This window comes from Pyrus communis, chromosome 1 (assembly GCF_963583255.1).
Source record: "Pyrus communis chromosome 1, drPyrComm1.1, whole genome shotgun sequence".
NCBI lineage: Eukaryota > Viridiplantae > Streptophyta > Magnoliopsida > Rosales > Rosaceae > Pyrus > Pyrus communis.
The window spans coordinates 19,987,074-20,059,162 of record NC_084803.1 but is presented as its reverse complement, the minus strand read 5'-3'; the positions used below and the strand labels follow the sequence as shown (position 1 = coordinate 20,059,162).

Genomic DNA, 72,089 nt, shown 5'->3' with positions numbered 1-72,089 from the left:
CCGCCTATGCCTCGCCGACTCCTAGCCCCTGCCAGCTGACGTGCCGCACCACCTCGACGACTGCCCCGCGACAACACTATCCAAGAAGAAGACAAGGAAAATTAAAATTTTCTTACCTCGGTGCGGCGCAGAGAATACGAAGAAAGCAATGAAAAATAGTCATTTTCACGGGCAAGTGTAGAAGATTGATAGGGAAGGGGGAACAAATATCCTCTAGCTTTCTCTCTCTTGTAGGGTAGAATAAATTGCTCTTTGAAGTTGATTTAATCACCTACTTAAGGTAGACTTAAGTAGACTTTGGAAGTGATTTATTTCCCTTTCCTAGAATGATCTAATTTCCAATTAAAGAGGGAATCTGCATCAAAATAAGAAACAATACTATGTCTCCTAAAGCAAGAAGATCTCTATGATGCGAGATTTATACGCGCATAAATTAAACCCTCTTTTTATCGATTGTAGTAAGTATGTAAGTAGGGATCGTTCTTAACCGGGGATTAGGAGGGATTGCAAAATCACTTGGAAACTGACTCAAAAACGTAAAATAAAGTTTAAAACACTAAACTAGACTCAAAGAATGCAAAACTAAACACTTAAAACACTAAAACAAACCAAAAGACTCAAACAGCACCCAAAACACTCAAAACTGCCTTAAAATCACTTTCTGGGCAGATTTGAGCACTTTGGTTACTTTGGACGAAATTGGGTAATAAATTGACTCAAGACTCTTAAAAACACAAACTAAATTGATTTCTAACTAATTTGACATTAAAGTAAAGGGGGATTTAGGTTTTGAACGAATTGAAATAAATGCACAGATTCTAAACAAAACAGAATGTAAAAATGAAATTGATGGAATTTAATGGATGGGAACCTAGCTAAGGGGTTCATCTCCATACATGTTATACTTGCATAATAAAATGATTTCCAATTGCATTTCAATAAACTATGATGCTCAACACCCCAAGTTAACCGTGATGCACTAATTAATCTTCAAATCTTCCTAACGTTATTGAATTGGATGATGCATGCGACAATTCAAAACATTCCCCACAAGTCCTTAACATGAATGCATAGAAGAGGTACAAGCAAGAATCATTACGCTCTATGAAAATTATAAGTGTTGACGAGGCATTCGTTACTATGATTGCATGAAACTTATGCCAAGAATTCGTTTAACGCGATTGTTTATAAGCAACCTCCACTACTTGTGAATATAAGTTCGTAACTATTAGGTGAAACTCACTTATATTCTAGCGTCATATTCATGCATGAAAATTAAGCGTGCACTCTCAATAAACATACATAAATAAGTTATCAATCAAACGGTTAAACAAATTGAATCCACAACTTATGAAACACAATTAGAAGTAATCAAATCAAAATGCAAGCATAAACATATATTTCGAATCACCCCCTAACCAAGGGGGGTTTAGTTCCTCATAACTTTGAAATCAAAGAAACACCTAAACATTCCAACAACTCAAACTTGAATTGTATGAACGTTTAGGCACTATTCTCTTCCATTCCTCATATGTACAAAACAAAGAGAATTGAATTTAAACATTGAAATCAAAGAAACACCTAAACATTCCAACAACTCAAACTTGAATTGTATGAACGTTTAGGCACTCTTCTCTTCCTCGTTGTTGTAGCACAAGGTCTAAGGTGAGGTTTGGTGGTGTGAATGGTTTGGGGAGTGGTTGGAGTGGTGTTTGGATTAGTAGGGATACTCACGGCACAAGGGGATGATTTCTGGTGGTGTTTTGGATGATTTTCTGAATATGGACGAATTGAATGAATTGAGGTGTAATGCATGCTTATTTATAGGTGAAATGGGGGGAACATGACAGCTAGGAGGGAATGTGGCTGCATGTTTGAATGATTAAAGGATGCATGTGGGTTGGAAATGCATGTGTAAGCATGTGTTGGCTGAATTAAAGAATGTGAGGGAATGATGAAAGGGGAAACATGACAGCTAGGTTGGTTGAATGATTATGAGTGCATGTGGCTGATTTATGAAGGGAATGCATGTGATTTAAAGGGTGGGAGTGCATGTGATTTGGTTGGAATGATTGGAATGCAATCTGAAATGGGAGATGGAATGGCTGAATGTGGTGTAATGATAATGTCTTGTGGCTGAATGGATTAAAGAATGGGAGTGCATGTGGGTGGAAATGCATGTGGGTTAAAGAGTGAATGCATGTGCAATGACAGCTAGGTTGAATTAATTAAAGGGATTGCATGTGCAAGGTTTTGGTGTGAATGATTATGGGTGCATGTGGCTGCAATGGATTAGGAATCCTTCAATTTCGTCCATTCATTTTGCTCCAAACATAAGCTATCCATTCCAAGTCCAATTTTGCTCCAAAATGCTCCAAAATGCATCTTTTTGCTTCCTTAGCCATATGAACCTAAAAACACACGAAAATGGCTTAAACTACTAAAACAACTATGAATTAACAATATAAATGCACGAAAACAAGCTAAGTAAGTCGCCTAAATATGCTCCTATCACTCTACACCTATTGCCTTCTCCTGTGAGCAGCTCAACAGGTGTGGGGGCATTTGTGGAGCCAAAAATAACCAATAAAAATATGGAGGCGACACATGAATTCTTGGGTTAAAAAGACAAAATTACCTTTGAGGCACACCAGAACTCCCACACACAAGAAGTAGACAATAATAGCTCAATCAAGGTCAAAGGTGATCAAAATAGGTATTTATTCAAAACTTATTTCATCAATCCTCATCAAATTCTCCCTATAAGGTAATTCCTATTCATTCTTTTCAAAATAGGATTAATTAGCTAATTAATTGATTAATTACCCAATAAATTGATTAATTGCCTGATTGATTACAATTACACCCAAAAATCACCATAAGTGGCCGGAACCTTTTTTTTCAAATAGGGGGCCGGCCACACCCCTATAAATAGCCACCATTTCTCCCAACAACCTAAGTCCAACTCTTTTGCAAAATTCTCCAAATTTCTCTAAACACTTTTCCCTAAAATTCTAACTTTGGCATCGGAGGTTCTTCGGCCAAAGCCCCCTCCATTCATCGTGGGCGTGTGAGGCTTTTGGCTTTGACCAAAGGTGTTAATTGTTTTGCAGGTGCATTTTCATCCAAGAAGAATAATGTTGAAATTTGCATCCACACCACTCCTTCAGGGAACTCCAAGTTAGGTACCCAAAACTTGGGGAAGTACCATTGTAGCCACTATTGGACCATCCATGTTAGCCCATTAAGGTTGGTCTCAAAAGGCTCGCCTTTGGTCATCTCGAATGGAGGGCCTCCACCAAGGGAATCCCCTCCAATGTCACTTCTTTGGATTTGTTGGGGAATATGTGCTTGTTGAGCCAGTACCTGATGAAATACATATGTTCCTGATCTCCATTTGCAGTGGCAGAAGGCGGGCTGAAGGCAGTATTGGCAAAAGGGATAAAGCCAGTGAAAGACCTACCATAGCTTTTAAAGGTCAATGGAGTGTACTCTAACCAAATCAGGGAGTCAGAAGCATCCGAGCCTTCAGTAGTCAGGCAAGAAGGAGAGGACCAATCATGGGTCACGTCCGCACATCTACCTGAGCTTTAGCTCGAAAACTTGGGCCATGTTGAGGATTGTTGGTGAAATGGGACCTATGCGAAAGTCGAATCTGTTGGTCCCAGTGTTCCAGAAAAGAAGAGTTGTGGTCAGGAACTCGAGCTTGGCAATCATTGTGACCTTAGAAAGCATAATCAACTCGTAGATGCCATTATTCATCCATTTACTTTTCCAGATGGGCTCAAGCTCATCCACCCACTGCAACCATAACTCGTATGTCATCAATGAGAAGCCTTTCCGATGAGTAAACCACTTAGAGGCCGAGATGCCAGCCTCGATGGAGTATGGGTTGGGGGTGAACCAATTAACAGTGGGCATGTTATTCTCCATTGCAATTAGGACCCTGGAGGTCTAGGCAGGTCCCAGAGAGTGGATAGTTCTTTCCTCAAAGAAAATCAAGGAGCTCAAGGCTGCTCGAGGACGATGAAGGCCGTTGAGTCGGTGATGCATGGTGGCAATGCCCTCACCAGACTCACATGCAAGATGAGTTTTAGGGGCCATTAATGACTTATGGGTAGGAATTATAGAAAATTGAGAGTAAAAAGCAAAGAAAAACTGCGAGGGCAAGAGAGTTCTAGAAAATCTGGGAATTCTGGAAACTCGGAGGATAAGAATTGCTAAGGTATTTGGCCGAGAGGTTTAAATGGAGGTTATATAATAGACAGTTAGTTAACATTGGAAACTGTGGGTTAGTTCAATGTTTTATTCGAAAATGCCTGTTTAAATGGTACAAGTCCCAAGGTAAAGTATGCGGATGATGTTTAATCATTATTAATGTCTCAGTTTGCATACTTAACAATAATTAAAGGGGGCACTGTTTGGGTTAATATTTGAATATTGGGCTTTGTATAAGGGAAAGCCCAAATGCCCCAAAATGAGTTGAATTTGCCCGAAGCCCAACGATGAAGCCTGAAACAAATTGAAGCCTTCTCAGCCAATGCATAAGCCACGTACCTATGATTGAAATGACAAGTGACAGAGACTAGCTTACTACCAACCAAAAAGCACTTTATGATGGCATAAAGGTGTAAATGAAAGATGACTCACTGCCCCTAAGAGCCCTCTGCCAAGAACAAAGCCAAGACAGTCGGGCCAAACTGCCTATAAAAAAAAAGAAAGAGACAACAGAGATAACAACACTCAAACCAATCAAGCAAACACATACAAACTCTTCTCTCAAGCCATATTTACACCTAGAAAGCTGAAACTCACCCAGATTCAGTCCTTTTATCAATAATTCCTTTAGAAAAGCTATCTTTTGTCTAGTGTAAAAGTTCTGCTACCTTCTATAATGTTGTAGTATCGATTCCCTCGTGTAAAACTTGTTTACCATCCATCCCTTTTAACATATAACCTTTGTAAATTCAAAGAGAAATAGCTGCAAGAAGTTCAACCTTGCCCGACAAGGTGAAATCTTGCCCAAGTCTCTTTGTTCATCATTTGCATTAGTAGATATGTCGCTTAAATGTACTTTTCAGCATATATTCAAGTTATTTCCAATTGTTCTCTCCTAAGAGTCCCATTTGCATTCAAATCTGGTTAACTTAATAAACTTGTTTTATTAAGAACAGACTGGGATCAAGGAAATGGTTTAAAGGGCTCTGGACTCCCTCATTTTTGGACATACAAGAAGAAAAAAAAACTTAATACAGACTTAACCCATTTGTGACAAACCTTTGATAACAAGAAGTTTAAGCAACTTAGGGTGCAAGTAATCGACTTAAATCACATCTGTTATATTGAGATAACAGTGGCACACAAATATCCTTGTTAGCCTTGATTGCAAGCCTCAAGGCTTATACCTAAGGCCCCACAAAGACACCTTTCAAGCTAACTGCTAACTTATTTTGCATCACAGCAGCAAGAGTAAGCCCAACAACAGGCCAAGTGCCAATTACCCCTCAGAAGTTATGAAAATGAATAATTCCATCTTTGCCTCGAACATATATATTCAATAAGTTAAGAAGGGTTTTGTGGAGTGTGGTCATCTTTTTGAGTTGAGTTTTAATAAAAATTTGTTTCAACTAAACCTATTTTCTTGAGAGTATCATACCACACCAAGAAATGAAGTTGGGTAGGAATGTGATAAAAGCAAAAGTTGATTGGTCACAAAAAAACTCGTTGATACCACATGATAATCACCTTAAAATTAGTTGGATGTAGTTACGAGAATAGTCTAATTCTTTATAAATACATAGTAAGGCTCTTTAATTTTGAGATGAAATTCATTTTTAATTTGTGTCGTCATGTGTGACGTCATTTAAGCCTAATGAGAAGAATCGTATGTGGGTTGTTTGGCTCAATACATGAATAACCTATTATGACAGCAGGAACGCAAGGTTTCACCCTAAATTCAATGAGTAATAGGGGGAAGTCACCAAGTACTTAATTATAAGCCCTTAAAAATGATAGACAATACTCCACATTTTCACATATAGTTATGTGTGATGATACAAGTAACAGCTTACAAAAACTGTTAAACCATTCTATCACAATCACAAAGAGCCCCCCCATACGGAGGCACCAGGGGGGCAGTGGCGAAACCACGTCCCCTCGCTGGAAAAATAAGCCTGGAACGCTGGTTCACCCCCTCCTCTCTTGGACTCCTACTACTACAATATTAGCTTTAGGTATCTGATGATGGTGGTGGTTTAATAAGCCATTATGCCGGATAAAAGATATCTGACACATCATCCAGTTAGTGTCGGATAACAATGAAATCTTGTTGGTTATATCCAACATAAATTCTTGGCGGATATTTAGTGTCGGATGCAACCGCCATAAAATTATTATAACCGCCAGTATTTTTTAATTCTTTTTTTTTATAAATATTTTTAACATATTCCGGCGAATTTTAAGCTAATGGTGGCGGTTATAACTGACAGAAATTGACTATTTTATTATTTTAGTATTTTGGCGGTTATAACCAACAGAAATTGACTATTTTATTATTTTAAAATGTTATATTGATTAAAAATAAATAAACACATGGACTTGTCGGATATAACCGACACGAACAAAGCAAAACCCTTACCCATTCTCATTTCAACTTTTGATGACCTCAAGCCCAGAGCCCGCACGACTCTCTCCTTCTGTGAATGTCCACAGTCTCCTCAGTAAGCCCAGAAGCTTAGGATGCGCATACGTGTCGGGCATCAGGAAAAGGATCTCCCTAGGATTCTAAATGAAAAGCCATAGGTTTCTCTCATTGCTTTCATTTGTGACTGTAATTAAAAACCCTAGGTCATTCTCTCTTTAGAAACCGAAAGAGGTCTTCTCATTTCTCTTAACCCTTTCTCAAATCAACACAAACCCTAGGTAGAAGCCACAGCCGCTATTCCATCAACCATGAGAAATGTCTTCATAACTCTCGACCTACACACAATCTAGTCTTCATTGATATTCAACACAAACCCTTCACCTCAATTTCTCTAGATCTGAAATTGTAATCCATGCCACCATGGCTCTTGGTCCCGTTCATGGAAGCCATCATCTGCACTGGATCTCAGTAGCGAAACCTCTAAGTCAGAGGTGATAGGAGCATATTTAGGCGACTTAGCTAGCTTATTCTTGTGCATTTGTGTTATTATTTCTTATTTAATGTAGTATTTCAACTCATTGTCGTGTGTTTGTAGGTCCAAAGGGTTAAAGTACCAAGAAATTGCATTTTGGTGCACTTTGGAGCAGTTTTGGGCACTAAATGGATAGCACATGTATGGGCCAACATGGATGGACGAATTTGGAGTTCAAAAGGCTAGAAATCTGATAAGAAGATGAAGAAATTAAACTCAAGACAAAGTGGATAAGGAATTAGCTTAAAAGAGGAAACATTATCCAAAACCTTATCCAACCTTATCCAACATTATCCAAAACCTTATCTTATCTTATCCTATCCTAACCTTATCATGCCTTAATCCTAGCTACAAGGGGACCTAAATATATACTTCTAGAACCTATTTCTAGAAGCATTCTCTTCTAGAAGGCCCAAATCAGCCACAAAGCACATTATTTCTAGAAACCCTACAAAGATGGCGCCTATTCCCTTCTAGAACGCCTTACCTTGCCTTGCAAGCTACTTTCCTTTCCCTCCAATTGTTGCCGCACCTCTCTAGGCCTTATCCCTTTTGGATTCTGATTTGTTATGCCTTATTCCTTGTGGATTTGGGTTACACAAATCCTTTTCTGAAACTAATTGGGCCAAACCCCTTCCTAAGTGGATTTAATGACTTGTGCCGAAACTTAGGGCCCTAATCCTTAAAAATTTGCTAAGTGGTAACCCTAATGTAATTAACCTAGGATTAGCCGAACTATATATTGATATTTTCAGCCACAAATTCGCACCCTTGATGCTATTCAGAAATTCCTTGCCGCAAGCCTTAGCCTCCATTCTCCATCATCCATTCAATCCTTGCACCTCCATACACAATCTGCCACAACCCGTCACCCTAATCAGCCATTATTCATCATCCTAAGCAAGAATACACCATTCAAAACCCCCAAAACCACCACCCACACCAAGTGCCACAGCAAGGAAGAAGGAGGAAAGCCCTAGCCGTGCATGTCATCCGAATTGGAATTGCTGGAACGTTTTAGGTGTAATCTTTCTTGTGCTTTCAATGTTTAAATTCAAGAATCTTTGTTTTGTGAGTATGAGGAACTAATCCCCTCTTAGCTATGGGGAATTTTGAAACCATGGCTATATTTGCATTATGATTTGATTACTTCCAGTTGTGATTTCATGAATTGTGAATCCAATTTACTTATCTATTTGAATTAAAACTTGTTTATGTATGTGGGTTGAGAGTGCACACTTAATTTGCATGCATAAATCTGATGCTAGGATATAAGGGATCTTCACCTAATCGTTGTGAACTTCTATTCATGAGTAGTAAAGGTTGTTAATCACAATCATGTTAAGTAGATTCCTGGCATAACTATCATGCGCTTTCATAGTTACGAACGCCTCGTCAACACTTATGATTTTCATAGAATTTAATGATCTTTGATTGTTTTTCTATTATGCGCTTTCATGTAGAGAACTTTTGAGGAATAATTTGATTGCAATGCGCTAATTCCATTCAATTCAATGACCTAAGGAGAATATGAGAGTTAATTTAATCGTACCTAATTAACGTGGGGTGTTGAGGTTAATGATTCATTGAAAAAGCAACTGGAGATTGTTTTGTATGCAAGTATGTCATGTGTGGAGAAAGACCTCCTAGCTAGCCCATCATCCATCTATTTCCACCAAATTTGTGCAAATCTGCCTAGTTTTAATTTTTGTTTTGTTTACTTAATTTTCGTCCAAAACCAAATCCCCCTTTATTTTAGAGTGTCTAACTAGTTAAAATTTGTTTTACATTGTGTTTTCAAGTGTTTTGAGTCAAATTAAAACCAAAATTCGTCCAAAATTGTGTTTAGAGTCAAATCTGCCCAGTTTGTGTTTTTTAGGCAGTTTTGAGTGTTTTTAGCTTATTTTGAGTCTTGTGAACTTGTTTTGAGTCTTTTAAGTTGAGTTAAGTGTTTTAAAGGTTAGTTTTATCTATTTGAGTCAGTTTAAAGTGTTTAGCAATCCCTCCTAATCCCCGATTTAAGAACGATCCCTACTTACTTATATACTACAATTGTCAAAATATGGTTTAATGTTAAGTTAATTTTCGCATCAAAAGGTAAAAATCTCATTTTGCTACCATGGACTTCCATTGAGTTTATTGTCATGGAAAAAATCAAAGAAGTAACACATCCATGCTACATTTTTTTTTTTTTTTTGCGAGAGTACACGGATCTACAACAAGGGAGGCGCACTAACACCCAAAAGTTCCAGACCCATGGTGGATCGTCCAAGACTCCCCCATCTTTAGGTAAAAATACAATCACCCCCAAACTTCGGTTTTGATGTTATTTTCAAAGGTTTTTTGTGCTATGATTTTACACCCATCTGTGTTCTGATGTATGCACAAGAGCAGACTCCAAAGCTTGGATACGGCATTATGCAAAAGAGACAAAACACAGATCAAAATCCAAATTAAAGATTCATGCCCTCAGTTGACTGTGTTGGTTTTAGATGTCAAAGATATGTTGATTTGCAAGAATGATAAAGTTTGGGGGTAGTTTGTGTAGGGTGCTCACGGATCCATTCGCTGGTTGTTTTTTGCAGGAATACTTGAAATCCAGTTGCTGGAAAATGCAGTGAATGCAGGGGAGGCCAACTTGAAAGGGAAATAAATGATTCAGAAAGTGGTTTATATTTTGTTTATTATTAATATATTTTTTGTCGGTTATATCAGACACAATTTCTATCGGTTTTAGAGTATTTTTTGTCAAAAAATTCATGGCAATTTTGTCGCTTATTATATCCGCCACTACATCCATTTTATGTCGGATTTTGCTTAAAATCCGACAGTAATATACGTTTCTTGTCGGTTATCATAGCGACACCAATAAATGGTTTCATCGTAGTGTCCTAAAATGCTGCGGTTGATTTTTAGAAGTAAGCTCTGAATCACCGACAGAGTCTCATTGGGTTCCGGCTTAAAGGCCAGAAAGAGGTGCACATGCGAGTTGTGTCCGTACAGTTCATGGGCTTAGGGAGAAAGTTGTGGAAAGGGTAATTTAAAGGAGAAAAAGGTGTAAAAATATTGGTATTGGATTCCATTGAAGCTTCATTGTCAAGAAAATTAGTTCAGATAAAAGGAAAAAGTTGAAGAATTGTGAAGTGGGTTGTGGAAAAAATGGTGGCTTGATCAATTGGTGGGGTGAGATCAAAGATTTGACAAATTGGGTTCTGTTTAGCAGAATCATTGCAGTATATTGGTAGTAGAAAAAGAAGAAAAAAAAAAGGGAAGAACTGGAAAGTGGGTTGTTCTAATTAGCTCAATTTATGGGTGTGGATTGTGGAAAAATGGTGTCTTGATCAATTGGTGGAGGGAGATCAAAGATTTGACGAACTGGGTTTTGTTCAGCACAGCAGAGTGATAGCAAGAACTTCGATGGAGAAGCACAAAGTTGAGTTAAATTGATTTGATGGGTTTGGGAAGAAATAGTATGACTTGCAAAGAGGCAGGCAACTGGGGATATTATGGACCGTTTGATTTTTCTGGCCAAATTGCCCCTTTATGGCTTTCTAATCTTTTATTTATCTCAATCAAAGAAAGGGAGGTGAAAAATATATTGGAAAGTTGGAGCCTTTATTCACTCATTAAAAATAGAAGAGAGGTGATCTCAAGAACTCATTATACTCAATTTTAGTTTGGAAATCCTATCTACTTTGACCAAGTTCAAATAAATTCAATAATAACTTAGAAAAATTAGGCTAAAACTCTAGTTGTGCACATCAATTTGGTTGAGTTTGAACAAGAAGTTACGAGGAATTTTGCCCCTCTCCAATGTGAAAGCAACCGTTTTGATTAAACTTTGCACTCTTTTGAATTTCACCCCTCCCCTCGATAAATCCTAGCTTCGTCACCCCGGGGGAGGGGAGGGGGGAGCTAAAACATATTCGTTGTTAAATAATGATAAAAGGTTAGTACATAAAACTGAAATCAAGACAAATTAGGCTGCCATGGACTCACAAAGTCACAAAGGCCCCGCACGATAATTCACCCGCTAAAAGCCTTGTGATGTGCTTCCAAGCAAGTAGTTAAAAATTGTATAGGGATAACTGTTATACATATATATGGAAGAGTAGCAACAATTAATTTAGATCCCACAAAAGAGAGATAAGGTTATTTATCTTGGCACTCACGAACTGTAAACCTAATTTTCTACCGTGTCTAGCTAGCACGTGCAGTATCAGCATCCATGCGCATGATGCCGACGGGGAGGCATGCATGGGCTTGGTGTGCCGTTTGGGGGATGGTCCTACATTGTTGTAGAAGGAGACTCATTGCATAAAGACTATTTGAACAACTTTAGGGTTGTATTTTGCATTAACTTTTATCATATTATAAATTAAACGAGAGCTTTTATCAAATTTCTGGATTTTCAGAAATTTATCAAAAGGAAATCGTTTATGAATCCTTAATCGGATACTTTCGTTGTGTCACATTATCTTATGTAAGACGCTTTTGTTCTTGATTATTGTAAAATCTCTCCATATATTAAAATTCACAATTAGTCAAGGCAAAAAGTAAAATATGATGTGGTAAATATAAAAGTAAAGAATGATTAAGCCTCACAAGTATTTATGAACTCTATAGATTTGCTTTAAAATACATAAAATTAGTGAACACGTACCCTTGAAATTAATATTTTAAAAACAAAATACAATATTTAATAGATAAAACTTACATTAATAACATAACTGAGATGATCACCCTAAAGAATTTATCCATAGTCACCCCAGCCACCGTTCTAATTAAGCAAATCCAAATTTCTTCGTGTTGTTGGATAAATCATGACAACAACAAAATAAATTTGTCCAATCTGACTTGGAGGCGTGATAACTTTTCTCAAAGATTATTGATTTCTAAAGAAACAAACAAAATTGATGATATTGAAGTTGTCGATCCCCCACTCGTGCAAGAAGTTAGTTTAAACCTTATTTTGTTTCTATTTGAGATCTTGCAACTAATCAGCAATCTGCATGCGTGAACCAATCAACCTCTTCTCAAGAAGCGTATGGAACTCCAAAATATACAATAAGTACAAGAAAATTAGCAAAACGTTAAATGGCTGTACTATTGCGTTTTTTGTTTACAGAAATATGGCGTTCCAAATGATATGGAGTAACGCCACATCAAATTATTTGCCATATTTAATTTAGCAAATAAATGTAGCATTGTTAAAAAAAAAAAAAAAACTACGATTTAGTGATATTTCTCTTCATTTGTAAGTGAGAGGTCTTAGATTCGATTTTCACTAAAGGTGAATTTGAACCACATTATTGCTAGCTCATTGTGAGGCTTAGCTCATTCCTTTGATAATATCATTTGTTCAAAAAAAAAAATTCCTATGAAGTGGAATTCAATAATGCATTTTATTGAAAACATTAATGCCCTCTTTCAAATGCTTTCAAAGTGCTTTCTTTTCTCCTTTTTTTCCTTTTCAAATTGGGGATATTAGAGCAGTTATGAAGAGACGCAATTTGAAATGTAAATTTTACATCTCATTTACCTTCCATTTATATTTAGAAAAAAATAAAAAAATAAAAAAAACTTTACATCTCATTTACATTTCAATCACATCCTTGGACGATGTAAATGTGAATTATACTTCAATAAGAGATGCGTAATAAAGGGCCAACGTAATCAATCTATAAGCTACATTGTTACCGAAATGTGAAATGTATCATGTGTGTGTGTGTGTATTGTTTGGTCCCAAAATAAGCTACATTGTTATCGAAATGTGAAATGTATCATGTGTGTGTGTGTATTGTTTGGTCCCAAAATAAAATTTTGGGTTGAGCCCATGAGTTTCCTCGGTCCAATAAGAAGCATCAGGAATATCCTTATTTTTTTAGCCTAGTCCAGTAGAGTTTGGCCGAATCCTATCAAAAGATGGTTTTGCCTAGATAAGGGTGAAGCGGTAGAATCCTAGTACAATAAGGATTCTTTAGAAGCTAAAAAGGCTTCAAATCAGAAAAGATGTCGAAAGTCAAGGGTTGAATCTAAATGATTAAGGAGCTTGGTTCAAAATCTTATAGGAGTTAGAATTGGTCGAGACCAAATCAGATCAGGATGAGGAATTCCAGTCCGAGTAAAATTCTAACTCGGTTATCTAGGAAATTGCTACTATAAATAGAGAATAGAGTGCATCATTCAAAGCCCTCCAATTCAATACACAACTACCCTATGCAAACCTCTCAAACATCTTGAGATTTTTATTTTCTTTTTCCCGACCAACACATCTTTAGCTTGGATAAACAGCATTGAAGCTGTAGAATCAATCGACCAAGGAGCACCTTCAGTTTGGATAAACAGTAATGCTTCGAGACCGACTGATTATCCATCCAAGTCTCGGTCAACGAGGATTTCTGAGTCCTTGTTGGACAAGGTCATCTCATCAGCCTTCTCGACGAAGTAAGGTGTTACTAGGCTCGGCACATTGAAAGTCGAGTTTATTTTATGATTGGATATTCGCAAGTACATTTTAAAGTTCAGCATTTAGACGACTGAACCACATTTACAATTAAGATACTTATCTATTTTTGAATATTTGTGTCTGTATAGTCTGATACCAGTCCAGTATACTTATATTTGCACAAATATAATTACTAAGTTCGAACCCGGGGCCGACGATTCGTGAACTTTGAAGAAACTAGCAGCCTTGTCTTCATGCTCTAGAACCCAAAGACCGAGACGAGTTTCTTCCTCGGCCACAATCGTAAGACGCAGAGTTAGTAGCGCGCCCAATGCCACATCAACATATTTTACTCCCCAGCCAAGCTTGGTCGACGAGTTAGCACGCCCGTATTCGACCGAATAACATAGTTAGTTTATTAATTACTCAACATGTACGCCAAGTAAGGTAGGTAGTTTTTAGGGCCAACATTTTGGCACGCTCGGTGAGACCTAATGATAGGAGCATATTTATGCACCTTAGTTTAGCTTGTTTTTGTGCATTTATAGTGTTTTTCCTTAGTAAAGTAGTCTTTTAAGCTAGTTTTATGTATTTTCAGGTTTTAAGGGCAAAGTATGCAAAAGGATGCATTTTGGAGCCTTTTGGAGCAAATTAGAGCTTGGAATGGATATCATATGCTTGGAGCCAAGAGGATGGACGAAATTGAAGACTTGAAGATGATGATTCCTACTTGAGCAAGGTTTCCTAGTTGAAGTAGGAAAGTCCCTAAATGGAAGATGGTTTCCTAGTTGAATTAGGATTCCTAGTTAAAATGGGTTTCCTAGTTGAATTAGGATTCCTAGAAGAACAAAGTTTCCTACTCAAACAAGGTTTCCTACTTGAAGTAGGAAAGTTAAATCCAAATGGTCTCAAGTGAAGCAACAAAGAAGTTTTCCAAGTCCAAGAAGGAAAAGGAGTCCAAGATGAAGAAGGAATGACAAAGACAAGGTTTCCTAATCCTAATAGGCAAAGTTTCCGATTGCAATGAGGAGTCCTTATCCATTTAGGGCACCTTATCCATTTAGGATACCTTATCCTTGTTCTATAAACCTTATCCATCCTTGCCATGAGTTTTCCTTGCATTGGAGGGTTTCTAGAAGCCCTAATCTGCCCTATCCTTTAGTGCCGCACCCTTATCTCTTTTTCCCTACAAATTTGGCCCTTTAAACATGATTCTAGGAACCTTATCTTATCTCCTACAAAAGTGGCGCCCCAAATCCTTCTAGAAGTGCCAATTTCTGCCACAAAACACTTTGTTTCTAGAACCCTAAAAATCTGGCGCCTCTATTCCTTTTCCTTTGGGGTTTCCTACCTTCTAGATGGCCTATTTCCTTGTGGATTTGGGTTATTCAAGTCCATATCTGATTACCCTAGGGTTTTAAGTGCCTATATATACTCATATTAACCCCTAGATCAGATCACCACCCTCTCATACACATTCATTAATTCCAGAAATTCGTCCAACCCTCTCCACACCCTTGCCGCAGCCACCAAACACCTTTCTCCTTAGTTTTAAACCTTGCCGCACCATCCCCTTCCCTTAAACACTACTATATCCCTCCACGACCATACATCCATACACCTAAGGCCCTAAAACCTGTCCCTAGACCTTTGCCGCACCAAGGAGGAGGAGAAGGAAACTCGGAAGTTCATGCAATTCGAGTTCGCGTCGCTGGAATTTCTAGGTGTTTCTTTTCCTTTGATTTCAATGTTTAATTTCAATTCTCTTTGTTTTGTGCATATGAGGAACTAAACCCCCCCTTGGCTAGGGGGGGATTCGAAATACATGTTTATGCTTGCGATATGATTTGATTACTTCTAATTGCGTTTCATAAGTTGTGAATTCAATTTACTTATCTATGTGAATTACATTGATTTGTGTGTGTTGGTTGAGAGTGCACGCTTAATTATCATGCATAAATTGGATGCTAGGATATAAGGAAATTTCACCTAATCGTTATGGAATTATATTCACAAGTAGTAAAGGTTGATGATCTCAATCGCGTTAAGTAAATTCTTGGCATAAGTTTCATGCAATCATAGTAACGAGTGCTTCGTCAATGCTTATGGTTTTCAAAGAACTTAATGATTCTTGCTTGTATCTCTATTATGCAATTCATGTAGGGAACTTGTGGGGAATGCTTTGGGTTGTCGTATGCAATCATCCAATTCAATAACGTTAGGAAAATCTGAGGGTTAATTTGTGCAATTCACGGTTAATCTGGGGCGTTGAGAATTCATGGGTTATTGAAAAGCAATTGGAAATCGCTTTATATGCAAGTATAACATGTGTGGAGATGAACCCCTTAGCTAGCTTCCCATCCATTCAATTCCATCCAATTCGTTTTTACAATCTGTTCTAGTTTAAAAAGTTTGTTTTGTTTTTAAATTCGTCCAAAACCAATCCCCCTTTACTTTGTTGAGTCATAGTAGTTAGAAATCACTTTAGTTTGTGTTTTTAAGTGTCTTAGGTCAAAGTAAAACCAATTTTCGTCCAAAGTTGTGTCTAGTGTTCAAAACTGCCCAGATTGTGTTTTTAAGGCAGTTTTGAGTGTTTTGGTGCTGTTTTGAGTCTTTTGGTTTGTTTTGGTGTTTTAAAGTTTAGTTTTGCATTCTTTGAGTCTAGTATAGTGTTTTATATTGTGTTTTTACGTTTTTGAGTCAAATCCAAGTGATTAACAATCCCTCCTAATCCCCGGTCCAGAACGATCCCTACTTACATTCTTCACTACAATTGATAAAAAGAGGGTTTAATTTGTGTGCGTATAATTCTCGCATCACCTAATGCTAAAGTTACGAAGTTCATGACCATTGAGACACGGTCAATCAAAAAGAAAACAACTATAGGTAAATCGACTACCAGTGTAGCACCTATGGTTCAAAGTCCATTCCAAAGTAATGCATCATAGGTACAGGATCTTCCTATTGCTGTGACACATGAAGCCACATGCATGGTTTGTCGAGAAACAGAAATTAATCTCGGCGGTCAGAACCATGATGTCGTGGTCTTCACCCAGATTACCAGGGTGGCAAAAGATGGTTTTATTGAAGGCCTAGTAGAGGTTGCGATGATTACAATTAAACCTCTGTGCACCGTCTAAATCTTTTTTCCGACGACGATTTGAAGAACAATCTTAGCAATTTGAGCAAATTTTTGGCTGAGAGATGAAATGCGCACTTGAGCCTATGCGTGAGAACAACTTGGTGAATAATAAGTTGCTTGAAATTCTAGTTAACAAAGCTCACGAGAATGAGCCCGTCGATCAACCCAAGCAACGCCTTTTTTTAAAGAATGCCCTTTTGGGAGAGGATAGGCTGCTGCCAGTACATGCTGAAGTAGAATTTACTCGGCCTAGGACGATCGATCTTGAAAAAATATACAGTGAGCCAAGCACCAGTTCGGCCGAATTTGGCCGAAGAACAGAAACAACATCCGTGGATATGGTTGAAGTCTAGACAATGATCGATTTGGCCTTGAAAAAATGGCCGAAATTCCTAAAGTTTATCCATCCATATCCAACCTTTGTCGAAAGGTTTGAATATCCCCGAGGATTCAAGATCCCAAATTTCAATCTCTTAGCTGGGGAATCATCTTTGTCCTTATTAGAACACATGGCTAGATTCACCGCCCAATGTGGAGATGTCAATAATGATGTCCATAAACTACAACTGTTTAATTTCTCGTTGACAGGCATCATGTTCGCATGGTACATCAACCTTCCACCGAATTATATATAAAATTAGGATGAACTGGTTGAGAAATATCATGAGCAATTTTGTCGGTATCTTATTTGGCTATGGCTCAATCATCTGATAAGTCACCAATGGAATTTCTTACCAGGTTCAAATCGACCAGGAATTAGTGTCGAGTACCTCTCCCCGAAGTCGAATTTGTTAGGCTCACCCAGAATGGCCTAGATGTGGAATACAAGAAGAAATTCTTGGGGGCAAACTTTCGAGATATGTATGAGTTGGCTTAACACGTTGAGCAATATGATTATTTGCTCAAAGAAGAAAAAATCTCGAACACTCCAACCCACGAGATGATTTATAAGAATCCAATAATAAGTTATGCATCAACCGGGGGTGACAAATCCCAATATGTCAGTATAGACGCAACCAAGATAGTGATTGACAAACCTCATGTATGCAAGGCACTGGCTCACGCTAGTTCTAAAGACATCAAAACACGTTTGGCTTTTATTGAAGCAACCGTAAAAACATCAAGAGTGTATACTTTTGACATCACCAAGGCTAATGTTATCTTCAACTAGCTACTACTTGCAAAGATCATTAAGCTTTGGCCAGGGCATGACATTCCTAAGGCTGAAGATTTAAAAGGGAAAACATATTGCAAGTATCACAACTCAAATAAAAACACGACGAATAACTGCGTCGTGTTCCGTAATGCTATTCAAAGCTGGATCGACAATGGAAAACTGAAGTTCCCAGAAAAGACACAAATGTTGGTTGACGTTGATCTTTTTCCTTCGGCAACGATGAGCATGGTAGATGCCCATTTGCCGAAGAATAAGAAAAAAGGAAAAGCTGAGTATATCCCAACATACCATGTCCCAAGACAAAATCCCCAGCCGCGTCTAAAGATAGATTAATCATCCCAAAACGATCCTCCTAGTTTCTTCTTGAATCTAGCTTATTTAGATAAGTCTGAAGTCCTATTGATCCTGTGCAGTAGATGCCAATCAAAAGTCATCATAGCCGAGCCAAAACCGCAAAAACCTTCGGCCAAATCAGTGCTAAGTTTTGGTCAACGCTAGCGAAGGATTTTTGATAGATTTGGCCCTCAACAGCAAAATTACAAACCGCTTTCAGCTAGATGGCGACTTGATTTCGACGGACCGTTCTATGATGAGGATTACTATATTACCACAGTTGGTATAGTTAGAACCCCTTACCGGTGAATATACCATTATGTCTAAGTCCCAGAAACATCGGCGACAAACGATGGACTGCATGACCCGTCAGCAAGCGGCTCAAGAAGTTTTAGTCACAAAATGATAGCCTAAAAGAACGACAAAAAAAAGAAGATGATCGAGTTGCATCAAGGGAAGAAAGTAATTGATCGTGATTTTGAAACCAAGATTGAAGAAATTAAGAAACCAATCAAACTTTTCCTCTAGCCTGGAGAAATGAAAGCTCGCATTGAGCATTTTAGGAATGAGGTCGAGAGCAAAGTTTCTCCATTACCGCCACAAGAGCCGTTGATTAAAGTCCGACAGAATTGTCATCTGCCAATTTTTGGCAAGGCTCCATAATACATACGGGAATTTCACAAGTAGAATTTGGTAAATGACTTATACAGCCTCCCAAATGCATGTCAGGAGTCTCTTGATTTAGCTTTGACTGGCTCCATCGCTGAACAAGTTATCCAAAATGGTTTGATTTAAGGATAAGGGCCAGATTCTAACATATTCACGAAGCCAGTGTTCTCGACGTCGACCCATACACTGATTTAGACCTTGCAAACCTCTCATTCTCCTTAAATGATCTGCAATATTTACGACATCATTTTGAGGTTTTCTCGGTCATATACTTATTCGGCCTCACGGCAGAAGAAATAGAGCAAGTTAAAAGGTTGGATGCTTATCTGGACACACGAGATGCTCGCATCACATATCAGGAGCGGGTTGTGAACACAAGACCAAGTCTTAGGGTTAGTGGAACCAGTTGCCGAAGTTGAAAATGAAACGACCACGCTAGGTACACCAGGTGGACATATTTTACCTGTGGTTGCAGACAACGAAGTTGGTCTGACCAAATATCAAGGTATTCTGCCAAACGATCCAAAAGATGGAGATCGCGACCCAATAGGGCCCCCGATCTTCGACAACATGGAAATTAGCATGGCCCATGTCCTCTCTGCAGAATTCCAACCAACCACATCTCAACCAAGCTTTTTAGATGGTGATCTAGTTGCTGAAGAAACCACACAAGTAAACATCGTGGCTTTCGAAGAAGTCAAACCAATTAGCAAGGAGGACAAGCTCCGAGCAACCTTAGCTGACCTATTTCCCCGCTCTTCAGCCATCAACCTTCATCACCAGAAGCCTTTGTACATAACGACTCACATTGAAGGATATCCAATATCCAAAGTTTTCGTTGACTGTGGGGCAACAATTAACATTATGTCTATTTCTATAATGAAAGCTCTGCGATGCTCCAAAAATGAACTCATTCTATTCTGCGTAACCATGAGCAGCTTTATTGGCAATAAATCTCAGACTAAATGGGTTCTACCCTTAAAAGTAAATATCGTAGTTCGAAATTATGTGACCTCGTTTTTATAGTTGATTTAAAGACCGAGTACAATGCATTGCTCGATCATGACTGGATCCACTAGACTATCCATTCATCACTATATCGGGTCCTTATTTTCAAGAAAGGCAAATCGATCGTAGTTCATCTGGCCGATAACCAACCGTTTGAAGCTAACATGATTCAAGCTTGTTATTACGACAACCAGGTAGGCTAAATCGTTTTACAAGGCTTTGATGAATAAAGAAGGCCAACCAGAATCACTGTCCAGAAAGCCATCCAGGTTAACGCCGAAACCATTCAATGGGATTCGACGAGACCTGGATTGGTGACTTAGCCAATTATCTTGATGACTGAGACAACACGACGAGACGAACAAATGGTCACGGTTTCATCTATAATGGAACGGCTGCTAGCCTACTGGTACACCATTTTCAAGCATCTAAATTATGGCGTGAACTTAGTGGAGTTCCTAGCCGAAAAGAATAACGGCCCAGAGCTATCATTCGATAAAATTCGGGTTGCATCGGCGCAACTCGAAGATAATCAGCCTGAAGTTAAAGATCATTTAGAAGAGATAAATGTTGGAATAACCAACAAACCTCAGCCTTTATTTATTAGTTCCTTGTTGCCTCAGCCTATAAAAGGCAAACTTTGTAAATTACTTGAGGAATTTAAATACTATTTTGCTTGGAGTTACCATGAGATGCCTGGACTTGATCGAACACTAGTTAAACACGAACTATGCATCAAACCTGGATGTAAACTTTTCCGCCAACCTCCAAGACGATTCTCGACCAAAGTTCAACTCAATATAAAAGACGAATTTGTTCGACTTTTAAAAGCCAACTTTATTCGAACAGCTCGATACGTCAAATGGTTGGCAAATATTGTCCCAATCTTAAACAAAAGTGGTGTTTTGCGCATTTACATCGATTTTAGTAATTTAAATTTCCCAACCCCTAAAGATGAATATCCAATTCCGACTTTAGATTTATTAATTGACGCCACAACAAACCATAAGATTTTATCTTTCATGGACAGCCACACCGATTACAATCAAATTTTTATCGACGAAGAAGATATTCATAAAACTGCTTTTTGATGCTTTGGGGCACTAGGGACCTACTAATGGGTCATCATGCCTTTCAAACTTAAGAACGCCGATGCCACATATCAACGTGCCATAAATACCATTTTCCATGACCTGATTAACACAATTGTTGAAGTACACACGACAATGTCGTAGTCAAGTCCAAACGCCGTCGAACACATTTAGAGGATAAACTCCAAATAAACTCTACTAAGTGTGTTTTTGGCGTATCTGCAGAAAAAATTTTGGGTTTCCTTGTGCATCATCAAGGAATTGAGGTGGATAAGAACAAGGCTCGTGTGATTATCGATGCTCCACCCCCAAAGAAAAAGAAATAGTTGCAATCCTTGCTCAGCAAGATCAAATTTCTTTGCTAATTTATTTCTAATTCAACGGGAAAAATAAAAGCTTTTTCCACGCTCCTAAAACTCAAAGATTCTGACCGATTCAAATGGCAAATGGAACATCAGGATGCCTTTACACAATTTAAGGTTTCTCTCACTTGCCCTTATGTTCTCATGCCACCTTAGTGCGGCAAGCTTCTCAAGTTGTATATCTCATATGTCGAAAAATCCATTAGTTGTCTCCTAGCACAAGATAATGACACCAGTCAGGAACAGGCCATCTTTTATCTTAGCCGAAATCTCAACTGGGCTGAAATAAATTATTCAGCATTTAAGAAACTTTGCTTGGCTCTATTCTTTGCCGCACCAAGCTCAGGCATTACATGCTCCCCTCCGTCACTCAAGTCATTGCCCAAACCGATGTTATTAGTTACATCTTTACTCGGCCAATAGTCAAGGGCTGCATGGGAAAATGGACAACAGCTTTATCTGAATTTAGTTTGCAGTATGTGCCCCAAAAAGCCATCAAAGGTCAGGCCATGGCCGATTTCCTTGCTTAACACCCTTTTTCGGGGCAACGATGTAGAAATCGGCATAGTGTTAACACGCAACAATTATTGGACAATGTATTTCGATAGGTTTAGTACCACAACCTTGATCGATGTCAACATTGTCATCCAATCACCTGACCACTATCGATGGTATTTTTCTCTCAAGTTACATTTCGACTGTACCAACAACCAGGCCGAATACGAAGCCTTTTGTTATCAATTTTAATATTCTTCATGACAGGAAAGCAGCTCGAGTATTTATCCTCAGTGATTCAGAGCTTGTGATTAACCAGCTCACTGAGATATTTTGTTGCATGAGTTGTACTCTAGCTCCCTATCGCATGGTCGTCAGCTATTTAGCTGAATCATTTGTAGGCATCACACTCAAGCATATCTCTTGAATGCAGAATATTGATGCTGATGAGTTGGCTCAAATTACTTCCGGAGCATAACTCCTAGTGGGCAAGGTAGGCCGGGTCACACTAGTTGATTGACGTCCATACCCATCCTTGGTCAATCAACAAATTCTCAAACTGAATGGTGTAATTTGAACACAAGTGATGTCTTTGCAATCATTACTCGAACAAGAGACTCTCATAGGTATATGCACAGTCGGAACATTGTCAGATGATTAGAGAAGGTCGATCATACGATATCTCGATAATTCTAGTGGCAAACACGACCACAAGACAAGGGCACATGCTACGAATTATGTGGTATACCAGAACAAATTGTATTGAAAAGGTGAGGATGGTTTGTTGTTGTTATGTCTCGGCCCAGAAGAGGTTATTCAAGCGATTGCTGAGGTTCATAAAGGAATATGTGGTGCCTATCAATTCGGCCGAAAAATGCGTTGGTTGCTTCCCGTGACATGGATACTTCTAGCCAAGTATTTTGAAGGATTGCGTAGAATATGCACTCAATTGCATACAATGTCAAATACACGGACATTCAAGGGATGGGCCATGGATGTGATTGGCAAAATCACACCATCATCTAGATCAGCAAAACATGCATGGATACTTGTAGCAACAAATTACTTTACCAAGTGGGTAGAAGCAAAGTCGTATGCCGAGTTAACATCTAAAGAAGTTTGTGATTTTGTAAAAGAGAATATTGTAACAAGGTTCGGCATTCCATAAACAATTATCACAGAGAACAACACGATTTTCACAGTTGATAGGTTCAAAGACTACACAGCGAATTTGAAAATTCATCTCGAACAGTCCACGTTGTATTACCCACAAGCGAATGGACAGGCTGAAGCAAGTAACAAAGTTTTGATTGGTATCCTTAGGAAAATAGTGAACACCTATCATATGGCATTTAAATTTAAACGAAGCATTATGGGCATAATAGACTTCACTTCGATCAGCAACAGGAACAATTCTATACGTTTTAACTTATGGGCACGATGCAATTTTTCCAGTCGAGTTGAATACAAACTCATGGAGAACTATCGAACAAAGTAGCTTGTTCAGTGCCAAATATAGTCAAGCAATGAGGCAGGATTTAGAGTATCTAGAGGAGGTTCGACTCAATGCCTATAATCTGTTAGTAGCATAGAAAAAGATGTTCGACAGAGGTGATTTGGTTTAGCAAACGGTGTTGCCTGTTGGGATCAAACATCCCAGATTTGGAAAATGGTCGCCGAATCAGGAAGGATCGCTTATCATTCACAAGGTTCTCGGCAATGGGGCATTCAATATCAAGGATTGAACTGGTTTGATACATAAGTTGCCAATCAATGGGAAATTCTTAAAAAATGTATTATCCAATTACTTGGAAGATGCAAGAATAAGAAGATATTTCGTTAAATTGGCAAAAAGTACAAGTGTGTGAATAAAAAAGTTAACCGGCTAACAAGTCAGCAGCAGGAACATAATCTATGGGTCGAAAGAAGGAAGGCATGTCAAGTCCTCTTGTTTGCCTTCAGAGCTTGTATTCGCTTCGTACTGGTCGCATATTCTGCCAGCCAAGGTTTATTTGCCTCAAAGTTCATCTCAAGCTCAGAGGCAATGGCAGATCTTTAAGATTAAAGCTCAGCAATCTGACGGTCGAGATCTGCCATTTTCTCTTTCTTTGCTTTGATCACCTCTAACTCTAGTAAGATAGCTTCCTAAGCAGCCGTTGTAGCTTTCAGTTCCTCGTTAGCTTGTAAAGCTTTCTCGAAAATATCAAAATATAGCCGAGTTCACTCCAAGATGGTCATTAAGTGAACGACATTTTCATTCTCATGAGACCTTCAACTGCAAGATTATTCAAACACTCTCCAACTGAGGCAAGGCTTTTCGTTTGAAGAGCTTGCAAAGCTAAGAAGGACAAAGTCTTTTGTAGTTTAGACAGAGCATTGGACTCAGCCAGGACGACAGAAGGACCAGCTGTTCCTAATATGCTGGCGAGATAGGCGTCGAGTTCGACTTCCCATGAAGGCCACACAAAAGAAAGGTTAGATGAGGAAAATCCAAAATGAGAACGATGAAAGAGAAATGTTCTTAGACTTTTCGATAAGTAACTTCGATGGCCATTGAGGCGGCCACAAAATATAGACAATGCCTTTTGGCGCATAGAATTTTCTATTGAATGAACGACTGGGCACCTGACAATTAACGTTTTTACTTCGGTTTAGCGTTATATGACAAAAGTCATTCGAAATAGAAGAAAAAGATGTACAAAGGCTGAAGTGACATCTTATGTAGAGATGCCAAGATCTTAGTCCTAAGGGTGAACCGGTGTTTTTGTTATCGCTTCTGGTTTAGCAAGAATTGACGGTTCAACTACTGGACTTTCAACGGCTACCTCAGAATCAGCATAGTTGGTCGCCTCGACCAACGGGTGGATATCACCCTGACTTAGACTGGGCATATAGGATACAACAGCCTTGCCTTTATTCAGAGGCAAGGGAACTACACTTGGTTGCCCACTTGGCCAAGGGCGTTTCACCAGAAGGCTCATCTCGTCATTACCGTCTTGACAACAAAGTTAGAAAATTTAGTAAAGTCAACTGAAATATATGTGATGGGTACTAAGGCATTTTCATTAGGGGTGTGCGCGATGCAGTTCGGTGCGGTTTTAAGTGAAACCGCAACAGAAATCGAAACATTTTGAGGTGCGGTTCGATGTGGTTTTGAAGCCAAAATCGAAATGAAACAAAACCGTTTGGTTCAGTTCGGTGCGGTTTCAAACGGTTTCAATTCGGTTTTTGAGATTTTTTTTTTTCTCCTTGGATTTCTGGTTCTTCTGGTTTTGGTCCGAGAAAGAAGGGAAAATATTAAGTGCATTTTTTTCTGCAATCGCAGTAGCAACCATATTCCAAAACTGGTAGCTAAAAAGGGGCTTGCTTTTACAGGTTTGTGCTAGTTGTTTAGGACGAGCACAAGAATTAGCCATGAGAAGAAAAAGGAAAAAGATAACATTATGTCGAATAGAGGTGGAAAATGGAAAGGGATGACATTCTAGTGTAGTTAAGTCTATACTGTAAATGTATTGACTCTAATAAAGAACCAATTAAAACATGACATTTAATATATGGTGCGGTTTCGGTTCGATTTTGAAAACCCAAAACCGAAACCAAACCGTTTTCCTAATTGCGGTTTGCTTTCAAAACCGCAACCATTTCAAAATTGCAAAACCGAACCATTCGGTTCGGTTTGATTTGATTCGTGTTTCGGTTTCAATTTTCAGCTCCAAATGCCCACCCCTAGTTTTCATACCTCTTCGTCCAAAATGAACAGTGTGGTAATGGTTTTTGGATTGGACAAGGGAATTGCCGCAGTCGAGTCAGCCATTACCTCGACAGGAATGGTGCTAAGCTCTAAGCCAATAACGGCTGCGTCAAGTTGAGGATCAACTGAAGGTTGAATTACAGGTTCCTCGACCGCTAGGTTTTGTATCGACTGATCAACCAAGTCAACAGGTTGTGTCATTGGCTGTACAGTGGCCATTTGATCAGCAATTGGGGCTATGAACTCTGGTAGTGTCTCTATAGATACCTCGGTAATAGAAGGATAAAAGACATCAGGAGTGGTTGCTCCTGTGTCTTAGCTTGAGATGACAAGAATCTCACGATCCCCTTTCTTAGCCATTTTCTTCACTTTTTTTAAGGTTGTGCGACGACGCCAGTTGCCTTGGTCGAGGGACAAGGTCGTTTGATTGCGAATGTTGGCGCAGCAGCAATGCCCACTAGCCTTGGCATAGTCGAAGCCACTTTGTGAAGATGGTCGAGGTGGTAATGGCCTTCGCAGCAGTAGCATCTATTGGGTTGGAGTGGTCAAAGTTATCTGGGGAGAGATGACCATGGCAACAATGACTTTCTTTAAGGGAGAGGCGAGTTTTTTCTTGGCCGTAACCATCGCAAACACTTCGGCCCGTTTTATCGAGCGACCAGCTATAAAAACTGATCGGGTTCGTTCATTGTATTCTTCTAGAGTTAAAGATTGTATTTATACAACATCATCATAATTGGAGTTAGAATGACCGTTAAATCGTGTTTTTTCGCTTCTAACCGTTAAATGATTTTGTCCAGTTACCTAATCTTCCAACGTTTGTTTTTGGTGATTTTTGGCATATGTGATCACGAAGTATATACAAACATGTTTGATGGTTGGATTGTGAAAACTAGTTTCTTAGAATGCATGTCTCACCAAAACAATGGATTCCAAAACACTTAGAGTTTATCTTATACTTCCATTACGTAGAACGTAAGCTTTTTTTGTATTTACTAATGTAAATATTTTGTATTGATGATCTGGTTTGTCCATTGTATTCTTCTAAGGTTGAGGATTAATTTGTAAAAATATCATCATAATCGGAGCAAAAAAGACCGTTAAATCGTGATTTTTCGTTTCTAACCATCAAATGATTCCGTATGGCCTGTTACCTAATCTCCAAACATTTTTTTTTATGGTTTATTGCATATGAGATCTTGGAGTATATACAAATATGTTTGACGGTTGTTTCATGGAAACTAGTTTTGTAGAATGCGTGACTCGTCAAAACAAAGATTTCAAAATATTTAGAGTTTATTCTATACTTCCATTAAGTAGAACATAAGCTTTTGTTAGTGTAAATCTTTTAAATTGATGACTTTTTGTTCATTGTATTCTTCTAGGGTTGAGGATTGTTTTGTAAAAAATCAAAATCCTATCTAAAACGACTATTAGATCGTGAATTTTTGTTTCTAACCCTCGATTGATTTCGTTTTGTTATCTATCACGAATTTTTGTTTCTAACCCTCGATTGATTTCGTTTTGTTATCTATCTCTGAACGTTTGTTTTTGGTGATTTAGAGTTTGAGATCTCAGAGTATATACAAATATGTTTGATAGTTGGATTGTTGAAATTAATTTTGCAGACTATGAAATTCTTCTCCCTCTCTCAAAAGTTCCTAAAGTCCACCCCTCTCCATCTTCCATGGCAGCAGCTGAAATTACAGAAGGGAGTAGTATTGGTGAAAAAATCAAAGGAATAAGTATGAGAAGAGGAACCTTATAGTTAAACCGTCGAGTTAAAAAGTGTCCGCATTTTCTTTGACACCTTATTGTTACACTTTGCCAGTGAATTTTCTTAAACGTCATTGTGGGTCTTTGCCCAATGAAATGAAGACTCGACAGTCGACCAATAAGCTGGGTTGTTGGGCGATGCTAATCTGATCAACGAACCTCAGTTACGTCAGGCAAACCTTCAGACATTACACGCCATTGTTTCCTCCTTGGCGCCAAAACATTGCCCGACGGATTCCACCTTGCTATAGGACTCTCTTCCGTTACGTAAAGATTTTGGGAAACCCTAAATGTTGACCAGTTTTAGCTACCAACTAAATTTTGTCGTGTAAAGTTTTTTTATCCGCCGAAATTTTGTTCGCTGGCCAAAATATTGTAGGGCAACCCCTAATTTTTAGCAGTGACGCTAATGGAGTGTTTTAGAGCTTGGGGTCCCCTAGTCAGTATAAAATCTTAAGACTCTCATTAATTTCAAAGAATCGCCCCCACCTTATTAATTGGGCATATCCATACCTGGGAGTGCTCGTGATATGCTTCCAAAACAAAAAGAAACCTAAGCTAGCTAGTTGTTAATCACTCATGATTAACTTATAGATACCATAATGCCCACCTAATTATCAAAATAACCTAATTATGCACTAAATTCTATGCAATTAAATCCCACATATTATCATAAAATAAACAATTGCACACACATGAAACACCAAACGCATTTTTACAAAATTTGACAGGAACTTGAGAGACAGAGAGCTACTACACTTTTGCAACGTCTTTTTTACTCAACGTTAAGAAAGATGATCGGTCCCAAAGCAAAGACAAGACAAACAAACATATATATATATATATATATATATATATATATATATATATATATATATATATATATATATATCGGTGATAATTACGTATCACCCATTGAAATACCCACAGATTGCTTCGACTTATTGCAGACACAAGAACGACTTCAATTGAAAACAAAAGTAAACCAAATAAAAGACACTTTTAAAAGCTATAGCTAGCTATAGGATCATGCTTAACAAAGGAAAATAAAAGCTATAGCCACCACGACATTTTTTTTTTTTTCATCTATTTGTACTCATGCAACGTTCAGCTTAACTACGTTGTTCTGGGGTCCACTGCGGTGCACTTGGGCTAAAGTGCACCGAAACAACCCTGGAGTCAAGAAGTTCCATGATGGGCGAGAAATTCACACACCTTGGTGCCTTGTACTGATTGATAGACGCACCTCTAGAGATTGCATAGTCCATAAGCTCCTCAAATGTGCCATTTTTTACCACCCTTATCTCAAGTGGTCCAATTGAGCTGTCAGCCACCCTGCCTTGTCTGTATACCGAGTTCAACGACTCTTCCATGGCTAAACAACACTTGTCCAGAACCTCGTGATTCGGGGAATTATTCGCCGGGTCCTTCACCAACAATTCCCAGTAAATCACATAATGCCCCGGAATTGTCTTTGTGTCCGCATAGCTTGTGTACTCAACTACGGTGGTATTGAACTCTCTCAACAACACCGAGGCATTGTCAATGGCCTTCTGCAGCTCAGCCTCATCCGTCTTGTCAGAGTCGATGCTCAACAAGACGTTCTTTCTCCTCACAAACCTAAACTGCGGCGCGGCGTTGTGGTAACCGGTGACCTCGAGAACATCTCCCACCCGGTAACGACACAGTCCGGCGTAGGTTGTTATGACGAGCTCGTACTCCTTCCCAACTTCGAGATCAGCAAGGTCGACAAGGCGGGGAGGGGAGTGTCTGGACAGCGGAGGAGCGGAAGGGTCGTGCGGGATGAACTCGAAGTACGCCATGTTCGGCATAATTGTGTAAGATACCTCGGACGGCTTGCACATTGGCTTGAGGTTGAGTCCGAAGTAACATTCGGACGATGCGTACATAGTACACGCCATCGGCAAGCCATTACTGTAGTATTCAAGCAAAGGAATGTACTGTGCCATTGCACCGGTGACAATCACGTCGAGGTACTTTGTGTTAGGCCAAACCCTTGTGATTATGCCTTCCCAGTTCTCCTCACAACACTCCTTTGTGATGAAATCTGCTAGCTCGGGGTCCGGTTTCAATATGCCGGACATTGTTTCACGGAGAGAAGGGTCTATGATTTTAGGGTACAGGGTTCCATTGCAAATGTCAATTGCTAGTTGTTGCCAGTTGAGCTGGAGGAACCGAATCGCTCTTAGTAGGCCGGAGGCAAACACGGCGCCTACTCGGAGGACTTGTTGGCGCATGACGAGGCCGCAGACCATTTGGGTGTACATACTTTGGAATGAGTCGGGGCAGAGAATGGCCTCGTTCGGGCTGGTTAAGACATTGTAAGGGTCAATTGGCCTGGTCTTGAAGTGCTCACTCTTGTAGTAGCTTGTCAGCACCGGACGTGCTACGAGTCCTCCAGGGGTCCTGGTCTCCGCCTTGATGAACAAGAAGTAAAGCCCCTTTCCCTTGTCAAGGTCTGGCACGTAACTGTCGCATAAAATTCGATTTCATCATAAATTAGTACATCTCTCTAATTTAATGAACAAAAAATAAATACAATTTGCTTTAGTGAAAAATAAAAGCAGTCCCATTTATGATTCTTAATTAGAGTGACACAAAGCGGAGATCTTAGGTTAGATTTTCTTTTATAATTAACATAAATAAATAAAAATTAGTGATCGGAGAAAGGAAAATTACAGATTCATCACTGGCTGAAGCAAGCTGTAGAGTAGTGTACGACGGTCCAACTCTTCATGGATTGTAGGCATCAATTTTCGTTCACCAGCTGAAGTCCCAGAACTGCATGCAAATTTACAAATATTAATTATTTTTTCGTACTTTAAATATCCCAATAAATTTTAAGCAAAATTTTTAATACATACCTAGTGAGAAACTCAGAGATGGGGTGAGAGCTCAAGATGGGAGAGCGGTCACCATTAGCAATACGTTGGATCTCCGGCTGAAGATCCTCGTACGTAACAACCGGGACTTTGGACTTGAACGAGTTCCGGTCGGTCGCACCGTCGAGGCTGAATCGTTTGAGGTACTCGGTCTCAGCGTTACGACTCAGAATCTCTCCCAGAACCCTTTCCTGCACCAAGTCCGTGTTCTTGGTCGTCTCCTCTATGAACTGAAGCGCCTTGGCGTCCTTCTCGGTGGCCGGTGGGCCCAGGGGGGAGGATGTCACTGAATCGACGGCCATGATTGACTTGATCTGGGACTGTTACTGAAAAGCTTGATTAATGAAATGAGAGAGAGATGTGATGATCTAGGTTGCTGTGGTGTTGGGAGCTGATGGAGGAGGTGGGTTTATATAGGGAGCTGTTTGGTTCATTTCTTTGTGCCACGTAACCAGACCAATTGTTTCTTGGACGTACGCTGACGGATCCTAGTTGGTCATACCGGACATAAGAAATACTTTCGTCTCAGAGGGTGTCTAGTCAAGAGGGGACATGTGGGCCCAGTACACGTCGAATAGCTACATGGATCCCGACAGGTAGGGCCCATGAACTTGCCAGATCAGCAAAGAGTTTTGTCCGGGCCTACCAGTCAGCCGAATCACGCGGCCTTTTTTTCGAGCGAGGTTGTTTGCTTATTTGAAAACTATAGTTGCCGGCAACGATAGACTCTGTGAGAGAGGAAGCAGACGGCCCGAGCTATGCATGTTGTTGTTGGAGAAATGGGGGAGAGAGAGAAACCTAAAGCTAAAGGCTTTGAGTAATCAGACAAATAGATTTATCATTGATTTTTTTATTATATTATAATAAAGAATTGTTGTTGGCACTTTGAGATCATCATACATATTAAATTTGTAAAAACACAAGAGTGAGTTTATATAAGATATGTAAGATGATTTTTGAGTGCAAATATTATTTGTTTAAAAGTATTTTTAAAATTATTAAAAGTGAATTCAGATCACCAAATATATACTATGTAGGAAATAGAAAGTTAAAAGTTGGTTAAAAAAAGTACTTGAATGCTTTCTAAAAGAAATAGATGTTATATGTCATTTTTAAAGAAAGATTTTAAGTGCTTTTTGAAATTGCTTCTTTAAAATGTCATGTGTTTATAATAAAAAAGAGTTTGAGCTGAGTTAACTTTTGAAGAAGCATTTTCAAACCACTCTTAATATTTTAAATGTTTGGTTAAGATAATGATGGGTGGGGAAGAAAAATGCACTCTAAGGGGGCAGCAAGCAATCACGTGAACAAGACCTTAATGATTTTTAATTTTTAATTTGGTTAGGAGTGTTTTGATTTCTACTTGTTGTATAACTTGTATGGATGTCTAGCTAGCTAATCAAGCGTTGTGGTAAGATTTTAATATGGTTAATTAGGGATAGGTGACAACTCTTGTTCATTTTTTGTATGTCATCACAGTTGCAAAACAAAAACATTGTTTTCTTCGCTATTTTTTCGGAATGATTAGGTTAAATCTTTTGAATAATTAATCACATATTAGCATATGTGGACATTTAGATTAGATTAATCAGTATTTTTTTAATTGTAAATAAAAATGACATCCATGGAATCCTATGGAATATCTTTTATTTTTAAGGGTTAAAATGGCTGGCATCATGATATGAAGTACATGCATGCTTGTATGCCAAATCATCTCTACTTCAACTCTCCTTCTAATAGGGTTAATGCTTGAGATGCCTTAAAATTTACGTTCGAATGTTAATCAATATTACGGTCTACTTTTTTCTCACTACTATTTTAATAGTTGAAACCAGATTGTCAGTATGAGCTATTGCCAAAGTGGATTATATTTGAATATTATTTATTTCAAATTTGACTATATATATTACACGCTAGATTGTCGAACTTACGTAAGAGAACTTGGCTCGAGTAATATAATGTATTGTAACTCGATTTATACATTGGCTATGTAAGAAGTCATCAATTTATATATTCATAATTCAATCATCAACTTTCATGTTATTTAATTTGCAATATTTTGTCTACAAATTTAGTCTCCCTAGCATTATCCATTTATTTAGGGTAGTTGAAGAAAGTTTAGATTCCACTATAAAACCAATTGGTAATATGGAGATTAGCCTAACTACTTATAAGCACATGCAATAAGATCCCTCCTCTCATCAATGTATTCATTCTCAACAGCCCCTCTTACATGTGGCGAATTTTCAAGCCTAACACGTGAACAACACAACTCAGGTGACGTGGAGCACATGTGCATGTGGGGTGACGTGGAGCACATGTGCATGTGGGGCTTCACACACTACTACAAAAAACACTTTGAGCGACGAAATAAGTTTGTTGCGCAAAGTACCATTTTGCCGCGCAAAACCTTGCACAATGAAATTTTGGTCGCGCATGGTTCGTCACACAAAGCTCGTGAAGATAGGGGTTGTGCGACAAAAATTAATTTTCGTTGCACAAAGCTACTTTGTGTTTTTTTAATTTTTAATTAAATTAAATTAATTTAATAGCTTTGCGAGATGAAATATTTTGTCGCGCAAAGATTTTAATTTTTAAAATTTTAAATTAATTTAATATTTTGGACGACAAAATATTTTGTTGCGCAATGTTTTTGACTTTTTTTTTATTATTTCTCTTATATTAATTTAATTATATTAATTGTTTGCACAGCGAAGTATATGGTAGCGCAAGATTTTTCGAATTTTTAGTTTTTTAATTTAATTTAATTGTATGATTTTTTTTTTAATTACTTTAATTTAAATTGACATATTCAAAATAAAACTACATATGAAAAATAGTGATCAAATTATCCAATATACATAATATATTCATATTGTACACATAAATTAACAAAGTACAATGATAAAATCCTAATACAAGTCTATTGTGGTGGTAGTGGCAGGGGATATGGTTTGATAGCGTCCTAATCCTCAACTTTAGCCGTCAAAGTCTCGATGATTCCTTGCACAAAAAAAGAAAAAAAAAAACATGGTCAAATAACCAAAAAATAACATAAAATAATACCAAAAAATTGGCATAATCTCCCCAAAAATTGGTATACCCCAAATCCAACCCCAAACTCCACCCCTCACCCTATACTTGACCCCAAATCCCACTAAATAAATTAAATAAAAAACGAAAATAAATTGGCATAGGCGATGAAATATTTAGATTACATAGCCTAAAGATTTAAAAAATAATTTTTTTTTTATTTTATTTATTTTTGTAAAGACTTTGCGCGACGAAGTTTAAAGTTTCGTCGTGCAAAGTGACTTTGCATGATGTGTGTTTCGTCACGTAAAATTTCATCGCACAAGACTTTGTGTGACAAAGTTTAAAATTTCGTCGCGCAAAGTGATTTTGCACTACAATGTGTGTTTCGTCGAGCAAAATTTCATTGCACAAGGGGTTTTTTGTGATATCCCACATCGCCCAGGGGAGTGATCCTTAAATGTATATTCCCATCCCTACCTAGCACGAGGCCTTTTGGGAGCTCATTGGCTTCGGGTTCCATGGGAACTCCGAAGTTAAGCAAGAAGGGGGCTAGAGCAATCCCATGATGGGTGACCCACTGGGAAGTTGCTCGTGAGTTCCTAAAAACAAAACCGTGAGGGAATGGTAAGCCCAAAGTGGACAATATCGTGCTATGTTGGTGGAGCGGGCCCGGGAAGTGATCCGCCCCTGACCGGGATGTGACATTTTTTTTACTAGTGACACGTGGGACAATTTGGCTCTTATACCATTAAGAAACTTGAGGTTCCATCATAAAACCACTTGGTAATATAGGGAGTAGCCAAACTTTTTATAAGCACATGCAAGGTCCTTCCTTTCATCAATGTGGGATTCATTCTCCATAATGGTGTTATCCACACACTTCTTTTTACCTTCTACGCACCTTACCAATTTTCAACTCTCAGATCGAATAAATTGAAGAAAATCAAATGGCATAAGTTAATAGAAAATGTGTAAAAGGTAAAAATATGTTTGTGAATAGCACCACCCTTCAAATATAAAAGAGGAAACCACATCCGCTAACGGAGAGGCCTTTTGGTAACAAAATGATTCCCAATTGACGACGGATGACTAAACTAGTTTAATCTATTGGCATGCATCATGCAGGAGTGTTGTACGTGTAGGCATGTGTAAGGTACATCGTCGGACTTTTCAGCAAGCTACACACTTAAAAGAGTTATGTGTAGGCTATCCCACAGCAACGTTGCAATGAGAGAATTAAGCAAAAATATTTGTTAAATAAATACTGGAAAAATCTTTTGTACTATTCTATATGGAATTGGCTTGGAAGGTCATGTCGCTGTCCGTGGAAACCATATATATGCTTACACTGAAACAGCCAATAAGAACAGAAGAAGATAAAAATGACACACAATTATGTCGAAGATGGCCCTATCTGAGGCAAGAGGAAAAGACAACTTCAATTTGTTTATTTGTAGGTTAAAAGAAATATATACGCTCTGAGACGTATATTAGGTATTCAGTGATTGCGAAGGTATCAATATCCATGTCAACAACAAGAAAAAAGGTACTGATATTCATTGTAGAGTGGTTTGATGATAGTCCGATTGAAAGACGTAAGTTTGGCAGTAAAATTCAAGCAAATTTGAATAAGGCCTCAATGTTAGATTTGGGTCATGATCAACCATTTTGAAGAGAATGCTATCGACATATAGACATTTTTAGCCGGATCCTAATGTTTCCATGTTTAGAGGATCTTTTTAATACTTTTGTTGTTATCGTATTTAGTATTATGAAACTAATTATTTGTTTTTTTAACAACAATATTATTTATGTCAAGGGAGGGGTGGGCTTAACCTCACAATGAGCTAACAATAATGTGGTTTAAATTCGCTTTTAGCAAGAATCGAACCTAAGATCTTGCACTTTTACTACTAGACCGTACATACTAAGTGGCAGTATTATGACACTAATTAAACCGTAGCAAGCTTAGGGTTCTGGTAGCCTATATCACACATTCGTTTTGTTCTCCTACAATATACATGCATAAATAAATAGGGATATGTAAGAAGAGAAAAATTACATGCGGTTATCATTTTCCTATGAATACATCCTTTCATGGTGTCGTATATAAATAACTCTGAAGTTTTCTCCCTAGTTGATTTCAAATTTTTATGCTTTTAAGGTTACTCTTTGATTTTTTTTTTTTTTTTTCTCCTTACCACGTTGTGGTGGCTGGTAAATAATTGTTCTGCATGCAATGCAATAATCCACATAGAGAAACATGGGAATTGAGCGATCGATATATATCAAAAGATTTTGAATGCTCCGGGTGTTTTAATCATTGAATCTTAATTTTTGTATGTTTAAATAAAGTTCTAACAGTTAAAATATCCGAAATACTAAATAATTCCTGAACACTCAAAATAAATAAAATTAAAAAAAAAAAAAACGAGAAAGGGAAAATAATAAAAATAAATAAATAAAGTAGAAGAGCCCAGATTCCAAATCACCCTAAATATATAGATTGCGTGTAGAGCACCATCCTCCAGCTCAACACCATTGAGATTATGACTATAGCTCTTGTGAACTTTTAGAGCATCATCATGGTCAATATAATTGTACTGAAAAAGATAATATAGCATATGATGATGCACATTAACTCCTTTAAATGGGAACTCACGACGACTAATTACTAGTGGCCCTGAACAGCCATAACAAATGTATTCAACTGCTGTACGTAAACCAATATATATTTGTTAATTTAATTATTTTTTATCTCAATTTTTAATTATTGTGTTTCTTCTCGATTGAGTTAAGGTATTAATATATGATAACTCTTACCGTTAAAAGGATTAAAAACTCAGTCCATTTTAAACCAAGTTATGAAAGTTCAGGAAAAAATATATAAACTGGCTTTTCAAGTAGTAGAGTGTGACTTCTTAAGCCATGGAGAAGTAGTTGACATGGTCGTAGGGATTAGGGAAGTTAATCTCCCTTATCAATTTGTAAACAAATTAAATTCGCATATTTTATATAAATACAGATTAACGGTTTTATTGTTTATTTTTTCAATTAACAAGACCTGAGAAAGAGAAAATAGAAAAAAAATGTACATGTGAGAATGTGTTTAAAATTGTTAATATGGTGGGTGACCGCCTTGCTAATCTAGCATTTGAACTGGGGTTTATATATTGTCCTCGTAAGTATTTCTAGCCCCGTGCCATTTTGTAGTTTCATTTTTAGCATTAGCCCCGTACTTAATAAATCACATTTTACATCTTATTGTTTGATTGTCTTTCCACTTAGTGCAGATAATATCGTGTATTCAGGAAAAAAAAACATTGTCCTTCCACCACTTTCAATTTTTTTTTTTCTCCCCAACATCATCTGTCATATATTTCTCCCTCTTCTTCCCCCACCATAAATTAAAGCAGTTGAAACATTACCATATAGAGCAAATCAACAAATGGAGAGATGCTAGTAGTGTTCTTAGAAAAATTAAGAACATTCTGAGAGAACAATTTGTTGAGCACAAAAGTATTGGAAGAACCTGCAAATGATGTCTCGTCAATAATTGTACTTGTTAGCTAATTAATCCTCGTTTGCTTCACATACCTTCCCCACAAAAAGATAAAAGCCTTTAATTAAAGATGTTGAGTTTATTGTGGTAATGTAGTGCTTTACTCATTGGATATCCTTTAGAAAATTTTGTTTTGGTAACTTTCTACGTCTCACATGTTGAAATTTGATGTAGCATATTATCTACATGTTTGTTCATTTTTGGAGTAGATATGTAGCTGTGGTTTCTGCAAGTTGCATAAATCCAGCTCAGAAAGGAGATGAAGTACACACTTGTTGCAAGTGACATTGCTCCAATTACTCATCTTTCAACAAAACGTTGACCACTGTGATCGACTTCTCTTTTTGGTTGTTTCACAATATGCCGCAATTCAAATATTTCGCACAAATTTTAGATTCGAACGAGTTCTTAGCGAGGGATAAATATTTTTGTTACAAGTTGATTTTGTGTGTTTAAATAGCATTATATTTTTAGTATAAAACTATTTTATAAGTCATTAATTTGTATTTTGATATGCCAGTTATTATAAGATTAATTAGGCTAGAATATTGCATTATTTCTTGCCTCTTGGACGCTATTCCTTGCAGGCCGATTTATGTCGATAAAAAAAAAGTCACATTTTTGTTATGTTTGTCTCAGTAGCAAAATCAGTAGTTATATATATATATATATTACTCAAAAAGTATATCAATATGTATCTAGAGAGAGTGGATCCTATCTATATAACACATGATGTCTCCGTTTGTTGTTGTATTCTATGAAATTATTTTTTATGAGTAATTCTTCTGATATTATTTTGTTCATTATAATATTTTTTTGTGTTTGAAAATGAACGATTGCTTTATTAATCGATTGAAATCAATTACATAGTAGAATTCTCCATTTAATATTCATTACAATATCTGAATAATTATTCATTACAATATTTGAGAAAACAATTTTTTAGATTAAAGAAAGCAAGATACTGTAACAACTAACCAGGGCAAGGAGTCAAGGACTTGGAGTCTTGGACATGCAAAGAGGCAAGCATGTTTGACTAAGGACTCGGTCACATTCTCATCCCAAACCAATCTTTTGCTCTCATAAGAAAACTACATACGTTGTAAATATTCAATGAATTAGATCTTCCATATGCGTAAAAATCGATTAAAGTCCATTTGGCCTAACTCTTTTCCCGAAATTTTACAACATAAAAGCTGATCAACCCTTAATTTCCAAATGATTGACTTTTACCATTTCATTACCTGCAAGTAACATTAAAACATGGTCAAGATGGTTGGCTGAAATAATGATCAGTGTCTTATATTCATGCATTATGTATTATATACAATGCATTATGTATTACTTATTTTTTGTGGTTGTGACGGGATTGCATAGGAGAATATGAAATGATAAGGGGAAAGCATAAATTTGGTGAAAACAAATACAGTGCACTATACATGGATTGATTAATATAGCTAATAGCCAAGCGAAAGCGCAGAAGAAAATCGTGCGAAATGCACGTTTGGCTTGGTGCTCTGCATTTTCTTTTTTGGGTCAATATTTAGGGATAGTCATGCATACCTTTTGATGCTGTCCATGCAATATTCGTCAAACAATGGCATTTTTCAATGAAAACTCAACAAAAAAAAAAGCATGCTAATTACCTTGTGGGCTACCAAATGGCATAACTCCATTTTGAGGTGGAGGTCTTGATCATTTTCACCCTTACAAAAAAGAGAGAATCTATTTTGTTTTAAAACATATTAGGCTAGACATTGTGAGACTTGACTCACTCTCCTACCCCTTAGTATAGATATATCGTTTATTCAAAAAAGAAAAAAATACATTTTAGTTTTTATTTTTTTGTTAAGGTGAAACAGCAATGAATTTTTTTGTGTAGGCAAATTGGCTAAAATGATCATTTTTTAGCATGTGATCAATATAATTGCTATGTCATCAATATTTAATCATTATCTTGACAATATTAATCGATATGTCTTTACTATTTGATTTTATTTTTTGAACAAACAATAGTATCTACACTAAAGGATAATATACTTATCTTTAAGATTCTTATAAACATATGATATAGTATATATTCTCAAAGGATAAGATACTTATCTTTAAGATTCTAAGATGATTCTATCCTTATCAAACTTTCTTATCTATTGACAAGTGTCATTTGTTGGACCTTCAATTTCATCACTCTTACATCCCCTCTCAAGCTCATGTTTGGCGGAACTAAGCATGGGATTGTCACAATGTTGGTGAAAAAGAGGTGCAAAAAGTTCTTTAGTCAAAATGTCAACTTGATCCACAGAAAATACATGTTGAACATGGAGATCACCTCTTATAACTCTCTCACGAACAAAGGGGTAATCTATTTCAATGTGCTTAGACTGGAAATGGACCACATGATTGGTAGACAAGGCTATAGTTGAGATATTGTCACAATATAGTATAGGAGTTAATGAAATTGGAACCATGTAAATCACAAAATAATTGTCTGGTCCAAGCAAGTTATACTGTTGCGATTGCAAGAGCTCTATACTCAACTTTTGTCGAATGCCTGGAAACAATATTTTACTTTTTCTAAGCCCAATAAATTGAACTAAAGCCAAGAAAAACAACAAAACCTGAAGTGGATCTTCTCTCATTAGGATCCCCAACCTATATTTTGTAGTTTTAAATTTCATAATGTCTTTTATGAAGTGTTTTTACATCATGCCATGCTTTTACTTACAAAAATAATTAGTGATGATGTTTAGATTCATGAAATTACGACAGCATGATCATGCATATTTTGTCTGCTCATCATGCATGCTTACACTAGTGTCTACAATATTCTTCCAAATCAAGATTAGCTTTACGTGTATGTTCACATCGCACTGTTATACGCTTGTTTTGCATCCATTATAGGCTTCAGCCAATACTATCTATTTTTGCATCTAGAACTCATATGTGACGTGCTTAGAGCCAGCTTCACGCTTATGCAGTACTCGACCGTAAATTATTACACAGTCTGTTCACATAGCTACTTTTTGCATAGAATCATGTCTCCATAATTTTGATGAGCATATTATGTTATTAAGATACTTGTGTTTTACCCATATCATTAACACATCTGCTTTTATACCATTCGCATTAACTTTTCATACTTTTACGTAGTATGATTGTGAAAACTATATAGGTTTTATAGCGAGAGGTTACTCTGTTACGAAAAGCAAATGTTTTGATAAATTTTTCTTTTTACCCACTCACACTTACTGTTTTGCACCCTTCTAGGACTTAGTAACAAGATTTTGTGGCAAGCGAGGGATCACTACTGGTTCTGATATCCGCTTTAGTTCATGCAGGAAATTTATTTCCTATTAGTTGTGTAATAACCAACCTACTAAGGATGAGAATGTTCTATGTTCTGCTTCACTATATTTATGCTCTGGCGTTGCATGCATTGTAATAAGTGTTTATCTCATATTGCATGTTCTTACTCTTAGCTTAATTTAGTTCCAGACTTGGTTTTAATTTATTCGTACTTTATATTAAGGGTAGTACTGTAAAATAACAATGAGTGGTATTGTTAGAGTTTGTTATAAGAGTTAGTTATACTTTACTTAGTCATTAAGATAGGTGGTTACTCTTATATGTAAATGTTAGTATACATATATATACCTAAGTGTAATCTTATTCAATATATGAAATACACAATCTTATTTTACTTTCTCTCACTACATCTTTCTCTCACTAAATCTCTCTCTAGATTCTAACTTGGCATCTATCTCTAGTGTCTAACGACTTCCGACGATCCTCTCCTTCTGCTTCTCTGCGTTCTCCCGATCTTCCTCCCTGAAACCCTAAGCCACAAACTATGGTGGTACCTCCTTCGCCTTTTTCTGATTTTACCTCTCAACTTTCTCCTCCAACAGATTCTTCAGTCCCAAATTTGTGCCCTAATTCGGCCAATTCTTAGATCACAATCCAGAACATTGGCTCGTTTGTTACGATCAAATTGACAACCACAAATTGGCTTACCTGGACTGCTTTATTTGCACCGATCTTTGGCCTGTATAATCTCACCAGAATTGTTGATGGATCCATGGTGGCTCCGCCTAAGTATCTTCTTGATTCTTCAGGAAATCGTACTTCAACCGTGAATCCTCAATATGTGGCGTGGTTTGAGAATGATCAAAACATTCTGATTTGGATCAATTCTACACTCTCGGATTCCCTGATTCCTTACATTGTTGATGTTAGCACTACTTGAAAACTCTGGTCCAAATTGGAGTCACGCCTTGCAACGGCGTCTCATTCGCACATACATGAACTTCGTCCTTAACTCAGGACACTCACCAAAAGTGATTCCACCACAGCTGCTTATCTTCAACAGATTGAAGAAATAGCGGACGCTCTTGCAAAGTGCTGAAGCTTCGGTTGATGATTCGAAACTTATCCCTGTCATTCTTCATGGATTACTGCCTGAATATGATTCCTTTGTGGATGCCATTCAATTTTGTCTTGGTTCAACCACCACTGATGAATTACATGGCCTATTGCTGAGTAAGGAGATTTAATTGACTAGTCGCAAGAAAGTTTCACCATCGGCACCATTTCAAGCCTACAATTCATCCACTGGCATTCTTCCTACACCGTTCAGTGACTCCAATTCTCAGGCGTAATATGTTCAACAAGGCTCTAATTTCAACTCCTCATAAGGCCGTGGCATGGATTAAAATTTCTATAACCCTAGAAATTCTCAGAATCACCCTAATAATTCTTGATCTTTCAATCCTCGTTAGAATTTCTCTCGCCAAAATCATTAGAGGTACAATCGAGGATCCAGATCTAATTTCAATAATTTCAACAGAAGAAATTCCTGTCAAATATGTCACCAACCTGATCATGAGGCTATTGATTGCCCTTATCGGATGAATCCTGGTTATGGCAACAAGAATTCTCAAACTACACTTCATGCTAGTACCTCTTCTACGAATCCTACATGGCTTATTGATACTGGTGCAAGCTCCCACATGACGAATTCCTACAACAATCTGCAAAGTCCTAAAACCTACAATGGTCCTGAGCAACTCATTATGGTTCCTCTAGTCTTACTACATATAATCATATATTTGCCTTGAACAATGTGTTACATGTTCTTAATCTGAAACAAGATTTGATTTCTGCAAATCAATTTATTCTTGATAACTGGTGCTCCATTCATCTATATCCTTTTCACTTTATTGTGAATGATCTTACTTCAGGGAAAGAGCTTTTTAAAGGCCCTGTCAAAGCTGGATTTTATCCATTTCTTGCATCCTCTGTTGCTGGAAATCACTATTCCTATGTAGCAAGTATTAAAGCTCCTCAGGATATATGGCATCAATGTTTGGGCCATCCATCCTTCAAAATCTTAAATAAACTAGCTTTCCAGACTAGTATTTCTCTTTCTGATAGGATGAATAAGTTTATGTATTCAAGTTATGCTCTAGGAAAATGCTTTAGGAAATCATTTACTTATGTTCCTTGTAACACAAGCAAGCCTTTTGAGCTACTACACACTGATGTATGGGGTCCTGCACCTATTTCTTCTATTAATGGATATCAGTATTACCTTATCTTGGTTGATGATTTCACCAAGTATTCTTGGTTCTTTCCACTCAAGTATAAATCTGAAGTTTATAGCACATTTGTTCACTTCAAATATATGGTTGAAAACATGTTGGGGTTCAAGATTATTACTATGCGGTCAGATTCTGGTGGTGAGTTTGTTAATCATACTTTCTCACATTTCTTTCAAGAACATGGGATTTCTCATCAACTCAGTTGTCCCTATTCCCCCGAGCAGAATGGTTGTGCTGAAAGAAAGCACATGCATTTGGTTGAAACTGCTAGAACTCTTCTTGCAGCTTCTCAGGTTCCTCACATCTATTGGGTTAAGGCTTTTTCAACAGCCTTATATCTCATTAATCAAATGCCAACTGGTGTCAAATCATCTCCTTGGGAATCTCTATTTCATAAACCACCAAATTACAGCACTTTCAAGATTTTTGGTTGTAGATGTTTCCCGTGGTTAAAACCCTACACTTCCTCTAAACTTGATCCAAAAACTAAACCCTGTTTTTTTTTTTAGATATAGTCTAAATCATAAGGGTTATCGTTGTTTAGATGCTCAAACTGGAAAAATCTATATTTCTAGGCATGTTATTTTCGATGAACTTACATTTCCTTTTCTTCATAAGCAAGCCATTGTGAGTTTAATTCCTTCCTCTACACCTCCCTCCACTCACCCTTCAATACCTACCTCCTTAATCTTCACCAATCCCTCTATTGCTCTTCCATCTTCTCTTTCCACACAAAATATACCTTTCTCTACCACATCCTCACCTACTCTATCACCCCCCAGATCCCACTCCATCAGCTATTTCATCACCTATACCACTCTCTATTACTGCCAATACTCTTCCCATGATCAATCGGTCCAAATCGGGTATTTTCAAACCCAAGGCTCTCTTAGCAACCAAGCATCTTCTTCCATCTCATTTATCTCCTGATTTTACACCATCTACCTATCTCCAAGCATCCAAGCATTTGCATTGGAGACAAGCTATGCAGGAGGAGTTTAATGCCCTGCTTCAAACTGGCACATGGTCTCTGGTACCTCCTCATTCTTTTCAAAACTTGGTAGGGTGTAAGTGGGTTTTTCGTATCAAAAGAAAACTTGATAGTTCAGTTGACAGATATAAAGCCAAGCTTGTTGCTAAAGGTTTCCATTAGCAACAAGGCTTGGACTACAATGAAACTTTCAGTCTGGTTGCTAAACTAGTCACTATTAGACTTTTACTCACTTTAGCAGCTAAATTTGATTAGTTTCTAAATCAGTTAGATGTTAGTAATGCATTTCTGAATAGCAATCTCGTTGAGTCTGTGTACATGGTTCAACCTCCTAGGTTTGAAGATTCTGCTAAACCACATCATGTTTGCAAATTGTATAAATCTCTGTATGGTCTGAAACAAGCTCTGTGAGCTTGGTATGATAAGTTGACAACTGCTTTATACTCTATTGGATTCTCCAGTTCACAGAATGATCATTCATTGTTTGTTAAGAAAGATGCTCCTGTGGTGTATGTCTTAGTCTATGTTAATGATATTCTGGTTACAAGACCAGATTCTGCAGCCTGCAAAACTGTGATTTCTCAACTTTGTGCTCTATTTCATGTCAAGGACTTGGGATCTCTTCATTATTTTCTAGGACTAGAGGTCAAAAGGTCTTCCAAGGGTATTTTTATTTCTCAAACAAAATATATACTGGATCTTCTCAAAAAGGCACACATGAATAGTGTTAAGCCATGTGCTACTACATTGAGCACATCCAAATTAGACCACTCTTCTCCATTCCTTTCAAATCCAGATGAATACAGATCTTTAGTAGGAGGGCTTTAATATTTAACTTGGACTAGACCTGACCTATCTTCTGCAGTTCATCTTGTGTGTCAGTTTATGCAAAGTCCAAGGCAATCTCACTTTCAGGCTGTTAAAAGGATTTTTAGATATTTGAAGGGTTCTCTCTCCCTTGGTCTCTGGTTTCCAAAATGTTCACAACAACTCTACATAAATAGTTTCTCGGATGCAGATTGGGCAGGTTGTTCTTTAGATCGCCGATCTACATGTGGCTTTTGTGTGTTTCTGGGAGATTCACTCATTAGTTGGAATGCTAAGAAACAACCTACTGTGGCTAGGTCCTCCATTAAAGCAGAATACAGATCATTGGCCAACACAGCTGCTGAACTAACTTGGATTTGCAAATTATTGGTTGACATTGGACTTGTTCTTCCTTGTCCTCCCAAAATCTGGTGTGAAAACATATATGCCATCTCTCTACCTAAGAATCCAATCTTTCATGCTCGAACCAAGTATGTGGAGATTGATTATCATTATATCCAAGAGAAGGTTTTGGCACAATCTATTACAGTCCATTTTGTTTGTACACAGGATTATACTGCAGACATTTGCACCAAAGCATTGTCCAAGGATTGTTTTCTTCTTCTTAGAGACAAACTTTCTCTTCAGTTACCTCAGTTTAGTTTGAGGGGGGATATTAAGGGTAGTACTGTAAAATAACAATGAGTGGTATTGTTAGAGTTTGTTATAAAAGTTGGTTATATCTTACTTAGTCATTAAGATAGGTGGTTACTCTTATATGTAAATGTTGGTATACATATATATACCTAAGTGTAATCTTATTCAATATATGGAATACACAATCTTATTTTACATTCTCTCTCTACATCTTTCTCTCACTAAATCTCTCTCTAGATTCTAACACTTTATATATATTATTTGTGTGTTATGGTTTCGTGACCCTCTAAATGTTGGCCAACTTCATTATGAGGAGTCTTGTCTAACTTTTCATGGCTGCTGAGCCTGCTGCTATGTGTAAAGTGTTGGAAGATCGTTGATTGGCCGATACATTCTAATTAGCTTGTGCTTTTGTGAATGCCATCTAATTATTTTCTGCCCCTTAATCAGTGATAAGAACATGTATCCTACTTAACCCTATTTGCTGGAATTCCTTGACATATTCTTTAATGGAATTTCACTTGAAGGAATAAAGTTAGTCAAGTAGTAATATAGTTTCTAGCTTCTGATTTATAGTCTTATTTAGTTTCTTAAACCACCTTTAACGGGGAGTTGCTAAATACTAAAATTTGGCACATGAAAGACAAATTTTGGGTTTTCAAATTGTTTTTATCTCAGAACCCTCCAATGCTAAAATTTAGCAACGCATCTGTATTTAAATGTTGGACAAGTATTTTAGCCTTAATTTTTTTCTTCTGATTAACTGTTTTTCAAATATTTTTTGTTAGGTATCTTAATTTATTTTTTTGAATATTTTAATAAATAAAAAATTCTATATTCCGACTAAGTTTGAGGTAAGATTGAGTTAAATATTTAAATATTATTTTAACCATTTCATTTAAATTTGGGCCATTGATCATATCTTTCACCATTAAATATGATATCATCTATTGTATGTTCTACGAGATTTATGAATAGAAAATTGTTGGAGAGGAAAATTTCGGATACTCCAATTCTTCACCAACAAGTAATCTTGAACACGTTGAGAAGCCTTGGACACCATCTTCACTTGTCAACAATGAGAGTGGGGGGACCTACAAGAAAACACTCTGACGCTCAAGTCAGTCGTTGTTCAAAATAATTGCAAGACATTGTAAACCTATCAAATACTTCCCCCTTTTTTTTCTCCCCCTAGGCTGGTACGATTCTTGGCCTTTTATAGGCATTCAAGTCTTGGGCTCCAAGTCCCACTTTCCTTCTATTTCTCCATGTTCCATGGAGTGGGTATTATGTTACTTGAATGTAGCTCCACTCTTCATGTTTGGTGTGCTAGTGGCTTATTTAGTGGAGAAGTCATTTTTGGCTCCCACATTGCCCCATTTTTCTTTGCAAACACATATCATTTAGAGTTTGTAGAGGAAAAATGTTTCTTTGTAAAAATTCATTCAACTTAAGATTTCATCATTAGTTTAGCCTTCGGCTATGATCATATGGTCTTCGACCATGAGTTTGGCCTTCAACCACGGTCATATTGGTCTTCGACCATGAATTTTGGGTCTTCAACCTTCAGTCTTGAGCCTTCGGCTCTTATTCGGTCTAGGTCTTCAACCCATGGTCTCATGATCTTTGATCATCAATTTATATAGTAATAGTATGCCCCCAGAGTAATTAAAATTTGAATAACATCGATATTACTAATGAGCATGTGTAAGATAGAAACTCTTATCTGTTGGGCAACTTCATTGTTGTTGAATTAAATGGATTTCCTTTGCTAACAACCCTTGGGTGCTTGCCGAATAATTGTTAAGCAATTTCATTACATCCGTTACAACTAGAGTGAACTTTGATTATGTTTCCTTGCTTTGAAAACTTGAACACATGTTTTGTTTAATGACTTGGTAGGAACTCATTGTCTCTTTGTGCAATTGTTTTCCCAAGCTAGAATTGAATGCTTCAGGTCTCATCCTTCTCATCTTTTGAGTACTTGTTGCCCCAATGGAATGGTTTCTTCATGCAATTCCTCAAATGGTTTCTTCGTGCCATTCCTCAAGGACAAGTTGCTTATCAGGCATCATCTTTGACTATCTGATCTTTTGGGCTTCTCTTTTCTCTTCATGCCTGTGTTTTCCATAGATTCATTGACCGCAATCCTCACGCTTACGTTTGCCGAATCCCTCGCCAGAGGCGTCCCGAACAATCTTCCTTCGTAGCTTGTGAGAGCGGATGGACAGGTTCTCAACTAGCTTTCTTTGCCCTGCCATATCTTCGTATAATTTATGAGTGAGGGTTGACATCTTATGATACGAATGAGGATTTACGAACGAGGGTTGACATATGATTTACGAACAAGGATTTACATATGATTTACGAACGAGGACTAACATATGATTTACGAACGAGGATTTACGAACCCGTGATTTACGAACGAGGACTGACATATGATTTACGAACCCGTGATTTACGAATGAGGATTGACATATGATTTATGAACGAAGACTAACATATGATTTACGAACAAGGATTTATGAATGAGGACATATGATTTACGAATGAGGATTTACGAATGAGAACTGACATATGATTTACGAACAAGGATTTACGAACCCGTGATTTACGAATAAGGATTTACGAACGAGGACTAACATATGATTTACGAACAAGGATTTACGAACCCGTGATTTACGAGGATTGACTGACAAAATTTGACTGAGAAGGTTGTCTGACAGTCTATATATATGTATATATTATATAAACTTCTATCCCATCTTGTCGAACTGACGAAAGCAGCAGCTGCAGCACAGAAGTCTAAAAGTGCGTCTCCCTTGTCAAACACGCCTAGTCTGCACACCCATTATTTAAGGTTTTGGCCCGTGCCCCCATTGTGGCTCAGGTGGAAACCATAACTTCTCGATATGGCTTTTGTACGAATTCCCAAAGATGACGCCAATTGTTGGAGAGGAAAATTTCAGATACTTCAATTCTCCACCAACAAGTAATCTTGAACACGTTGAGAAGCCTTGGACACCATCTTCACTTGTCAACAATGAAAGCGGGGGGACCTGCAAGAAAACACTCTGACGCTCAAGTCAGTCGTCGTTCAAAATAATTGCAAGACATTGTAAAGCTATTAGATACTTCCCCTTTTTTTTCTCCCCTTAGGCTGGTGGGATTCTTGGCCTTTTATAGGCATTCAAGTCTTGGGCTCCAAGTCCCACTTTCCTTCTATTTCTCCATGTTCCATGGAGTGGGTCTTATGTTACTTGATTGTAGCTCCACTCCTCATGTTTGGTGTGCTAGTGGCTTATTTAGTGGAGGAGTCATTTTTGGCTCCCCCAAAAATATTATAAAAACTGACGACGGAATAACCAAACGAAGTGAATATCCGCCTTTGGATAAAAAAACTCACTCACTCTTTGAGTCAGGTTAACAATACTTCTAACTAGTATCCCATGTCATCTTTACTGAGATTTACCCTTTTGATGACATTGTTTTCGGGCTAAATAAAACTATTTAGACCATGGCTAGAGATTAGCTAAAATTGCCATGAGTTTGGACCTCAGCTCTCTCCCTCTTCTATCTCTACGTTAAGTATAGTTCTTATGTAGTTCTTTTAGGTTTGTGTTTGTTACATACGATCAATATTTATAAAATAACTTTCTAACATAGAAAGAAATGGATGACAACTTTTATTTTGTCTAAATTATGCAGTTCTTCCAATCCTACCATGAATATCCATCATGAAATTCCCTCATGACTGCTCGATCTTTCTTCAATGTATCTCAATCCTGTGGAACAAAGGCAGGGAGCCTTATTGAATGGGCCTGCCTTAGAATCCAAAGGGCCCAACAAAAAACAATATATGGGCCGTGCTTGACAACCCAATCAGGGTCCAATTTAGATGCTCAAACCAGCCTTCGAAGGATGAGCATTTCATTAAGCCATTGATCTGAGCATGATTTGAGAAGCAATCAGATCGAAGCCAATTATCAATTATGGTCCAGAGAGATTCTATTGGCCGAAAAAGACAATTCAAATTTTTGTTGCCACTTGCCACTCCAAATAGAATTTGGTTGCACTAAAAGCTCAAGCACAAACTGTTATTCTTTCTCTTTCACAAAAAGCGGAAGGAAACTGAATTATTTTCTAAGAGGAGTAGTTGAAAGTTCGGCGTTATAGCACTATATAATCAACAAACCGGTAATTATAGGGAGACTTTAATTTAAACCATATTTTGTAAATCAAATGACATCTTCATAGATGATTGAATTATTACATAAGTATTAATTAACGTATTTATTTCTTGTTGGTGATACATCACACTGTCATATAAAAAGTTGATATGCCTAGTATTATTCTAAACAACGAACAGGAAACAATAGCAAAGGTTCCATCGACTACAGTACACGCACCAAAGCATTATTTATCAAATTACACATCCTGTCCAGAGAAAAAATGCACACAAATGCATTTATATGATCCTAAAACATGTATTATTTATTTAGACGAATTTAGATTGAAATACAAGCAATACTAGGATCAGAATATAGGATCACAGCCGAAGATTTAAGTCCAGCTGCTTATTATGTACATCTGATTCTTGTCTGGGTAATTGATGATCCATCCGGAAACTTCCTGGCCATATATGATCCATGGTTTCTTCAAGCATGAAGGGTGTCCATGCCATCCCAAAACCTGCGGCGGCTTCCCTAATTCTCGCCACCATCGACGACCCATCTGACCTGCCGCTAGGTTTCTGCACGAGTGAGTGAGGCTGGACTCCGAGTGACCTAACTGCTGCAGCGACAGGGGTAAACCGAAACCCCAACGCTGACATCATCATTCTGTGAGACTGATAACTTTTGGCAGCTCCCCTCTCTCTCTTGTGTGCGTTTTGATGGCCTCCCAAGGCTTGTGAGCTGTAAAACTTCCTCAGGCAAAAGTTGCATGAGAAAACTTTATTGCTATTGGATGGTTTTGGTGACGGAAAATCGGCATCGACTTCCGCGTCTGATGGCTCGTTGCAGATGAGGCTTAAACTCAACCAGTCTCCGAAATGATCACCTCCACGGTCATCACCTAATCTTTCATCATTGCTTTCTATAATCTCATCATTTGCTTCTTGTGCTTCTGCCACTGCTTCTTGTTCTTGCTCCCTTTTGGAAATCATTGCAAACCCTAGACAAAACTCAATTTAAAAGGTATAAGAAATGGAGATTTTGAGATCGAGGGTTGAAGAAGTGGGGGAGCTTGGACTTAAATAAGGGGTGTGATGGAAAAGAAGGGAGTTAAGTTAGTGCTCGAAATGTAAACGTGGACATAACTACATTGGCTGAATTTATGTTATTTTCCTCGATGTTTATACTTGTTTAAAGTATAATATCGCTTGTATTAAAAAATATAAAAAAAAAAAATTAATGTTCTAAACAGTCCAAGAAGGAAAGGAAATATGATAATGGTGGGGAGGAAGTGTCATTGGATATCACCAAAATATTTTATCTCTAAATCTATATGGTGCTCCCACTTTTTGATGCTTGAGACTTTTAAGGGGACCAGTTGCTTGTGTCATGCATAATAGTATTGGCCATTCAAAGCTTAGGATTCCTTAGTTCCTTGCTCATCTTTTCTTTCACTCCTCTTAGTAGCATCAATATAATTTGATTCCATATGGATGAACTAATCACAAACACTTTAAATTAACTACTGACAATGTGCAGATGCTGAAAATTCCATAAAAACTTTCCAATTTCCAAAGTGCTTCTAGTGATGGAAAATTGAAATAAAAAAGCACTTCTAGGTAAATGTTGCTATCTAGAAGAGCCCAAAAGGTGCTTGTAGTAAATAAAACTACGTACGTAGCTAGATTGATACAGATATGGTCCCAACTCCTAACCCTAACCAGAACCCTACATCATTTGGACCCGTTACTGCAGATTTAAAGCCTCCAGCATATGTTTATGTTTGTGGAGTCTTGTTTTCAGATGATCAAGGATTTACAGTCACTCACGGTTGAATTTAATATTAAATATTAACTTTAAAAAATTAAAAACACATATCTTTGTTCTCCACCATTGATTTTAAATAAAATGATAAGTAATCATCAAGTCTTTGATTATCGGATAATCGAGAGAACATTTTTGAATATTTATGTGATGGACTCTCTGCAGATTATGGACACTTATTCGATTTGTCATGCAAAATTAAGTTGGTCTTGCCAGAGGTTAGATATGTACATTATTAGAACTTACGGAGAGAAGGAGATTGATCTGTCTACTGCAAGAAATTAAAAATCTTACAGGCCCAATATTCATTAACGTGTGGTTTTTGTCCAGATAGGAGGGGGAGAAAAAGATCACAGTGTTGGCTGCTAATTACACTAAGGGGAATGAGAAGTTTGGCTAAATTACATAATGGACAATTTAATTTGGTATCTAATTCGTCATCCACAAGATTTTAACCTAAAACCTCTCACTTGCAGGTGAAAAAGAATATCACCAGATCATAGTAATGAGTAGCTAAACCTTTAACCCTAAACCAATTAACAATTCAATGGGTGCTACCTCTACGCACAAAGACAGACACCCCACAATCAATGAGTTGATACATGATGTCCACCAATGAGGAGAGTGGAGTTGTTAAAAGATGCTACCAATAATTGCTTTTACATATGGGGCTGAAATGCAATGCAATGGTAGCTTTATCAAAAGTTTGGAAGGACCCAGCAAACTGACATTTAAATAAGAGTAATGTTAGGTATATCAAATTTATAGATTAAATTTGTAAATTATAATATGTCATTAATAGAAAATAAGTACGTTAATTAATATTTAAATAATAATTCAAACATTAACAACCATGTCATATGGTTTACAAAATGGTGGATAATGCTATTCACACACTCTTTATACCTTTCACACATCCTTGTCAATTTTTGTCCATTGATCTTCTTCAATTCATTCAATCTGACGGTCAGAAATAAATATATATATATATATATATATATATATGACAAGTAAAAATAAATGTGTGAATAACTCTACTTAACAAAATTTGGTCAACAAACTTGATAACGTATGTGAGGACATTTACAGATATACAGGTGGGATGTCTGTTTTTCCCAAGTAGGGTTTCTGTGGATAATTGTTTGATCGTGTAGTAGTAGTGGGCTATGTGTGCAAATAGACATATGTACAATAAGAGCTGAGAAACCACCACCACACAATTCTTATAAAACAAATCAGAATCTTGGTGCTCATCTGATTAAATAGTAATAATAAAATAATAATAAATAATCATTAATTTAATATAGATGCCCTAGTTTTCTCGAAGGTGTGGCTCTGAATCCTGGTTGGGATTGAATTAAAAAATGTTTGTGTAGTGGAGTTGGATTGATGAATCAGATTATGTGTGCTTGGAGATTGGATTTGCTTTGTGCTTCTTGGGCTTGGGCCGTTTAATCATCAAGCAAAACAAGTGTTTTCTAATTCAATTTAAAGCATAAAAGGGAGAATCAAATTTTTAATACTAAATTATAAGATAAGAATCGGTCATCCTTCATGAGATATGAACTCAAGACTTACTACGAAAGACATTGTCACTACGACGAAACCGGTGAAGACTAAGTGCTACGTAGTACCGACACTATTGCCTTCATACAAAACACCCTTCCCTCCTTCCACCTATCAACCAAGAATCAGAGAAGGAATATGCAGGGCATACAGAAATAGTTTGAAGTGGTAGAGATTTGGTTCTCTAAGAAAGGAAAATAATCGTATCGTATCGAGGGATTATACGCAAATTATGTAGAGAGTCGTAATCTTATCCCGGCATCAAGTAAAGCAGTTGTCGATAAAGATCGAAACAAGGATATAAGTTCGGATGCCGAGCAAGTGGTGATTCGAGCGGAACATCAAAATATATGCCCTCAGCTTGTTCATGTACTGCAGGGATGCAAACATACCAGATTCTGAAGCCAACTCAAACCTTTTGCAGAAAGACAGGCTCTAAAGTATAATTCTCGACGTATGTGAAATTAGACCCAACACTCTCTCCAATAAAATGGTATCCAATAATCTCGATATTTAAGTGCATTTCAATCTCAAATTCGAAATTTTCAGACATCAATTTCGATTCATTAAAATTAGGAAATTTTTTTTATCAGAATTGGAAAATTTCGAATTGAGAAATTAATTGGATCGGAATCGGAATCTCCTACCGAGCTTGGATGGAATTCAAGCTGGCCCTCAAATTCGTGCAAATTGCAAACTCATGTCGGATGCAACATGTGAAATGCGAGACAAATTACGTAGTGATTTCAGTGGTGCGGGTCAGGGTGTGCCTGGTGCGGTTCAAACACCACCATGTGAAGAAACAAGAAGCACAAATCACTCAATATATTGTTCATTAGAGTATAACTTATACACCGATAAACCCTCACGGTCCTTAAACAAGAAACATTGATCGCATGTTTACTTACTACGTATGAGTATGAGAAGAGAATCATTCACGTTTCTTACTTCCTGACGTGTGACGAATAAAAAAAAGCGACTCCCAACTTAAAATTAGTAATCCAAAACCCTCAGAACCGAGAAGTGGTTCAACTGGTGAAGGGGAGGTAGTAAGTAAACATGGGATGAGAGATAAGAACAGGGAAGAGAGCAATTTCTCAACAAAGTTCACATGCAGTGTATGGACCCGACGAACAAGGTTGACATGCAAGTGTATGGACCCGATCAACATGAATTTGACCTGATTCATAAATGACGTTTGACATTTGGCTACGAACACAACTTGAAGAATCATGACACCCTTTTACCATCCAGTGTAAAATCTATAAGATTAAGGCAAAACAAATGCAGCTTACGGGAACAACAATTGAACCCCTTTATGTCACATATTAAATTTCAATTTGGATCCATAGATTCAAATTGATAAACAGTAGTAAAATAACATGACCAGACAGATTAAGTAGTTGTATGGACTTGTAATTCTGAACAAAAAAGCCTACACGGGTCAAATGGCTTCTAAGAAAATGAACACATAGTTGTGAAACTAGAAATTATCCACTAAAATGTGAAATTACTTCCTATACCCACCTCATCAAAGATAAGGAGTATAGAATGCTTTCACTATCAGAGCACCACGAAATGTAGCAATAACTGCTGCTGTGTTGATCCAACAGAAGCTTGTTCAAGTACCTACACAATACCCAGAAGACCAATAAGCTGAAAAGCAGATCAAAACAGACAGTACTTCCACACAGATAGACAATAACGTAGCCTTGTCAAGTTGGAATCGGATAACCCAACAAGCATTCACTTGGGATGGCACAATATAATAGATGGATAGTTGAATGTATAGCAGCCACAATTCTGTTCAGTTAATTGGAATTTGAAGGAAAAATAACACCTATACAAAAGCTTTCATTATCCTCCACCAAAATTTTGGCGACAAAACAAACCGCTGTAATGCCAAATGCAACAGAAAATCAGAAGTATTAAATACAAATTCCGCACTCAAGCAATTTCTATTTGGTTCAGAAACAACTATAAGCTTTATTTTCGATTGAACAAACACGGCATTGCATATACAATAAATTCAAATTTCCCATCTTTGCCCTATTTTCGATTGAAATTCTTATCAATTCACTACCATTTCTCAAAATTGAACATACAGATGACAAAAAATAAATCAATAAGACCGAAAAAAATCCGTAAAAAGCAATAAGCTAGAGCAAAGTATCATGAATCACACGCTTCAGAAAAACCCATTAAGCGCTGACAAACAGTGCATTGCGCACACAAAATATTCAAAGTTCCCAATCGTTTTTTATTTTCCACTGAAAGTCCTTATCATTAAACTCCCATTTCATCAATCTACCACACAGCTAACAGTAAAATCAATGAAATTTAAAGGGGAAATAAACTGTCCATACAAGACGCACCGCAGAAAGAGAAAAACTACGAGGGATCAATGGAGGTACCCTGAGACAGCTCGCAGCAATGGCGCGCTTCTACGGAGATGTGGCTTGTGAGACAAGCCGAAGCCAGGGCGCTGTGCAATGGCATCAGCGACTGCGCGCAGGCCAAATGGCCCGCATTGACCGGGAGGGAGAAGAGGGTGCGGCGGGAGTTGCTGCCGAGGAGATTACGAAGCGGAGTGCGAGGGAGGGATGAGATCGACGGCGATGACCGGAATGTTGAAGCTCTTGCGGTTGAGATCAGAGACCTTGACAACGACGACCCAGATCGCCACGCCATATCTTTGCTGGCTGGAAATTTGGGAATTGTGAATGGGGAATCGGAGGCAAGGGTTTTAGGGCATTTGGATTTAAACCCTAGAAGGCTAGAACTCAAGGAGCTATCAGTTTTCTTCACTGTTGCAAAAATATCATTGGGCCTGTTTTAGATTTGTTTTTTTAAGCTCGGTCCAGTTATCATTGGGCCTGTTTTAGATTGGCTTTTTCCGATTTTGGTCCAAATTGGGATTGGCCCATCAATATTGAGGTAAGTTTATTTACGTGTTGCGTGTACACTCAATTTCTGTCTCTAGACACTTTTTGTTTTATCAAATGTCAAATAACTTTTATACTTATGTGTCAAATTACTATAAAGGACTCTTACATTGTTTTTATTTCTTTCGGTTCATTTCTCGTCAACACACAAAATAAAGAGTTGTGAGTTTATTTTTATCGTGCTTCAGAAACAGATAATGATTCGAGTTGCAGAGTCTATACTCAGTTGCCTTTAAAGACTTTGTGAACCTCCCAAGTCACCGCCTAAACGATTGCTTGAGACATACAAGAACGAACTTAGCTTACACCCCGATCAAACATTTCCAGTTTGCATATTACATTTATTGCATCCAGTGGCAACTCTGGAGACAACACTGCTTATGTTTTGTTGTCTCTAGCACACAAAATTTTGAGTAATCAAATTGTGATATCTCGTCCCGAGATTTATTGTATTTTATTATTAGTAGTAGTGAAATTATCAAAATGCTCTTGAGATGCCACGTAGGCTTTTCACTTGGACCTCAATTTTTCTTTCATTTTACCACTTTTAGTTTACTATTTCTAAATATTATTCATTTTTACTAACGCGTGAATGTAAACGGAATTGAACTCGGAATGTGTATGATGTAATTATGCTTCCTTTTACAAGAAATAAATTCTAACGTTTTCATATCCTATTACCATATATAATTAAGAGTGAGACCCGCGTTGAAATATTTTATGGGATTTGGAAATTCCATTTTCGTGATTCCCTGGAGTTGTCCCATTTTCCCTTATTTTAATCACCAATTTGCATTTCTGTCTTTATTTTAATCATACTTCCCTATGCTTCTCCTTCCCATGCACCATCACCACTCTCACACTCCTGACTCCACCCATCAAATCAGCCAAACCCATCCTTTTCAGCCCACTATTTCCTCTCACCCTCTCCTCTCATACGTGGCTCTCTCTCTTCTCACAACTCAGTTCTTTATCCTTCTTTTCTTTGAACAAGGATTGTCTGTTCTTCCGTGCTCTTCTGTTTTGTATAGTTATAGTTAAGTCACATCAACATTTCATATTATTTTTTTTATAGAGATAATAAGACAAAAATGAATAGCAATATAAAATGTTGACAAGGCTTAACTGTGACCACACAAACAGGAGGGCACCAGAAGTGAGAGGGCAGACAATTCTTGTCCCTTTTCTTTTCCCTTTAAACCCGTACTTCTCTCTCCTTCCACTCGAATCACTCCCTCGCTGTTGTAGCTCTCTCCTCACTCTCTCCCTTTCAATGCATGTCAAAACCACCATGACACCACCTTCAAAAAATTCTCAAATCACCAGAAACACTAGGCAAGTCATTCAAAGCCTCGTGGCCATGCCTAGCTTGGAAAAAAAACATGACCTTTTCGTTACGTGTCTCTACAGAATCCGAGAAACCAAACCACTACCGTCTCGGTAAGCTTCAACTTTCTCCCTCACGGTTTTCTTCAAGTTTTAGTGAGATTTCACTCATGCATGCATGTTTTAGCGAACACATAGACGATTTCCTACTCCACCATGTTTGCCGGCAAGTTGTAGGATTTTTCCAAGCTAACCCAGGCCAAACCTTGTTAATTTGGTTGAGTTTGAAGGAGTAGGATGACTTCCCATAACCCGTAGGCTTAAGCTTGCATGCTCGAATCCACTTCGAAACCAACGAAAATGAAGAACTTCAACACGGACCGTCACTTTCAGGTTATTTTTTGACGAGCTCCGGCCAACTTTTGGCCTTAAAATAGGTATAATCTTATTCCTCTCGTCCTAAGCTTCGTTTTGAAATATTATGAGCCAACTTTGGTTGTGTAGCGGCTCCGAATGGGGCGTTTGAATTTCTTCTCAAATTTCCAACGAAAATCTCGTTCTTGTGCAAACTAAGGAAAATTAAGTTTATTGCATTAATTATTATTTCTTTAATGATTAGTGTAGTAATTTTTCGTTTAGGAGAGGACCATTCGAAGGTGTACCGCGAGCAGAATAGTTGGACGGTTATGACATGCATATACCTGTGAGTGGGTCTTTTCGTTTTTAGGTATATATATGTATATGTGATCTTTCCCGACAATTGCTTTTATTACTAAGATGTCATATTTAGCTTTATAAATAGAATTTTCATACACTTTATGTTTTTAATATTATTTGTGAGCATAAACTTGTGGCATGATATCCTTGCGTTTTATCTGCTAATCATTACATGTTTGCACGGTGTCTCTTAGTTATTTGTATTGTCGTAGATTAAGGAACAGCTTCACGCGTAGTTCACATGCACCGTTTACATTCGCTTTGGATCCAGAGTTAGGTGTCAGCATGTCCCTTTGTCTGATGTTTTGGACTCTTATGTGATGCAACTACTTCAGCTTACGTGATGTAGTACTAGAGTGTAATATATACATCCAGCTTGTTCCATTGTCTGAATATCTCTGCAATGGATTTGCGTGCCTATGTAAATTAACGAGCATTGATTTCTTGTAATAACGATTTGAGATTTAATATTGAGATACCTTGTTGTTGTACCCTATATCTTTTGACTCACTTCTGTTGCAGAATACCATATTACATACTTGTATTAGAATATTTTCGGGAAACTTTAAACTTGTTTTATAGTGAGGGGTTACACATTTTCGAAAACGGTTTACAAAACTTTATTTTTCAGGCCCACTCGCCCTTATTTTTCACCCCTCCAGGATTTTAGTGGCAGAGGTTTCGTGACGACAATGATTCCTAATAAAAGCTATCATGTAGGAGACTTCTCATTTCGGTATAAATGCCCTTACTCTTCTTTTACTGCAAATTATCTATGCTCTGACATCACTTGTGTGATATGGGTTCAATCTGCACTCACATGCACACTCTAAATTAGTCACATTTAGGTTTTAATTTATTCACATTTTCCACATCACTACACTTTATGGCTTCGTCATCTTCCAAGTGTCGGCTAACACATTGCAATTCGAGTGCCCAGGTGGACATTGCAGATCGGGGTGTGTCAATTTGGTATCAGAGCATAGGTTAAGCAGTATCGCTATCATCACACATGTGATGCAAGCATTATCAGTTCTTGAATTTTAATGTCATAATTATGCCACCTCATCGAACATCAAATATGTCATCTTTTCATGACTTTTGGGCAACTTGGAATGACTATCACTAACACTTTTCTACGACTTATCGACCTTCTAGAAGAATGCTTTAGCGACTGCCATTAGACTCTTAAGTGAAAAACCTCCTTGCCTAAAGAAATACCTGAAACGAAGACGTTTTGTTGACCCTGAAGCAGGGTAGACATATCGATAATTATGTACCACCGAAAATTTACTGATCAATACCAACTACAATCCAACCATCGTTACCAACCCCTCTTTGTTAGGAAACCACAAACACTTTCATGCTTGACAGTCTTTATTTAATGTGCCACCTCCTAGAATTTCCTCAAGGTTTTGCTTCACGTCGATGTTTCGAAAATGTCTCCAGTGACTATGTTAGTTTAGAAGTGGTTGTATTTAACAGAAGAACATTCACATTGGGTCCCCGACAACGTCAAACTTTCAAACATGTCAGTTATGATTCCGAATCTTCAAGAGGAATATCAAATTTCAACAAATCCCATTTTGAGGTAATGTTAACCACAATTCTTATTCTCGAGTTTAGGGCAGTTTCACCAACACTAGTTTTCATAATTACTTCTTATGCAGCATCCATCACTAATGTGAATATTGGCACGAGAGTACAATTTGTTATACCTACAATTAACATACATACCAAAAGTAGTAGTCAATGTAACTAGGTGACGCAAATTGTCACTAGAACAAGATTGTCCTATATCCGAGAGTTGTGAACTAGTATCCAGGCGGTATGATCTCCTTATATTGAAAATACATTGTGATATATGGTTATCATACCTTATTGCTAGGACACTGGTTTACAGTTTCATGGAGGCAGACATTACTAGTGTAACATCTCACATTGTCCAAGGGAGTGGATCATGTAAGCTTTATATGTATATTCTCATCTCTACCTAGCACGAGGCCTTTTGGGAGCTCACTGGCGTGGAAGTTCATTGGAACTCCGAAGTTAAGCGAGTTCGCGCAAAAGCAATCCCATGATGGGTGACCCACTGGGAAGTTCTCGTGTGAGTTCCTAAAAACAAAACCGTGAAGGCGTGGTCAGGGCCCAAAGCGGACAATATCGTGCTATGGTGGAGTCGAGCCCAGGATGTGATAATTTGGTATCAGAGCTTAACCCTGGCTGCGTGTGTGCCGACGAGGACGTCGGACCCTTAAGGGGGGTGGGTTGTAACATCCCACGTCGCCCAGGGGAGTGGATCATGTAAGCCTTATATGTATATTCTCATATCTACCTAGCACGAGACCTTTTAGGAGCTCATTGGCTTCGGAGTTCATCGGAACTTCGAAGTTAAATGAGTTCGCGCGAGAACAATTCCATAATGGGTGACCTACTGGGAAGTTCTCGTGTGAGTTCCCAGAAACAAAACAGTGAAAGTGTAGTCAGGGCCCAAAGCGGACAATATTGTGCTACGGTGAAGTCGAGCCAGGGATGTGACAACTAGAATACCATAGAAACGTTAAGTTGTGGCACCACCAACATACACACATATCAAGACAAGTAGAGCCAACGGAATCACAATCATAAAAACTTAGGAGCAAGCTATGTAGGAGAACAACAAACACGTAGTCATGTCAACGACATCAGCCACCAGTCAATCATAGTATCCTTGTTTGTTCGAATACTTCAACCACATGGTACCTTAGTCAGGTACGTCTCAAGAATTCCAATGCCACAAGGCAAGTTTGTTATGCCAGTGCGAGTATAGTGGTTGCACAGTTTCTATTACCAATCCGATAATGCCAGTTAATCTTATTCTGTTGGATATCGTGGAATTCCACGTAATCTAATAGATGGATCGACTACATTATTATTATTCCTTTGGTGGCGCATCGATCGAAAGTAGTCATTTTTCGATGACCTCCATCCCTATGGTCAACTCTAATGGCTGTTAGAGGTATTAAGATCCAATGGCTACAAAAGAAACATGTGGCTAGAGATTAAGAGTATAGTTAAGTTGTTAAAGATTGTAGCTTAGTGAGCAAGTTATGCTTGCTGACATATACTGTTGGTGAAAACAGTTGTAACTAACAATCATATTCAGATATGGAAATATAACTTCTCTCTCTCAAAATCTCTCTCTCTCATCTTCTTTATCTCTCTCATTATATTTTTGCTTTCTGTGTTCTTGAGAACATTCGACTGGTTTACATGGTTTACATGGTATCATCGCTGGAACAAGCATAACAGCTTGACGGTTCTTCGATCGTGATCTGCTTCCGCTCCATCTCCATATTCTTCTGTGAAATTGTGTTTCTGTCTGGTAAATTTAGGGTTCTTCTTCTATACCCGTTCTCTCTGTTCTGCGATCTACAAAGTGTGCACACCAAGTGTTTGTGATAATTCCTCAGTCAAATTACTTCAAGATTTCTTTGATTTCGGTAACAATGGTCACAGCTGCTCAGTTACAGATTCTCCAGTCCCCGATTACTTCATTGATTTCGTCCGTTTCAAATTCAGTTCATATGAAATTGGATGATACGAATTACTTGGCTTGGCATTTTCAAATGCAATTGCTTCTTGAAGGTCATAGTATTATTGGGTTTGTGGATGGATCAACACCGTGTCCTGTGCAATTTGCTCAAGAATCATCTGCGGATTCTGGAGTCCTCTGTGCTGATTCTTCTATTCGAACACTAACAGATGAGTACAAGATTTGGAAAATGCATGACAAAGCATTGATGCAGTTGATTACTGCCACTTTATCTCCTGCGCCATTTCATGTGCTATTGGCAGTACCAGCTCTAAGGATTTATGGTTCAGACTCAAAGAACAGTTTTCTACTGTTACCAAAGTAAGTATCTTTCAACTCAAGTCTGAGCTTCAGACTATAAAGAAAGGGTCGGATTCTATCACATTATATCTGCAGAAGATTAAAGAAGCAAGGGATTTATTAATACCATGTAAACCAGTCGAATGTTCTCAAGAACACAGAAAGCAGAAATATAATGAGAGAGATAAAGAAGATGAGAGAGAGAGATTTAGAGAGAGAGAAGTTATATTTCCATATCTGAATATGATTGTTAGTTACAACTGTTTTCACCAACAGTATATATCAGCAAGCATAGCTTGCTCACTAAGCTACAATCTTTAACAACCTAACTGTACTCTTAATCTCTAGCCACATGTTTCTTTTGTAGCCATTGGATCTTAATACCTCTAACATCCCCCCACAAGCGCAGGAGCAGTGAAGCTGAGCCTGAGATTGGCACAATGTGTCTGAAAAAGGGGTGCAGATAGCCCTTTTGTAAGAATATCAGCATATTGGTCATGCGAAGACACAAAATGAACTTGTAGCTGTTGTTTAGCAACCCCTTCTCGAACAAAGTGCACATCGATCTCAATGTGCTTAGTTCTTTGATGCTGAACTGGATTACAAGTTAGAGCTATAGCAGATAAATTGTCACAAAACAGAACAGGTTGCACAGATAAAGGAACGTGAAGAAACAGCAACAATTGTTTGATCCAATCAAGTTCAGCTGCAGTTGTAGATAAAGCCCGATACTCAGCTTCCGTGGATGACCGAGAGACAGTGTTTTGCTTCTTAGACGACCATGAAATTGGATTAGAACCCAGAAAAACAACCAATCCAGTAGTAGACCTTCGATCATTAGGATCCCCGGCCCAGTCTGCATCACTATAGGCAGTAATATCCAATGAACCCTTGATATAGTGAAGACCACAACCTTGTGTAGCCTTTAAGTAGCGAAGGATGCGCTTAACAGCCAAAAAATGGGACTCCATTGGACACTGCATAAACTGACAAACCTGATGCACTGCAAAGGATATATCAGGTCGAGTAAATGTCAAATACTGGAGAGCACCAACTAAGCTTCTTTATAAAGCAGGATTATTATAGGGCTTGCCATCATCTTTAAGTAAACGATTATATGGCAAGCATGGTGTAGCACAGGGTTTGGAAAGCAACATTTCAGATTTAAGTAACAGATCTGTGACATATTTAGCTTGAGATAAGAAAACATCATCCTCTTGCTGCACAATTTGAATGCCCAGAAAATAATGAAGAGGCCCCAAGTCTTTGATATCAAATTCCTGAGTTAACGATTGAATAACTGCATTAATATCTTGTGTTGCACTCCCTGTGATGATGATATCATCCACATATAGCAATAAAATCACCACAGATGTACCCACAGTCTTGACAAACAAGGAGGAATCTGCATATGTAGAGAGGAACCCCAAAGATGGTAGAAAGCTAGTGAATCTCTCATTCCATGCTTTTGGGGCATGTTTTAAGCCATATAAAGATTTGTGTAATCTACACACATAAGCCTCATGTTTTGAATCCTGAAAACCAGGTGGTTGAGTCATGTAGACTTCCTTTTGTAAGATGCCATGAAGAAAGGCATTCTTCACATCTAGTTGCCTCAAGGACCAACCAAAATGTGCAGATAGAGCTATAACCAATCTCACAGTGGTAGGTTTCACAACTGGACTAAAAGTCTCCCCATAGTCAATACCTTCTTCTTGATTGAACCCTTTAGCAACAAGTCTAGCCTTATATCTCCCAATAGATCCATCAGCATTCCTTTAGCAACAAGTCTAGCCTTATATCTCCCAATTGAAAGTATTTGTATTTCTGATGTATTTCTGATGTATTTCTGGAGAAGTATTTGTATTTCTGTGGAAAGACTAATCATTTGGCTTCTACTTGCCGGTTAAAAAATACAAATACTTCTCCAGGGTGTCAAATATGTGGGAAGCAAAATCACCTTGCTGATACCTGGAGGTTTAGGAATGCTGTGGAATCTCCAGCATGTCAGATTTGTGGAAACCCTTATCATAGTGCTGAAACTTGTTTTCAGAAGGCTTCTTCTACACAACTGAATGCAATGCATGCTGCTACTCGCACTGGTTCATTCTCTTCTTCTTCAGTGCCTTTTGCACCAATGCAGCAGCAAGTTTGGCTCACTGATTTCGGTGCTAATAACCATATGACCTTTGAGTTGAGTAATCTCTCATTGGCCACCCCATACCCAACCAATGAAGTAATACAGACTGCTAATGGTGAAGGTTTACCTATATCCCACATTGGTTCATCTATTTTACCAACTCCAATACATCCTGTCAAGCTCAATTCTATTCTTTATGTTCCAAAATTGTCTCACAATTTACTGTCTATGCATCGACTCTGTTTGGACAATAATTGCTGGTTGATTTTTTATGCTTTTTCATTTTGGATTCAGGACAAAGCCACAGGGAGGATTCTTTACAAAGGACTGTGTAACAATGACCTGTACCCTATCATCTCATCAGGATCTCTTTCAGGCCAGACAACAGCCCAATCTGTAGCTCTTCTTGGCAAACAAGTGACAATCAGTCTTTGGCATCAACGATTAGGTCATCCTTCCAATCCCATAGTTTCTCAAATCTTAAAGAAGTCCAATATATCTTGTATTGCAGATAGCACTCCTTCCCTGTGTCAAACATGTTTAGAGGGCAAATTTAGTAAACTTCCTTTCTATCCTTCGATCTCTCAATCTGTCAAACCATTTGATATTGTCCATAGTGATGTGTGGGGCCCTGCTCCCTGTGTTTCTTTAGAGGGATTCAAATATTATGTGACTTTTATTGATCAATGTACCAAGTATTGTTGGATTTTTCCAATTTGCAATAAAAGTGATGTTTTTGCCACATTTGTCTCATTCTCCAATTTTATTTTAACTCAGTTTCATACATCCATAAAAGTTCTTCACAGTGATGGTGGTGGGGAATATATAAGTAAGGTCTTTCAAAAGTTTCTTCTTGATAAAGGAATTAGTCACCAGCTGTCATGTCCCCATACACCTGAGCAAAACGGCACAGCAGAGAGAAAACACAGACATATCATTGAAACATCGATTACCTTGTTACAAACTGCCACCTTACCATCTTTGTTTTGGTCTTTTGCTTGTCAAACCTCAGTTTACCTAATTAACAGAATGACATCTTCAGCATTAGGACATAAGTCCCCATTTGAATTGCTGCATAATACTTTACCTGTGATCCACCACCTGAAGGTTTTTGGATGTTCCTGTTATCCTTGGTTAAGACCATACACTAGCACCAAACATGAACCTCGAACAACCAAATGTGTCTTTTTGGGATATACATCCAAATATAAAGGGTATTTGTGCTATGTTGTGTCTAGAAATAAAGTTTATGTGTCTAGACATGTGATTTTTTATGAAACTGAGTTTCCTTACAAGTCTTTGGTGCTTCAAATCCCCTCTATTTGTTCTGCACCATTACCATCATTCATATCATCCCAGATAACAATAATGTTCTTGTTTTACCACCTACTCCGAGTTCTTCTCCTCCTAGTCTATCTGTTGGGTCTCCACATATAGGTTCTGCTACTCCACTGAGCCCTATGCCCACTCTTCATGTCCACCAATCCTCTGTTGAGCTCCATGACATAGCAGGTGCAGTTTCAAGTTCCCCCTCAGGTTCCTCCAGTTCTGATCAGTCCAGTGGTCCACCAGTTACACAGTCCTTATCCCCTACACTCCCTGTGGTACCTGAATTCCACCATGAGCATCTCCAAGTGGTTTTACCTATACCACCTCTTAATCTTCATCCTATGCAAACAAGATCAAAGAGTGGTATTTCCCAGAAAATTGCACTTTTAGCTGCTGTTCATGAACATGGGGGAGTTGATTTGAGTCAAGTCGAGCCTGCCACATATAAATCTGCCTTAAAGTCATCAGTATGGTATGCAGCTATGCAAGATGAGATTTCAGCTTTGCATCAACAAGGTACATGGTCTCTGGTCCCTCTCCCACAACACAAGAACTTAGTAGGCTACAAATGGGTCTTCAAGATCAAAAGGAATGCTGATGGATCTATTGGGAGATATAAGGCTAGACTTGTTGCTAAAGGGTTCAATCAAGAAGAAGGTATTGACTATGGGGAGACTTTTAGTCCAGTTGTGAAACCTACCACTGTGAGATTGGTTATAGCTCTATCTGCACATTTTGCTTGGTCCTTGAGGCAACTAGATGTGAAGAATGCCTTTCTTCATGGCATCTTACAAGAGGAAGTCTACATGACTCAACCACCTGGTTTTCAGGATTCAAAACATGAGGCTTATGTATGTAGATTACACAAATCTTTATATGGCTTAAAACAGGCCCCAAGGGCATGGAATGAGAGATTCACTAGCTTTCTACCATCCTTGGGGTTCCTCTCTACATATGCAGATTCCTCCTTGTTTGTCAAGACTGTGGGTACATCTGTGGTGATTTTACTGCTATATGTGGATGATATCATCATCACAGGGAGTGCAACACAAGCTATTAATGCAGTTATTCAATCGTTAACTCAGGAATTTGATATCAAAGACTTGGGGCCTCTTCATTATTTTCTGGGCATTCAAATTGTGCAGCAAGAGGATGGTGTTTTCTTATCTCAAGCTAAATATGTCACAGATCTGTTACTTAAATCTGAAATGTTGTTTTCCAAACCCTGTGCTACGCCATGCTTGCCATATAATCGTTTACTTAAAGATGATGGCAAGCCCTATAATAATCCTGCTTTATACAGAAGCTTAGTTGGTGCTCTCCAGTATTTGACATTTACTCGACCTGATATATCCTTTGCAGTGCATCAGGTTTGTCAGTTTATGCAGTGTCCAATGGAGTCCTATTTTTTGGCTGTTAAGCGCATCCTTCGCTACTTAAAGGCTACACAAGGTTGTGGTCTTCACTATATCAAGGGTTCATTGGATATTACTGCCTATAGTGATGCAGACTGGGCCGGGGATCCTAATGATCGAAGGTCTACTACTGGATTGGTTGTTTTTCTGGGTTCTAATCCAATTTCATGGTCGTCTAAGAAGCAAAACACTGTCTCTCGGTCATCCACGGAAGCTGAGTATCGGGCTTTATCTACAACTGCAGCTGAACTTGATTGGATCAAACAATTGTTGTTGTTTCTTCACGTTCCTTTATCTATGCAACCTGTTCTGTTTTGTGACAATTTATCTGTTATAGCTCTAACTTGTAATCCAGTTCAGCATCAAAGAACTAAGCACATTGAGATCGATGTGCACTTTGTTCGAGAAGGGGTTGCTAAACAACAGCTACAAGTTCATTTTGTGTCTTCGCATGACCAATATGCTGATATTCTTACAAAAGGGCTATCTGCACCCCTTTTTCAGACACATTGTGCCAATCTCAGGCTCAGCTTCACTGCTCCTGCGCTTGTGGGGGGATGTTAGAGGTATTAAGATCCAATGGCTACAAAAGAAACATGTGGCTAGAGATTAAGAGTACAGTTAGGTTGTTAAAGATTGTAGCTTAGTGAGCAAGCTATGCTTGCTGATATATAATGTTGGTGAAAACAGTTGTAACTAACAATCATATTCAGATATGGAAATATAACTTCTCTCTCTCTAAATCTCTCTCTCTCATATTCTTTATCTCTCTCATTATATTTCTGCTTTCTGTGTTCTTGAGAACATTCGACTGGTTTACATGGTTTACAATGGCAAACATCAGAACTTGAAACACAAATTAATCCATATCATAAAGGCGAAACATTTATTGAGAAAAGTTGTGAAGGCTTATTAGCATATGTTGTAGAGGAAGATGACAATCTGGTATAGCTAGAATTGTGAACCTGACGGACCATGCATTATGCCCATATCCCAAGAGATTCGTGATAACCTTATTGAGAACTTCCTTGTTTACTCCAATAATGAAGTCAAACTTTCTAAACACCGATGATTTGATCTGAAAAATTTCAAAGTGAATTAGCTTTACATTAAATTCCTCAAATGCCAATTTTGTTTAGATCATGTGCCTTTCTTTTCTTCTTTTTTTTTTTTTTTTCCTGAGACATGACCTTAGTAGACGACATTCTTGCCAATCCCAAAAAATGTTGCAATTGAAGAAAACATTGGAAACCCCTACAAGGTTTTGTAAAATACTAGGTATCCTTGATCTTGTCGATAACCATTGATGGTTTGTTCTAACTTTCTCCACCATAGTCGTATTCCTACAAAGTTGACTAGGAAAAAAGTTAGTTTCGTTTGAGTTTTGGTTGTGATTAAGTTTCTGACAACTGAGGTGTTGTCACATTTCAACTATTATTCTTACACTTTTCGATGACAATAATAATTTTGAAACCTATAGTGATGTTTCGCTGAATGATCTAGCTCCATGCTGATGTAGCATGGTAGGGTAACCGCTTATGTATTTTTTATTTATTTATTTATTTATTTTTTATACATTTGGAGCCACATGGAATGAATTATCTTACTTACGATTTAGAGTTGACAATTACTACCTTTACACTAGAAAACTTGATGGTTTCTCTATGGAAAAACGTGCTGAAATCTTCATCGACTCCCTTAATTGTCTCAAATACATCTTTACTTAGAAGAAGCTTAATTACAGACAGTGGCGATGAAACAAAAAATCAATCAATGTCTACAACTGCACCATCATGTACTACCCTGATTGTGTAAACGTAGTTGCTGACGACTTCAACAGAAAAACACATGAATGATCGAATACCTTTCAGCCTGTCCTATTCCATTTTAGTTTCAACTCACGAGTATTGATGTGATGCTACTTACAGATCATCAGGAAACTTTGTCAACTAATTTCCAAGTTCGACCCTTCTACTTTTGACTTGGGATGAAAAAGGATATTGCTTAGTTATTAAGCAAATACCCGATTTGTCAGCAAGTCAAAGCAGAAAGAAAGAAATTGTTCGAGTTGTTACAGTCACTCCTCATATCTGGATAGATATGAGATAATATCACCATGGACTTCATGTACGAGCCACCTTTTTCACGTGGATGCTATGATGATGTTTTGGTGATTTTCGACTGACTCACTAGAGCACCCATCTTTTATCAGTCCATGGGAACACCCTTTAGAGCACTTGGCAAAATCTCGTCCCACATTTATTCTTATTTTATTCCTTAATGCAGGAAAATTACGAAAAATATCATGGTTGAATAAGTGGAAATCCTACGTGGATTTCATGTTCATGCGTGGACATATGAGTCCTTATCACTCTTTGTTCCTTTTCACATCTTTCTAGATAGTACGTGTTCTTCTGAACACATGAGTGCGAACGATGCGTAAATCAGACGATTTATGCATTTTTCTCAAAGAGGGGCAAAATAATAATTTCGCACCCTTGGGATTCCAATCACTTGTTTATCGAGACAACCTTGAATTGTCAGTATTGCAGGCTGTAGATTGTAATATCGATAACTTATTTGTTAGGTTCGTTAAGCAAGTGGGCAAGTAGGCCCATTTCTAGTAGTATTTTATTAATTAGGTATTGTGCCTAATTAATTATTGTTTGGGCTTGACCCAAAGACACACACACACCCCCTACTCTCGTAGTGCTCACCACTACGATTGTGTGGACGCAAGCGATACCGAATTTGAAGATACCACTATGTTGACGAGGTTTCATGGGAAACGGAAAAACGTGTAAGAGACATATATTTGTACTTCTCCTCTGATTAAATTATGTTGTTTATAATTTTGAGGACGAAATTTTCTTAAGGGGGGTAGATTGTGACATCAATACTTAGTAGTAGTCAAATTATCAAAATACCCTTGAGATGCCACGTAAGCCTTCCACATGGACCTCAATTTTCCCTTCACTTTTCCACTCTTATTTTACTATTTCTAAATAGTATTCATTTTTACAAATACATAGACGCCAGCAGAACCAAATTCGGAGTGTGTATGATGTAATTACGCTTCATTTTACAGGAAATAAATTTGAACATTTTCCTTTTCTATTACGATAATTAAGAATGGTACCCGCATTGAATTATTTTATGAGTGCATTTTTGTTCACCACCATTCAGCCAGACCCATCATTTTCACCCCACTATTTCCTCTCACCTTCTCCTCTCACACGTGACTCTTTCTCTTCTCACTAACTTTCACTCATTTCTCTATCCCTCTTTTCTTTTCCCTTGAACCCTCACTTCTTTATCCTTCCACACTAATCACTCCCTCTTTGTCGTAGCTCTCTCCTCATCTCTCCCTCTCGGTGCATGCCAAAACCACCATCACACCACCTTCAAAAAATTCTCAAATCACCAGAAACACTAGGCAATTCGTTCAAAACCTCGTGGCCATGCCTAGCTTGGAAAAAAAACATGAACTTTTCGTTACGTGTCTTTATGGAACCCGACAAACCAAACTCCTTCAGTCTCGATAAGCTTCGACTTTCTCCCTCATGGTTTTCTTCAAGTTTTAGTGAGATTTCACTCATGCATGCATGTTTTAGCGAACATATAGACGATTTCCTAACCCACCATGTTTTCCAGCGAGTTGTAAGATTTTTCCAAGCTAACCCAGGCCAAACCTTGTTGATTTGGTCGAGTTTAAAGGTGTAGGTTGACTTCCCATAACCCCTAGGGCGTAGGTTTGAGCTTGCATGCTAGAATCCACTTCGAAACCAAAGAAAACGAAGAACTCCAACTCAAACCGTCACTTTCAAGTCATTTTCCGATGAGCACGGGCCAACTTTTGGCCTTAAAATATGTATAATCTTATTCCTCTCGTTCTAAGCTTCATTTTGATAGATTATGGACCAACTTTGATTGTGTAACAACTCCAAACGGGGCGTTTGAATTTCTTCCCAAATTTCCGACGAAAATCTCATTCTTGTGCAAACTAAGAAAAATTAAGTTTCTTGCATTAATTATTATTACTTTAATGATTAGTGTAGTAATTTTTCGTTTAGGAGAGGACTATCCGAAGGTGTATTGCGAGCAGAATAGTTGGACAGTTACGACATGCATGTACCTGCTAGTGGGTCTTTTCGTTTTTACATGTGTATATATATATATATATATATGTGATTTTTCCCGACAATTGCTTTTATTACTAAGATGTGACATGCCATACTTGTTTTACAAATAAACTTTTCGTACACTTTATGTTTTTAATATTATTTGCGAGCATAAACTTGTGGCACGATATCTTTGCGTTTTATCTGCTCATTATTATATGTTTGCATGGTATATCTTAGTTATTTGTATTATCATGGGCCAAGGACCAGCTTCACGTATAGTTCACATGCACCGTTTACATTCGCTTTAGATCCAGAGTTAGGTGCCAGCTTGTCATTTTGTGTGATGTTTTAGACTCGTATGTGATGCGACTAGCGCATGTAGTACTAGAATGTAAAACTTACACCCAGCCTGTTCCATTGTTTGAATATCTCTGCAATGGACTTGTGTGCCTACATAAATTAATGAGCATTGATTTCTTGTAATAACGATTTGAGATTTAATGTTGAGATAACTTATTGTTGTACCCTACATCTTTTGACTCACTTTTGCTGTAGTGTACCGTGTTACATACTAGTATTATAATATTTTTAGGAAATTTTATACTTGTTTTACAACGAGGGGTTACACATTTTCAAAAACGGTTTACAAAACTTTATTTTTCAGGCCCATTCACCCTTGTTTTTTGCCCCTTAAGGATTTTAATGGCAGAGGTTTCGTGACGACGAGGATTGCTGGTAAAAGCTATCATTTAGGAGACTTCTCTTTTCGGTATAAATGTCCTTACTATTCTTTTACTGCAATTTATTTATGCTCTGACATCACTTTTGTGATATGGGGTTCAATTCTGCTCACATGCGCACTCTAAATTAGTCACTTTTAGGTTTTAATTTATTCACATTTTTCACATCACTACACTTTATGGCTTCTTCACCTTCCAGGTGTCGACCAGCACATCGCGATTCCAGTGTCCAAGTGAACATTCTGGATCGAGGTGTCTCACAAATAAATACAGAGAGAATTCCGGATAAATGAATTCCATTGTAACCGTTTCTTTTTTAATATTTGATTCAAAATACATGAACAAAGAAAGTCGTTATATAAAATTTAGTTAAATAATAGTATAACATAGGGAATTTTCGTTGGGCTAGACTAGTTATCAAGTAAATTAAATTTTAGAGACAATCAACATGTTTGTCCAATCCAAGTTACCCAATTTACCAACATTTGCTAAGCATCTCCAGGATCTATCATTCTTCCTTAAGTTTTCATTTTGGGTGCATATGACCCATCATTCCCATCAAATTTTAAATGCACAAATAAAAATGTGACTTTTACGCACACTTTTATAGGTTTTGCATACCGCGTCTTAATTTTTATTTATTTTTTGTTTTTTTTTAAATTTGTTTAATTTAACGACTTCAAAAGATTACAAAAGTTAAAAAGGGTTTCCAAGAACCATTTTGTACAAATAATATTTGACTAAATGATCCATAAAATCTTTTTTTTTTTTAATCGTGTTTTGTCTATAATTTAGATAGGGGTGTGCTATCCACACATCACATTTTACTTTTCACACACCCTTAGTTAATTTCTATCCGTTGATCTTTTTCAATTCATCTGATCCTACAGCCGAAAATTAGAAGGGTGTGTGAGAAGTAAAAAATGATGTG

General features: G+C 37.7%; 2 protein-coding genes and 1 long non-coding RNA gene across 3 annotated transcripts; all 3 read right to left on the bottom strand.

Moving 5' to 3' along the window:
* Positions 1-28,305: 28,305 nt before the first annotated feature.
* On the bottom strand, positions 28,306-30,702 carry LOC137715484 (probable indole-3-acetic acid-amido synthetase GH3.1). Its single transcript, XM_068454831.1, has 3 exons — positions 30,313-30,702; positions 30,128-30,229; positions 28,306-29,917 (listed from the first exon to the last, which is right to left on the bottom strand). Exons 1-3 carry the CDS (start codon positions 30,630-30,632, stop codon positions 28,540-28,542), a joined length of 1,800 nt encoding a protein of 599 aa, XP_068310932.1. The 5' UTR covers positions 30,633-30,702; the 3' UTR covers positions 28,306-28,539.
* An 18,642-nt stretch (positions 30,703-49,344) lies between these two features.
* LOC137737136 (zinc finger protein 4-like) lies at positions 49,345-50,219 on the bottom strand. The gene has a single exon (XM_068476873.1). The coding sequence runs from the start codon at positions 50,148-50,150 to the stop codon at positions 49,533-49,535; it is 618 nt and encodes a 205-aa protein (XP_068332974.1). The 5' UTR covers positions 50,151-50,219; the 3' UTR covers positions 49,345-49,532.
* A 3,614-nt stretch (positions 50,220-53,833) lies between these two features.
* On the bottom strand, positions 53,834-55,217 carry LOC137746556 (uncharacterized). The gene is made up of 2 exons (XR_011069868.1): positions 54,963-55,217; positions 53,834-54,177 (listed from the first exon to the last, which is right to left on the bottom strand). It is a non-coding gene; the product is annotated as an uncharacterized lncRNA (long non-coding RNA).
* Between the last annotated feature and the right edge of the window lie 16,872 nt (positions 55,218-72,089).

Excerpts from the sequence above, each read along its gene's own strand:
- LOC137715484 (XM_068454831.1), bottom strand. The coding sequence starts at position 30,632 with ATGGCCGTCGATTCAGTGACATCCTCCCCCCTGGGCCCACCGGCCACC. Across the intron at positions 30,230-30,312 it reads ATCTCTGAGTTTCTCACTAG|TTCTGGGACTTCAGCTGGTG; the intron begins GTATGTATTAAA and ends ATTTGCATGCAG. Across the intron at positions 29,918-30,127 it reads CTTCAGCCAGTGATGAATCT|TTACGTGCCAGACCTTGACA; the intron begins GTAATTTTCCTT and ends TTTATGCGACAG.
- LOC137737136 (XM_068476873.1), bottom strand. The coding sequence starts at position 50,150 with ATGATTTCCAAAAGGGAGCAAGAACAAGAAGCAGTGGCAGAAGCACAA.